A 72,089-nucleotide genomic window follows, 5' to 3' on the forward strand; every position below is an offset into this window, starting at 1 on the left:
TTTATAATATAGTAATATTTAAAGGGGTTATCCAAGAACTTTAATGCCCAACCATATGCCCTGGCCCCTCAGAGAGGTTGTACTTACTTCGCTCCGCAGCACCCGCATGACTTCTGATGCTGGCACGGCTGCTACATCTCCCCGTTGCGCAGATGAAAACATACGGCAACCGGGGAGAGGGCCAATAACAGGCCGCAACGGGGACGAGCCTCCCTAGCACAGCTGATGACGCTAGGGAGGCTCGTTCCCATCGCAGCCTGCTATTGGCTTCCTACCCCCCGACACCGGATGTTTTAATCCGCGCGACTGGGAGATGCAGTGGCAGACGTGCCGGCATCAGAAACGACGCAGGTTACAGGAAGCGAGGTAAGTACAACCTCTGTGAGGGGCCTGGGCATATGTGGGGGCATTATAGATCTTGGATAACCCCTTTAAGTATTTTCAGTAATTTTATCTTCCTAATTCCTGGAGAACCCCTATAAAGGGATACAGTAGAATATTTGAGAAAATCGCCCCGGGGATGGAACATGTAATGATTATTATCAGACCTGCATAGAAATATTCCCATTATCATTCTTAATTGAAGGACTTCAGCATGTAAACTGTGATCGGGATAGAAACCACATTATGGGGAACAGCAGAGCTTTATAATGACAATATATTTTCACATTCTCAAGCTGGAAAAAAGGCTACTGTGAAAGGCTACTTTCACACTTGCGTTGTTAATTCCGGTATTCAGATCCAGTAGAGTATCTCAATACTGGAATTAAACGGTTCCATTTTGATTTTGCACATCAAGATGCATACATTCAGTTAGGATGAGTTTGTGTGAAATCAAAATGGAAAAAAAAGGAACCGTCACTAAATATATTAAAAGCCAATGTGTGACGCACGGTTTTGTGTGATCTGAATGGATCTCTTTACATTTAGAATGCATGAGGACTAAAAGGAAATGTTTTTTTCCGGTATTAAGATCAACCAGAAAACAGCAATGCAAGTGTGAAAGTAGCCTAAGTACACTGCTCAGTCTGCTATCCAGTTTTCTCACTCTATACTTACATACACTTTTATGGCACAACTAGGAAGGGGAATTCATTCCTCGTCCTGTTCTTTTTGCAGACATTGACTTCGCTACCCGGAAGATCGCTGCTCATCTGACCCAGACCAAAGAACTTATTCAGAATGGAAATGAGTTTAAGACAAAGACCCTCAGCACATTCAGGAATTATGAGGTTGACTTCACTGTTGGGGTAGAATTTGATGAGAAGACTAAAGGCCTGGATAATCGGGTGGTGCAGGTTGGTTGGTGCTGACTCTCCATGGTCAGAGATGATTCTTCTCACTGTTTCTATAGTAAAATCATACTTGCCAACTCTCTTTTAAAATGTCCTTGAGGCTCCTGGAAAAAGGAGAGATATGCCACCATGCTCTAGGAAGAGTTAGTAAAACAACATGAAGAGTTAATTTCTCTCTGAAAGCTGCCCTCCATATTACTGTAGGTGGGGCCTGGATTCTGGGGTGGGATGCCTCTCAAAAGTGGACAGGTCACTGCTAAAAAGGGAGGGGAGTGACTATAAAAAGGGAGTGTGTCCTGAAAAAGACCTGTGTCAACAGAAGAAAAATGTATGGGCAGCACATTGCATTCTTAAGCCTCTTGAAGGCCAGCCTTTAGAAGTTGGCAAGTATTAGTAAAACTGATTTTCTTTTTTCTTGATTTTACAGACCTTGGTGTCCTGGGACGGGGATAAACTTGTCTGCATCCAGAAGGGAGAGAAGAAGAACCGTGGCTGGAAAAGTTGGATTGAGGGAGATAAACTTTACTTTGTAAGAGTGGCAGGACTGGCCTTTATACCTGATGTGTATAGGGGAAAATACACCTGCCCATCATCCTCCGCAGGGAGGGCAGAGGCAGTGTTCATGGCAAGCAGATCATCAGACTCGTCTCTTGCAGCATGCTTTTAAAAATGCTGAATTATGTAAAACTGTTAGGCCCCTTTCACACGGGCGAGTACTCCGCGCGAATGCGATGCGTGAGTTGAACGCATTGCACCCGCACTGAATACCAACCCATTCATTTCTATGGGGCTGTTCACATGAGCGGTGATTTTCACGCATTACTTTTGTTGCGTGAAAATCGCAGCATGCTCTATTTTGTGCGTTTTTCACGTAACGCAGGCCCCATAGAAATTAATGCATCTCGTCTGTCTCCTTTGCTGAACAGGACCTGTGGTGAGCATTCATTTCAGGAACAGGACCTGTGGTGACGTCACTCCGGTCATTACATGATCCATCACATGATCCATCGCCATAGTAAAAGATCATGTGATGGAACATGTGATGACCGGAGTGATGTCACCACAGGTCCTGTTCAGCAATGTTCCATCACATGATCTTTTACTATGGTGATGGATCATGTGATGACCCGAGTGACGTCACCACAGGTCCTGTTCCTGAAATGAATGCTCACCACAGGTCCTGTTCAGCAAAGGAGACAGACGAGATGCCGGGCTACGCGATCAAGTGGACTAAGGTGAGTTAAATTATTTATTTATTTATTTTAACCTCTCCAGCGCTATTTTACTATGCATTCTGTATTCAGAATGCTATTATTTTCCCTTATAACCATGTTATAAGGGAAAATAATACAATCTACAGAACACCGATCCCAGACCCGAACTTCTGTGAAGAAGTTCGGGTTTGGGTACCAAACATGCGCGATTTTTCTCATGCGAGTGCAAAACGCATTACAATGTTTTGCACTCGCGCGGAAAAATCCATCTGAAAGAGGCCTTAGATGTTAACACAGGAGTAACAGACCACTGAAATCAGCGGGTCTGTCACTATACTAGGCTGCCATCAGAGAGGCCATGTCCTGGGACTGCAGCTCATTCCCATACAAGTGAATGGAACAGAGCTGCCATACCAGGCACAGCCACACATGTACAGTCTTTGTGGGTACTGGAGATCAAATCCTCATGGCCAAATACCAAAGACCTATTAAGGACAGGCCATTGATAGTCCCCGAAATCCTCCTGGATAAAATATGAAACCCCCTTAAAGGGATGTTAACTATGTTCTACTTTAAAATGCTGTGGGTTTAAGAAAAAAAACATTATTTAAAAATTAGCCGGGAACACGGAGAAGAGTTGTGAAGCAGCTCCCCGCCAGCCTCTTCCTGCCTGCAGCTTGATTGACGGGTATCTCACTATTTATGTAGAGCCAAAGACATTTCAATCAAGCTGAGATGAGCGGGAGAAGCCCTCGTCTTTTGCTATAACTTTTGGGCCCTGTTGTATTATGTTCTGACTATTTTAACTTCTGATGGGCCAGTCCTACCCTGTGTATGTCCACACAAGCAAGAGGGTCAAATAAAGGGGGGGTGGGGGGAATAATAGCACTTAACAAGTTGGAACAGTTGCTTATATCAATTGCCAGGATGCTATATGGCCAATTCAAATATAAAGACTACATGATCACTATACACACAAATTTGCTCTGGTGTTATTTTCTATCTCTAAAAAAACGCTATAGAAATCATCCATGTGTTTTTCCCACACCGCATGCAGTTTTTATGGCATTTTCTTAGCAGCATTTTTTTTTCTATATAGCTGTATGGACATATTTATTCATGGTGTTTGTCCCCTATAGAGAAGGAAAGGTCAAAGTGCCAGAAAAAAATTGCAAAAGCAGACTTTAAAAAAGCCAAAAATGACAATATAAAAAATGCCTGTGTCCTGTGCTTCATATTTCCCATAGACTTTCAGCTAACATCTGGAGCTGAGGTTTTTACTAAAACTTCCCCCCCCCCCCCCTCAAAACCGCCACTAAAACCTGTGTGTGACCCCACACTCACTATACTGCATCTTTATATTTCAGGAACTAACCTGTGAAGATCAAGTCTGCCATCAGGTCTTCAAGAAGAAGAACTAAGAACGTTCAGTTTTCTCTGCATACCGCATGTTTTTTTTCATAGTGTAGAAACATCTGTAATGCGTGTCTATGTAAACTTCATTAATAAATAAAACATTTCTATGAAAGTCTTACATTTTTTGCATGTGCATAAAAATCATGTTCACCATGACCTATACACTTCACTATTTTAAATAATTGACTCAATTCTAAACAAACTGAGTCTGTTACGAATTTCCCAAAAACTTCAGATTCTAGAGAATCCAAAACGTTTGAGATTTGTTTTGAATGAATTCATCAAAATGGTGTGTGCCATTTTATTGAGCAGAAGACAGCATAGCAGAGCAGGGAAGAGAGAGGATCACATGAGGCCGGGCGGTGCCCTGGCCAGCGTGTCAAGACAATAGCTAGTTAGTTACATTTAATTAATTGAAGACAGAGACGTATTCTTTTTCTAGGGACATTACACGGTCAGTGTGTCATTGAACTCGGTCAGGATGCCACCCATTTTACACTGCTGCAGCAACATTTAAAGTATTATTCAGAGGCTTGTTTTTTAACCTTATATTGCTCCCACTGGTGTATATTCTTCAACTGGATCAAAACAGCCTTGTGTTAGCAAGGGTGTACCTCCTTAATATGGTGGTGTATATTGTAATTTTCTAAATGACAGTAATTAAAAATGTCATACATGGCCAGCGATCTGGTTCCTAGTCATGTGTCGGTCATCGTGCAAGTGATCCTGGTGGCCCTGTTCCATCCCACAATGAACGTGTCAATTATCACTGATGGCACATTCATTGCCTGACCCCTGCGCTCCTGCACCACAGTGCAAGCGCCAGAATCAATATTTGCACTTGTGTAACACCCCAGAGTTGTGTTACTACACGCCTCTACCCCGCTACTATCTCCGAAGAGCCTTTACCTTGTCACCTGATATGATTTTGCTCACGTCTTCACAACTGTGCATTTAAAACTATGTTCAATGTAGAGGTGGGACGAATCCAATTTTTTTAGAATCCGAATCCGAAAAAGGTTCTCGAATCTTTGGAATCTCGAATCCTAAGAATCCTGTACATCAGAATTGTGTGAACGGTGTAAGAAACAAAGTGATCCAAACACTTATGGGGGGATCTATGGATGACACTGCTATGGGGGGGATCTGTGGATGGCACTGTTATGGGGGGGGGGGTCTGTGGATGGCACTTTTATGGGGGGGATCTGTGGATGACACTGCTATGGGGGGATCTGTGGATGGCACTGTTATGGGGGGGATCTGTGGATGGCACTGTTATGGGGGGGGGATCTGTGGATGGCACTGTTATGGGGGGATCTGTGGATGGCACTGTTATGGGGGGGATCTGTGAATGGCACTGTTATGGGGGATGTGTGGATGGCACTGTTATGGGGGGGATCTGTGGATGGCACTGTTATGGGGGATCTGTGGATGGCACTGTTATGGGGGGGATCTGCAGATGGCACTGTTATGGGGGAGGTGTGGATGGCACTGTTATGGGGGGGATCTGTGGATGGCACTGTTATGGGGGATCTGTGGATGGCACTGTTATGGGGGATCTGTGGATGGCACTGTTATGGGGGATCTGTGGATGGCACTGTTATGGGGGAGGTGTGGATGGCACTGTTATGGGGGAGGTGTGGATGGCACTGTTATGGGGGAGGTGTGGATGGCACTGTTATGGGGGATATGTGGATGGAACTGTTATGGGGGATCTGTGGATGGCGCTGTTATGGGGGATCTCTGAATGGCACTGTTATGGGGGATGTGTGGATGGCACTGTTATGGGGGGATCTGTGGATGGCGCTGTTATGGGGGATCTCTGGATGGCACTGTTATGGGGGATGTGTGGATGGCACTGTTATGGGGGGATCTGTGGATGGCGCTGTTATGGGGGATCTCTGGATGGCACTGGTAAAGAAAAGTTTGAACTTCACCTAAAGGTCTGGACATCAATTTCTGCTGCAAAATTCCTCTATTACGCCTACTATCACTACACTCAATTTATTGCAAGTGAGCCAGGAGTCCGGCCGTACCCAGGTAGGAGACACCGTTGATACAATTATCATCACCATACAGAGACATTATAGGCCATCACACCACTCTGACATTCCTAACCTGGGACGTGCGTTATAACACCTTGGGAGGGCCCTGTGATAGTATCCTGTGCACGCTGCAATAGGCGTCACGAACAAACTATAAACTATTATCCACCCATATCCTGACCCGCTGCATAAGTGGCGTCAGTGTATCCGTTCCTGGTCACTGCACTTGCGAAGTCGGTGTAGAGCTTTACTAGCAGTTGTGTAACTGGAGTTCTATGGGCCCCAGGGCAAACTTTGGATAGGAGCCCTCCTCCCACCAGGCCCGGTCGCGGTTTAAACCTCTGCCACACTCCTGGTCTCTGGTTTTAATAATAATATGCCCCCACTACCCCCAGTAATATCCCTATAGCGCCCCCAGTAATGTCCCTATACTGCCCCCAGTAATGTCCCCCACTGCCCCCAGTAATATCCTTCCACTGCCCTCAATAATGTTCATTCCCGCAGTCTTCACTCCGGGTCCCATCACAGCAGCATTACGCGGTCGCTCTGGCAACTATCAGGCCCCAGCATTGCCCTACTAGTAGCATTCACATATGACTCGAGTGGGTGGAGCCTGACCAATGTTAGTCAGGCTCCGCCCACCCGCTTAGTTTGTGAATACTACTAGCGGGGCAGTGCTGGGTCCTGATAGATACCGGACCGACCACATGTGATGCTGCTGTGATGAGCACTCTGATGGAAGTACAGTGATGGGCCCCATTACATGTGAGTGCAGGGGCCCCCCTCCCCCCACCAGGCCCAATTGCTATACTCCTGCTTACCAGCCCACCCCCCTTCTCAAGCCGGCAGCGCTGCCTGCTGACGTCAGGATGTTGCAAGGGAAGAGCTCAGCCCCTTCTTCAGCTACTTCGCTGCAGTGCCGGCACGAGAACTCTCTGTGCTAGCGCTGTCAAACTACAGGTTACTACCCTGCCCCCTTCTCAAGCTTCCTTACTTCACGAGCACCACTTGAGATACCAGCAGATTAGTAAAGTGTACTTTGACAGCGCTAGTGCAGAGAGAAATAAGTACTGCCCAGCCCTCTGAGTGTCTCTGAGGGGGCATTCTAATGTGAAGGTGGGGCACTACGGGGACTCTCTAAGGCTACTTTCACACTAGCGTTTTGGCTTTCCGTTTGTGAGATCCGTTCAGGGCTCTCACAAGCGGTCCAAAATGGATCCGTTTTGAGGTAATGTATTCTGAATAGAAAAAGATACGCTCAGAATGCATCAGTTTGCCTCTGTTCAGTCACCATTCCGCCTGCCTGCAGCGTTTTGCTGTCCGCCTGACGAAGCAGGGCCAAACGGATTCGTCCTGGCACACAATGTAAGTCACCGACCAAGGACAACATCTGCATGTATTTTGTATGTTCTCCCAGTGTTTGCGTGGGTTTCCTCCCACACTCCAAAGACATACTGAGAGGGACCTTGGATTGTGGGCCCCATTGGGGACAGTTGGTTGCTAATGTCTGTAAAGCGCTGCGGAATATAGTACCGATATACAAGTGCATAAAATAAATAAATAATGAGGACAGGATCCGTTTTCTCTGACACAATCTGGCACAATAGAAAACTGATCCGTCCTCTATTGACTTTCGATGGTGTTCAAAACGGATCCGTCATGGCTATGGAAGACATAATACAACCGGACACATTCATGACGGATGCATGCCGTTGTATTGTTGTAACAGAAGCGTTTTTGTAGATCCATGACGGATCCGCAAAAACCGCTAGTGTAAAAGTAGCCTAATATGAAGGAGGCACTATGGGGGCTATCAAATGTGTATATATAGTATCAATACATTTTTATTGGAGATTGTAGACATTACAAATGCCAAACAAGAAAGTAACAAAAACAGAACAAAAACTAAAACAATGAAAAATGAATGTCCTTTAGCACAGGTGAGATCTCAAAAGTCAGTAATGTTGTTGTACCTGCAAACAATACATCAGACATGCATTCAAAAAATATAAGCAGGTAGATGTGTAGCAAATCTGCTAGACAGCCAAGGCATCCAGTGATTATGAGTAGCTATCCTGAACTCACTGGCGTAGCTATAAGGGTCGCAGTTTTATATTTCCCTTTATAAGATGCAGTGCGGAAGAAGTGCTGTGAGCACTGTACAGTACTTACCTCCTGCTTGCTCTTCTCAGGTCCGGTGCTGCCGTGTCCTGGCTGCCTGCAGTGTCAGGACGTACAGAGAGCTCACTGCACTGACACTGCAGACAGGTGACAGTGCAGTGCGGACCCTGAGAAGAGAGCCAGGACATGGTGAGTGGCGGCAGGAGAGGAAAGTTCATGTATTTATTTTACTGTCTGAAATGGGGGATCTGAGAGGTCGAATGGGGGCCTGGGGGTCTGATTGGGGATCTGGAGGTCTGACTGGGGGTCTGAAGAGGTCTAATGGGGGTCTTATTGGTAGTCTGGAGGTCTATTGGGGGTCTTGATGTCTAATGGGGTCTAATTGGGGGTCTGGAGGTCTGATTGTGGGTCTGGAGGTCTGATGGAGGTCTCATTGGGGGTCTGGAGGTTTAATAGGAGTCTGATTGTGGGTCTGGAGGTCTTATGGGGGTCTCATTGGGGGTCTGGAGGTTTAATAGGGGTCTGATTGGAGGTTTAATGGGGTAAAATATGGGGGTTTGGAGGTCTAGTGGGGGTCTGGAGGTCTGTTGGTGGTCTGGAGCTCTGGTCTGAGGTCTAATGGGGGTTTGGAGGTCGGGTCTGAGGTCTGATATGGGGTCTCGAGGCCTGGTCTGTGGTCTGATATAGGTGTCTGGAGGTCTGGTCTGAGGTCTGATTGGGGATCTGGAGGTCTGACTGGGGGTCTGAAGAGGTCTAATGGGGGTCTTATTGGTAGTCTGGAGGTCTATTGGGGTCTGATTGGGGGTCTGAAGGTCTGATGGGGGTCTCATTGGGGGTCTGGAGGTTTAATAGGAGTCTGATTGTGGGTCTGGAGGTCTTATGGAGTCTCATTGGGGGTCTGGAGGTTTAATAGGGGTCTGATTAGGTTCTGAAAGTCTAATGGGGGTCTGATTAGAGGTGTAATGTGGGTAAAATATGGGGGTTTGTAGGTCTAGTGGGGGTCTTGAGGTCTGTTGGTGGTCTGGAGCTCTGGTCTGAGGTCTAATAGGGGTCTGGAGGTCTGGTCTGAGGTCTGATATGGGGTCTGGAGTGCTAATGGGGGTCTTATATGGGGGTCTGGAGGTCTGATGGGGGTCTTATCTGAGGTCTAATATTGGGGCAGGTCTGACATGGAGGTCTAATGGGGGTCTGATCTGAGGTCTAAAACTGGGGTCTGATATAGGGTCTGACATAGAGGTCTAACGGGGGTCTGGTCTCAGATGCGGGGGTCTTATCTGGTGTTTTATATGCGAGTCTGATTTGAAAGGTAAGAGGGTATTTTTTTGTACTGGCACACAATATAAACAGGTATTTTTGTGTGGTACCAGTATTTTCAGGCGGACTGTTTCTGCAGGATAGTTTTGGGGGGGCACAGTATTGGGGGTGGCAGGATAGAGTGTTGAGAAGGTGGAGAGGAGGATGGAAAGGTAGGAAACGGTCTGGTCTGACAGGTGAAGATGAGAAAAGAAAAATATCTACCGTATTCTTCCCACTATAAGACACACCAACCCATAAGACGCACCTAGGTTTTAGAGGTAGACAATAAGAAAAACATTTTTTTCATTATACCTCAGGTCAGACCCCCAATGTTAATCAGACCTCAGCTAACAGCCTCAATAAGATCGCCAATGTTAATAAGACCCCAATAAGACCTCAGATCAGACCCCCAATCAGACCTCAGCTCAGACTCCAATATGAATGACCCCCAATCAGACCTCAGATAAGATCCCCATGCCTCATATCAGCCCCCAGTAGCCTCATATCAATCCCCAGTAGCCTCATAGTAGCCCGCATTAGCCTCATAGCAGCCCGCATTAGCCTCATAGCAGCCCGCATTAGCCTCATAGCAGCCCACAGTAGCCTTATAGCAGCCCCCATTAGCCTCATAGCAGCCCTCAGTAGCCTTACAGCAGCTCCCAGTAGCCTCTCATCAACCCCCAGTATCTTCTCCATCAGCCCCCAGTGCCTCTCACCAGTCCCCAGAAGTGTACATCAGCCTCATAAATATAAAATAAAAAACCCACTTACCTCACCTGCTCCTGGACGCCGCCGCTCCTCTCCTCCAGCGCGATCTGCATCCTCCTGCTGTCGGCTGTGCTGTAAAGGCTGCGCACAGCGTGACGTCACAGAGCGCCTCACGCTGTGCGCAGCCCTGCACAGCTGACAGCCAGGGCCGTCTTTACCAAGGGGCAAAAGGGGCAGCTGCCCCGGGCCCAGTTACTCCTGGGGGGCCCAAGGCAGCTGCCTCTTGAGCCCTGCTAGCTACTGCCCCGGGTGTCAAGCTGTCAGCTACACAGGGGGTGCTGCTATGCCATGCCTGCCGGCACTGAGTCCAGGCATCATGATGGTACGGTAGATGCTAGAGTGGAGTTGTTAGAACGAGGTCTGTGATCGTACTGTGTTAAAGTTGTGATCTAGGACCTTAATGACATCATCACCATGTGACCAGTAACCTAGCGATTACTGGTCACATGGCTATGAGGTCATCACAGGTCCTGGCAGGAGTGTTGCAGAAGTTAACTGTGGAGCTTTTTTGTGTGAAGATTACATCAGAAAAAGGTGACACTCAGAGGCTGTTATGTTAATATACTGTAAACTACTGTATAGTGGGGTGCTGTATACTGTGTGGGGGGCTGTATAGTGTGGGGGGCCTGTATAGTGTGTGGGGGGGCCTGTATACTGTGGGGGCTGTATACTGTGGGGGGGCCTGTATAGTGTGGGGGGGCTGTATAGTGTGGGGGGCCTGTATAGTGTGGGGGGGCCTGTATAGTGGGGGGCCTATATAGTGGGGGGGCTATACTGCTGTACTGTATACTGTGGGGGTCTGTATACTGTGGGTGCGGTATAGTGTGGAGTGCTATACTGCTGTACTGTATAGTGTGGGGGGGCTGTATCGTGTATAGTTTGGGGTGCTGTATACAGTGAGGTGTTGTATACTGTGAGGTGTTGTATACTGTGGGGTGCTGTATACTGTGGGCTGCTATACTGCTCTACTATATACTGTGGGGTACTTTATAGTGTGGGGTGCTATACTGCATACTGTGGGTTGCTGTATACTATAGGGTGCTATACTGCATACTGTGGGGGGCTGGGGTGCACTGTAACACTAGGGTGAGCTGAGCCCTGGTCTCCTTCCTGCAGAGCGGTGCCCACTTCCAGCCTGAGCCCAGCTGCCCAGAGCACTGATCCTGAGCCGCTGGAGTCTTCAGAACTGGAAGTATTTATATCACTGTACTCTACCAGATGTGTGGATTTTTTGTGTGTGTGCTGTGGTGGAGGGCATGATTGCCTGCTAAGGTGTGGGAAGGCGGGATCCAGGCGGCCCAAGTAAATTTTTGCCCAGGGTCCAATCAATATTAAAGACGGCCCTGCCGACAGCCGAGGACCAGGAAGTGGTGAGTACAGAGCCTTCACCGCTTCCCGGTCCTCCTGTACTAATGAGCGCTTCCATAATGGAAGCGGCTCATTAGTATTCGCCCCATAAGACGCAGGGGCATTTTCCCTCCACTTTTGGAATAAAAAAAATGCGTCTCATGGGGCAAAAAATACGGTACATCAGAGGACACGTCACTGGGTGTAAGAGGTATGTGGCGCTGTATTACCCTGTATGTTCTGTAGCTCTGTATATAATGTTTTCCAAGTATGTCGTTAAAGGGGTTGTCTGCTTTTTTTTTCCGTACGAACGCTCCCTTCTCTGCTCTATTTACCTGCTCACTACTGCAATTGCTCATTTAGCTTCAGTCAATATTATAATAAGCAACTGCAGTGATTTTTTTTTATTTGTATGTATTATAGTCCAAGTCCAGAGCTGTATTCACAATTCTGCTGGTATTAGAGTTGAAATACCCAGTATTCCTTACTTGCTGAATGCCTGCAGAGAACTTGCTCTAGGGATTTACCTTCTAAGACGAGTCCTGTTTACACCAGGCATTGTACAGTAATCTAATGTAGTGCTTTACAGCAGCTCAGTCAACATCTTAGGTATGTGTCTATTAGAAACCCTTGTCCACACATTCCAACAGTAGGTACTGAGTCGGCAAGGAATGGTGGAAGGTTGTGAATTCAGATTTGGACTAATACATGCAATACAAACCTACATTGACCGAGTAGTGGGCCAATTATTGGGAACAAATGGTCCTACGAACACTTCTTCACAATAATTGGCCCACATAAAGGTGCTGCCGATCATCCAACAAACAAATCTTTCATGTGGCACCTGAAATCATCAATTGTCAGCAGCACGTTGACCTGTGTTTAGCCTCATGCAGACGTCCGTGGCACACGGTCCGTGAGATACCGGACTGGCATTGCAGGAGAGCACGGCGTCATTGGTTGCTATGACGTTGTACGCTCCTGCAATGCCAGTCCGGTATCTCACGGACCATGTTCCACGGACGTCTGCATGAGGCTTAGACAGGATGTGCTGCCGACAATATGCAAAGTCAATCGGGGATGAGGAATCGTATCAATGATTGTTCTCTCCCCCTTTGCTTTGCATGGGCCATGTGAAAAATCCTTTAAATGAGCACCAATCTACTTATATATCATTGATTATTGCTTCTTTATTGCCAGGGGACAACTTTTAGCTGGAATTTGCTTATCTGTATTATCTACTATAAAATGTTAGTTTAGGGCTTGGTAAATGAGCCTCACTTCTCATCATTTTAAACCCTGTGCAGAAACTTGGGAAAATTGTTGGCTAACTAAATATTTGTAAGGACATTTTTTCCACCAAGATATTGTCCTGCAGCAGTTTTTACATACATTAACCCCATTATATGTATAATCTGTATACTCAGCAATGAATATTCCTGCAAATACAGACACTCAAGTATTTCATCTGAGGCCATCTTAGTAAAGACACCTATTGGTTACCTCGGTTCATGCCCAAAAAGTTATCACTTGAAGAATACCCATCACCAGTACATCTGTGTAACGTCTGAATATGGATGAATCAGTGGGTACAAAAGTGAACTAAACACCCCCCAAGTGCTGATCACAAGGTATGGAATTAGCATGTAACCTATGCCCCTTCCCGTGTTAAGCCATCATAGCCATTCAGTAGTGATGACACTGAACATACATGTTTGCTTCTGTAGTAGAGGAGATCCCCCTCCTAAGGATTGGACATCCAACAACTTTTCCCAATCCTTGCTGAGCTTCAAAAGTTTCATCAGATAAAGCTGGCCATACACATTACAGAAACTGGATTTAGCCAAAATTGCTAAAAATCTAATGTGTATAGGGTCTATACACATTAGATTTTTAGCAATTTTGGCTAAATCCAGTTTCTGTAATGTGTATGGCCAGCTTTATCTGATGAAACTTTAGAGCCAGCTTTTATACCATCTTGTTCATAAAATACTCCCAGGGAACAACCAGTATATTGGTGCTGCATGACTCACTAACATTTGTGCAAAAACTTTTACTACATTGGACAAAGGGCACCTACAACTATGACTGTGTCCTATAGTAACAAGGTACAATGTGCAACCCAGAGTATAGTCTGCATCCAGAGCCTGCCATTATGTCATTCCACATGCTATGGAGTGCCCACCAAAGCTGACCTCATATTAGGTGCTTATCAGCCTAGCATTGGGGTGGACGATGCTATTATCCACCTTCTACACTGAGCTCTTTCTCACCTGGAGAAACCAGCGAACACTGAGAATAGTGTTCTTTGATTTCTCCAGTGCTTTCAACACCATACAGCAAGGGCTACTAAGAGACAAGCAGGATCTTGTGGGAGTGGACCACCATCTCTCCAAATGGATTCAAGACCACCTGACAAACCGACCTCAGTATGTGAGAGCCCGGGACTGTGTGTCAGACACAGTGATATGTAGTACAGGGGCAGGGGCAGATTGAAGTGGCCATGAAAAAAAAAAAAGAAAAGTGGACCCATGTTGTAGGTGAGTTCAAACTGACAGAAGACGGGCCAAAACAAGTAGGCGGGGACAACCTTAGTAGGCAGGGCACCGCCCCAGGAGAACCAAATACCACAAGGGCAGCACAAAATACTTCCACTCTCTCCACAGTATTGAACTGTATCACCACCTAGAGGACAGTAATACAGTTGAGTTCAGGAGGGCACCTATGGCCATTGAGCATCAGATGATTGTGTACCCAGCCTGCAGCCATCAAGAGGGCTTGAGTGGCCCCCTGGGCATCGGCCCACAAGGAAATTTCCCTGTAGGGTCTATGGCCAATCCGCCCCTGTAAAGGGGCACCTCAGGGTACAGTTCTTGCTCCTTTCTTCTTCACACTGTACACTGCAGACTTCAGGTACAGCTCATCTGGCTGCTACTTACAGAAGTTCTCTTATGACTCAGAAACAGTAGGCCTTATCACAGACAAGGATGACTGTCGCGGTCCTTCCTGTGAAAGAGGTGAGAAGATCGGATAGACTTGCTGCACAAGAGGCTATCTGACAGGTCTCTCTGTTTTCCTCTATGTATGTTGTTGTTTGGCAGGATCTCACCTCTCCTCAGGTGCCGCTCTTTATCAGTGATGAGGCTCTATTTTGATCCGCCTCACACTGCTGACCATGAGGTTGATAGTTTCTGTTTGGAGTTGCTAGTTTGTCTTGGATCTTCTGCTTCTCCATACATCTCTAAGCTAAGTACTTGTTGCCTTCGCTGTTTCTTATTATCTGGTGTGTGTTGTTTCTAAGCCTCAGGGAAACGCAGGTTCCTTCATTCTGGAAGGAACCAGCTGTCTCATCCCCTGTTACCTATTCTAGGGCTCGTCAGTTTTAGCAGGTCTTTAGGTATCCGGCGTATGAGTATTTCCACCATCAGGATCTGCTCATACTGGCAGGAGTTAGGGAAAGGCCTAGGGATTAGTAGAAGGTCACCAACCCTCTTCCTTAGCTTTTGAGTCCTAGATTGTTGTCTATTCATTGTGGTGTGTATTTGGTGTCTTCCCTTCCCCTTAACCTGTGACATTATCAACCGCCCAAACCGTTATCATTTGTTTTATCAGTATAGCTATAGATACTGGTTCTGCACTGGTCGATCGTATGCAGAGGCTGTCTTTGGAATTGGCTGACCTCCGCACAGCTGTTGCACAGTTTCAGAGACCAAAGGTGGTGGGTTCCGGCAGCGGGAACCAGGCCTGTCCTGAACCAAAGGTTGATCTCCCGGATAGGTTTTCCGGGGGAAGTGACAACTTTGTTCGGTTCAGGGAATTATATTTCAAACTGCGTCCTAGCTCTTCTGGGGATGAGAGTCAGAGAAGTGGGGATATTTATTTTGGTGCTGAAAGATGATGCTCAGTCTTGGGCTTTCTCTTTCCTGACCGGTTCACAATCCCTCTGGTCGGTAGATAAATTTTTCAGAGCTCTGGGACTTATCTACGATGACCCAGATCGGGTTTCCCTGGCCGTGGTTCCGTTGCTTGCGGCAGGGAGAGCGTTCTGCTGAGTCCTATTGCTCTGAATTTAGGAGGTGGACAACTGACTTTTTTTAAGGACTGTCTGTCTGAGAACCTGAAGGACGCCTTGGCATTTTACACAAATCCAGAGTCATTAGAGGCGGCCATGTCTCTGGCGGTGCGTATTGATAGACGCCTGAGGGAGAGATCTAAAGTCCTCTCCTCGATGTATTACTCAGGAGCTATTCTAGACACTATGGGGTAAGAGACACTCAGCTTGTGTCTGGTGATGAGCCAATGCAATTGTGTCAGGTCACACCTGGACCAGGTGATTTACAAACTTTAGGGTTAATAAAAGACTTTGCTATTTCTGTGGTCAAGGAGGACATTTTGTTAAGTAGGTCCTTATGTTAAACATCAAGGTGAAAAGGGAAATAAAAAGTCCTAATGTGTCTAGTCCTCTTCTCACTCTTGGTAGTGTGGATGGGGAAGTTGAGAATGTACTTTTGTCTTTTACGGTAGTACCCCATTTCTCCTGCCTGCCAAGGTGGCGCTAGATTCCAAAACTGTGGAAATGTAAATATGTAGCAGTGGGGCAGTAGTTAACTTAGTGGATGGCCAGTTTGTCCTATGCATGGTTTGACAACAAGCGCATTAGACAAAAATATTTCTGTGTTTGCAATTAATTCCGCCCCTCTCTCTCAAAAGTGTCTGTCCTCAAATGGTGCTGGACATTCGCCTAAAGGTGGGAGATTCTCATATTGAATCCATTTCATGTTTTGTGGTGGAGGGTTTTCCTCCTCCTCTGGTGTTAGGTTTACCATGGTTAACCAAACATAACGCTACATCGATTGGCAAACGAGACAAATTTTTGGTTGGAGCGATTTCTGTCTTGACAACTGTCTTAGCACGTTGCTTTCTGTTGTAACTACTAAAATGTTACTTCCTTTCCTTTCGGATTTTTCTGATGTATTCTCTAAGAGTGATCAGGAGTTGCCTCCTCATCGGGAGTATGATTTCCCCGTCAATCTTATTCCCGGAGCTAGATTACCAAAGTCTCAGTTGTATAATCTTTCTGAATCTGAAAGAGTAGCCATGCGAGAGTATATCACAGAGTTTGGCTAAAGGTCATATTAGACCATCCAAATCACCAATGGCGGCGGGGTTCTTCTTTGTTAAAATATGGAACTCTTAGGCCATGTTTGGACTTCCGTGAGCTTAATTGCATCACTATCCGTGATCCCTATCCCCTTCCTTTGATCCCAGATGTATTCAGATTGTCGGCGCCAAGGTGTTCTCGAAGTTGGATTTGAGGGGGGCATATAATATAAGAGTCAAGGAAGGGGACGAATGGAAAATGCCCTTTATTACTCCTGAGGGTCATTTTGAGAATCAGGTCATGCCTTTTGGTTTGTCCAATGCTCCTGCGGTTTTTCAACACTTCATCAATGTCATCTTTCATCATCTGGTAAGCAGGTTTGTGGTGGTTTATCTGGATGATATTTAAATTTATTCCCCTGATATGGAGACTCATAAGGATCACGTGAGACAGGTCTTACAGATCCTAAAAGAGAATAAATTGTATGCCAAAATGGAGAAGTGTGTATTTGCGGTCCCTGAAGTGCAATTCCCGGGGTACCTACTCTCATCTTCGGGTTTTCGTATGGATCCGGTAAAAGTCCGTGCTGTGTTGGACTGGAAACAACCTGAAGATCTGAGGGCACTCATGCGATTTTTGGGGTTCACCAACTACTACTGTAAATTTATCTTGAATTACTCAACTGTTGTTAAACCATTAACAGATATGACTAAGAAAGGCGCGGTTTTCTCAGTCTGGTCTGAAGAAACATTACATGCTTTTTCAGCAATAAAGGAATGTTTTGCTTCTGCTCCTAGTCTGGTGCAACCGGATGTGTCACAACCATTTATTGTGGAATTTGACGCATCAGAGGTAGGAGTTGGAGCAGTCTTGTCGCAGGGTTCTTCTCCTAGCAAATGGCACCCTTGTGCTTTTTTCTCAAAAAAACTCTTCTGCGGAAAGAAATTATGATGTAGTTGGCCATTAAATTGGCTTTTGAAGAGTAGCGTTTTTGTTTGGAAGGAGCGATTCATCCCATTACGGTAATAACTGATCACAAAAATCTGGCCTACCTGCAGTCGGCTAAACGTCTGAACTCAAGGCAGGCCAGATGGTCGTTGTCTTTTACTACATTTAATTTCATTGTCACTTATCGTCCTGGGATTATAAATGTCAAGGCGGATGCCTTGTCGTGTAGCTTTCCTGGGGGGGGAGGGGGGGCGGGCGATGATTCAGAGGATCCTGCTCCGATATTGGCTGATTGGGTGGTTGTATCCGCCCCCTTATCCTGAACTTGAGGCAGAGGTGTTGGAGGCCCAGAGAGAGACACCCAATTCCCGTCCTCCAGGGAAGTTGTTTGTCGTTTCGGAACTACGGCACAAGGTGTTTAAGGAACATCACGATACTGTTCTTACGGGACACCCTGGGAGCAGATCCACAGTGGATCTTATTTCTCAAAAATTCTAGTGGCCAGGGTTACATAAATGTGTTGAGGGCTATGTGGCAGCTTGTGAGACTTGTGCGCATGGTAAAGTGGCTCATACTCGGCCTTCAGGATCTCTACTTCCCTTGTCTATCCCATCCCGACCCTGGACTCATTTGTCCATGGACTTTATCACAGATTTGCCTAATTCTTCTGTTAAAACTGTGATTCTGGTGGTTGTTGACCGCTCCAGCAAGATGGCGCACTTTATACCATTATCAGGTTTACCTAATGCCAAAACTCTCACTCAAGTGTTTGTCGATAACATTGTGAAACCACACAGCATTCCCTCTGATCTGGTGTCTGATAGACTTAATTTGTTTCCAGATTCTGTAAGGCATTCTGAACTCATCTGGGGGTCCTTCTCTTCAGCCTTTCATCCTCAGTCGAACGGGCAGACTGAGCGCACTAACCAGAATCTGGAGACCTATTTGAGATGTTTTGTCTCTGAGAATCAAGAGGAGTGGTCTTCATTTTTGTCGTTGGCCGAGTTTGCCATAAATAACCGTAGACAGGAGTCCCCTGATAAGTAGCTGTTTTTTTGTGCATGTGGGTTCCATCCGTAGTTTAGCACATTTTCTGGTACTGAGACGTCTGGTATACCTGAAGAGGAAAGATTCTCCTCTTCATTGTCATCTATTTGGCAGAAGATTCAAAACAATTTAAATAAAATTTGGCAAAAAGTATAAACGTATGGCTGACAAGAGACGTGAGTGGTCCGGACCTGAGAGTGGGTGATTCTTTGTGGCTGTCCACAATAAGGTACCCTCTTGGAAGTTGGGGCCAAGGTTTATTGGGCCATACAATATCTCTGCCATTATTAATCCAGTTGCTTTTCTTCTTTACCTTCCGCAGGCTTTAAAGATTCATAATGTGTTTCACAAGTCATTGCTAAAAAGATATGTTGAACCTGCTGAACCGTCCTCCCTGCCACCACCTCCTGTCATGGTAATATGTGACGTTAATCTTGAGTTTTAGATTGCCAGCATAGTGAACTCACGTATTCTTTGTGGATCTCTTCAGTACCTGGTGCACTGGAAGCGTTACGGTCCAGAGGAAAGAATGTGGGTTCATGCGACCGACGTGGGTTCCTGCGACCGACTGTGAAAGGCCCTCACTTTGTGAGGGCCTTTCATAGGGCACATCCTGATAAAGTTGGTACTGGGTGTCCGGAGGCCACCCGTAGAAGGGGGGTACTGTCACGGTCCCTCCTGTGAGAGAGGTGAGAAGATGGGATAGACTTGCTGCACATGAGGCTATCTGACAGGTCTCTCTGTTTTCCTCAATGTATGTTGTTTGACAGGATCTCACCTCTCCTCAGGTGCCGCTCTTTATCAGTGATGAGGCTCTATTTAGATCTGCCTCACACTGCTGACCATGCGGTTGATCGTTTCTGCTTGAAGTTGCTAGTGCTGGTTTGTCTTGGATCTCCTGCTTCTCCATACATCTCTAAGCTAAGTACTTGTTGCCTTCGCTGTTTCTTATTATCTGGTGTGTGTTGTTTCTAGGCCTCACGGAGATACAGGTCCCTTCATTCTGGAAGGAACCAGCTGTCTCATCCCCTGTTACCTATCCTAGGGCTCGTCAGTTTTAGCAGGGCTTTAGGTATCCGGCGTATGAGTATTTTCACCCTCAGGATCTGCTTATACTAGCAGGAGTTAGGGAAAGGCCTAGGGATTACTAGGAGGTCATCATCCCTCTTCCTTAGCTTTTGAGGCCTAGATTGTTGTCTATTCATTGTGGTGTGTATTTGGTCTCTTCCCTTCCCCTTAACCTGTGACAATGACATGGAGTACAAAACAATTTAAATAACATTTGGCAAAAAGTATAAACGTATGGCTGACAAGAGACGTGAGTGGTCCGGACCTGAGTGTGGGTGATTCTTTGTGGCTTTCCACAATAAGGTACCCTCTTGGAAGTTGGGGCCAAGGTTTATTGGGCCATACAATATCTCTGCCATTATTAATCCAGTTGCTTTTCTTCTTTACCTTCCGCAGGCTTTAAAGATTCATAATGTGTTTCACAAGTCATTGCTAAAAAGATATGTTGAACCTGCTGAACCGTCCTCCCTGCCACCACCTCCTGTCATGGTAATATGTGACATTTTAGTTAGGGTGTTTCCTAGTGTAGAGGGGTTTCAACCTAGCACTGCAGCAAATTTTCAAGGCCTTGACTTAAAGGATAAGTGTAATTTCGGTTTAAAGAGTCTTTTTAGCAAAGATCTAACTGAGCGTTACTAAGGAGAGTCTTCAGTTCTACTGAGCGCTGAAGACACTTCTGTGTAACAACTCGGATGGAAAAGGCACATGTCCATAGACAGGGATTGGGGTAATGACAGGAGGTCGGCTGTAATCCTCAGTATGTTACAAACAGGCGTTTTCAGCGCTCAGCGCACTAAAGACACACTCTCCTTAGCAACACTCAATTTACACTCAGTTTTCAAAAAGAAAGAAACACACTTACCATAATAAAGTATATTACAGAAATTTTTAATATTCCTGTCCCTACAGTAATATAAAAAATAAAATGAAACAACAGTTACAATGTTGGACTAGAACTAGAAAAAGATGGCTGCTTTCTGTCCACAGGTTGGGTGTGGTATTACAGATCAGCTCCAATCTCTTCAATGGATCTGAGTTGCAAAACCAGAGGTAACCCATGGACAGGTGTGAGGCTGTTTTTAGAAGAAAGCAGCCATGTTTTCCTAATTCTTAACAAACACACAACCCCCTCCTGAAAACATAGAATACCCAGAGGGAATAAAATAATGTACATGCAAGTAGAAGTGTATAGATATTAAGAGGCCCAAGTTATGTATCAACAGTAATTTTCATGATGTATTGGGTACCTGCACCTGGGATTTGTGAAATTATGGATAAAGCATATAAGATATAGTGCCAGACAATCTTACAGCATAGATATGGTAACTGAACCTGATTAGATATGGCAGCAGAGGCAAGCCTAACAGACTCAAGCTTACTGATTAGAACCAAGCTTACTGCACGTCTGCTTTCACCCTGCACCACTTTCTAGTGCTCTGTCCAGGGCCGGACTGGGAATAAAAAGCAGCCCTGGAAAAAGCTGCATACCAGCCCCACTGCATTGCGTCATTATTTACTTGTTTATAATAGGGGAAAGCATTCATTTTAAAACACGTGTGTAAACACGAATATGAACTTTGCCCCACGATAGCTCTTTTGTAGAAACCCCATTGTTCATATTATCACAGTGTTTTCCCAACCAGGATGCCTCCAACTGTTGCAAAACTACAACTCTCAGCATGCTCAGACAGTGTTTTACCACGCCCTTTGACCCGCCCCTTTTTTGTTGGCCACCTATTTAATGATTGTTGCATGGAACATTTTACTTGACCAGCTATTTTAGATATTCTACGGCAGTCCTGTTACAATCCCCCCTCCCCCCAATGAGCCTTTCGACCAAATAATAAAAATATTTATAAAATCTCACCCATATGCTGCAAAAAAAATACAAAATCTGATTAATTGATAATAAAGATCAACTACAAACAAACATATTTCACATGAAAACTTACAGTTACTTGGCTTGACCCTTGGGGATCTCGGACGCCACTTCCACACTTTGACTGGGGGGCTCGGTAGAGCTGATGTTGTGCTTTATCCTAATGAGAAAGATTTCATAATAAGGATTTAGAGAAGGGGCAGAGGGATAGCAGAGCAGGGAGAGGATGTTGCTGCTACTAGGGGGTCATACCATGGGGGAGTAATAAAGCCCACCATAATGCCCCCCAGTAGAAATAATTCTACTTATAATGTGCAAAACATACCCCTTTGTAATGGCCCCAGTTGAGCTAATGTTCCCATAATGTGCCAATATAAAATACCCCTTCTCAGTGCCCCCATAGATGACCCCATAGATGACCCCATAGTGCTCCCCCTTTCCCCATAGTACCCACCATAATGTGTCCCAGTATAAAATGCCCCTATATAGAGCCCCCCATATAAAATACCCCTTCTTTTTAGCCTCAGTAGATGCCCCTATAGTGCCACCCAATTATCTGCCAGTAATAAGTGCCCCAATAGATGCCCCCAATCATGTGCCAGTAAGATGTGCCCCCATAGATGCCCCCAATCATGTGCCAGTAAGATGCCCCCCAATCATGTGCCAGTAATAAGAGCCCCCCAACATCATGTGCCAGCAGCCAGAGCGCCCCCATATCATGTGCCAGTAGCCAGAGTGCCCCCCTATGTGCCAGTAGCCCCCCTTATTATGTGCCAGTAAGCCCCGTTATTATGTGTCAGTAGTTCCCCTTATGTGCCAGTAGTCATCTTTATGTACCAGTAGCCCCCCTTATCATGTGCCAGTAGCCCCCCTTATCATGTGCCAGTAGCCTCCCTTATCATGTGCCATTAGCCCCCCTTATCATGTGCCACTAGCCCCCCTTATCATGTGCCACTAGCCCCCCTTATGTGCCAGTAGCCCCCCATTATGTGCCAGTAGTCATCTTTATGTGCCAGTAGCCCCCCTTATGTGCCAGTTGTCCCCCTTATGTGCCAGTAGCCCCCCTTATGTGCCACTAGCCCCCCTTATCATGTGCCAGTAGCCCCCCTTATCATGTGCCATTAGCCCCCCTTATCATGTGCCATTAGCCCCCCTTATCATGGGCCACTAGCCCCCCTTATCATGTGCCACTAGCCCCCCTTATCATGTGCCACTAGCCCCCTTATCATGTGCCATTAGCCCCCCCTTATCATGTGCCATTAGCCCCCCCCATGATGATCCAGTATTGTACCTATATAAAAAAAAATATAAAGAAATAAAAAACACTTATACTTACCTCCAGCCAGCGATGCGATGCAGGCCTCTTCCGGCCTGTGTCCCTCGCTATACGGCTCAGGCGGCGCAATGACGTCATCACGCCGCCCGCACCGGCCTCTGATAGGCTGCCGGCCTAGTGCTGGCAGCCTATCAGAGAAACAGGAGGGGACACACCTCTCCCTCCCCTGCCGCAGCATAGACATCTGTATCGCCATCCTGAGGACGGCGATACAGATGACTGGAGATGAGAACTTCCACAATGGAAGCGCTCATTTCCTGCTGCTGTGCCCTGCCGCCAGCCGCCCCCACTTGCCACCAGGGCCGCGGTCTTGCGGCACTCAGGCCTGCCGGCCTACCGGGAAATTTCCCGGTATCCCGGCAGGCCAGTCCAGCCCTGGCTCTGTCTCCTCCTCTGCCCCAACTCCTCTCTCAATAGCTACAACTAGTGTTGAGCGAACTTCTGTTTCAAGTTCGGCATACAAGGTTCGGGTTATCTAAGAATTCCGTTATGGATTCCGCTACCACGGACCATAGCGTATGGTCTGTGGTAGCGGAACCCATAATGGAATTCTTAGATTACCCGAACCTTGTACCCGGAATTTGAAAACAGAAGTTCACTCATCTCTAGCTACAACCTCTCTATAGATACTGTCACGAGGGTATCGAGAACCACGCCTGACTCCGTTATACCCGGGGTCAGGAAGTCGCAGCGGTTGGCTGCACGCTCTATTTAAGATAGGGCTGTTTTCCTTATGGTAGCTTTCTGGGTTTGCTTTGCAAACCCTTTTGGCTCACTCAGGGATCCGTAGCTCCTTCTCCTCAGCTGTTCCTTGTCCAGCACTCCCAAACCTCCTTATATTCCTCTCTCACACTTCTCTGGTTGCCAGAGATAGAGCTTCCTGCCTGGACATCTATCCTGACCCACTGGAGCTGTGTTGCTGCATTCTCTGACTGTTGATTCAGAACGCTACCCTCCGGATCCCTGTTGGACCTTTGTGGACAGTTGTTGTCGTCCACCTGGGTGTTTGTGTTTGTCTGTGTTTGTCTGTCCTCTCCCTGGTGTTTCCCTCTTAGTGCAGTGGTGAGGACTAGCGATCCCACCGGCCCGTTCACTATCTAGGGCTCATTTCAGGGAAAGCCAGGGTTTAGGCACGTGATCGCCGCACGGGTGAGGAACCCGTCTAGGGACGTCAGGGCAGTCAGGTGCCAGCCGCAAGGTGAGTTAGGGGTCACCACCTTTCCCTCTCCCTTAGGCAGGGCTTTCCCTGTTTTCCTCCCTGTGCGTGACACCGGTCATTACATTATCTCTGGCCCTTATTTTGTGTAGGTAAAAAAAAAAATATATATATATATATTTAGATTATTTATTTTTTTACCTACTTAGAATCCAGTATGGATCAAATTGCTGCTCTGTCCAAACAATTTCATGGCCTGTCTTTGGAGGTGGTAGGATTGAAGGCGTCGGTCCTCCAGCAACAGCAGCAATTACAACTGACCGCAAGCCCAGCGGTTGCTACTGGTAACCAGGTTGTTGCGGAACCCAAGGTCCCTCTCCCTGACAGATTTTCTGGGGGAAGGGACAAGTTTTTGGCATTCCGTGAGGCCTGTAAGTTATATTTTAAACTGCGCCCTCACTCCTCTGGTAATGAAGATCAGCGGGTGGGGGTTGTTATTTCCCTGCTGCAGGGGGACCCGCAGTCCTGGGCGTTCTCTTTACCTACTGATTCCCAGGCTCTTCGGTCAGTGGATGAGTTTTTCGAGGCCTTGGGTCTCATATATGACGACCCTGACCGAGTAGCACTGGCTGAATCAAGATTACGGAGACTCTTACAAGGAGAACGGCCGGTAGAGGAGTATTGCTCTGAATTCCGTAGGTGGGCTACAGATACCCAATGGAACGACCCGGCTCTCAGGAGTCAGTTCTGCTCTGGGTTATCCAAAAGGGTTAAGGATGCGCTTGCATTATATGAGACCCCCTTTTCCCTTGATGCGGTTATGTCCCTTTCTATCCGTATAGAGAGACGCCTTAGGGACAGGTTGAAAGAACCGGAGAAATTGGTAACTCCTCTCAAGCAGCAGTTAGTCTGTACGGACTTAGACGAGCCTATGCAGCTAGGAGGAACTACTCGTCAGGTCCGTCCTCCTGAGGCTCGCCGTAGGCGTGGGGTTTGTTTTTTTTGTGGGGAGAGGGGTCATTTCATTAATGTCTGTCCTTCTTTCCTCAGAAACAAAAGACCGTCGGAAAAACTACTAACCCCAGGCTGTGTGGAGGATGTCAGCCGGGGGGTATACGTCTCCTCCATACGTACATCGCAATTTGTGTTGCCAGCGGTTATTGTTTTTGGTGATAAGACGGAGACTATTTCTTTCTTTTTAGACAGTGGAGCAGGGGTAAATGTGATAGATGCCCATTTTGCCCGCACTTTGGGTTTGTCTCTCTGTACGTTACAGAGACCCATTCCCATATTTGCTATTGATTCTGCTCCCCTGTCTCAGAGAAACCTCACCCACATTGTTCATAATATACACCTTCGGGTAGGGGACCACCATAACGAGATGCTTTCAGGTTATGTTCTGGAGGGGCTTCCCACTCCGGTGGTGCTGGGTCTTCCCTGGTTGGTAGCGCACAATCCAGTAGTGGATTGGCAGGCCAGGGAGATATTGGAGTGGAGTGAGCAGTGCAGAGAAAATTGCTTAAATAGCAATTGCTTAGTCGCCTCCATAACTACCCTACCTACATTTATTTCGGATTTTGAGGATGTTTTTTCTGAAAAGGGTTGTCAGAAGTTACCATCTCATTGTCCTTATGATTGCCCGGTTAACCTTATTCCCGGCACAAAATTACCCAAGACCAGGTTATATAATCTTTCGGGTCCAGAGAGACAAGCCATGAAAGATTATATCTCCGAGAGCTTGGCTAAGGGACACATCAGGCCCTCTTCTTCACCCGTGGCTGCAGGGTTTTTCTTCGTTAAAAAGAAAGATGGGGGCCTGCGTCCTTGCTTAGATTTTCGCGAATTAAATCGGATAACCATCCGAGACCCATACCCTCTTCCTCTCATTCCTGACCTGTTTAATCAGATTGCGGGTGCTAGGTGGTTCTCCAAACTTGATCTTAAGGGGGCCTACAATCTGATTCGTATTAAGGAGGGGGGTGAGTGGAAGACAGCGTTTAACACCCCTGAGGGGCATTATGAAAATCTAGTTATGCCTTTCGGTCTGACCAATGCTCCTGCCGTCTTTCAACATTTCGTTAATGACATTTTTAGTTATCTAATCGGCAGGTTTGTGGTAATATACCTAGATGATATTTTAATTTATTCGTCTGATCTGAGAACACATGAGGAGCATGTCAGACAAGTACTGCAGGTCCTACGGACGAATGAATTATATGCTAAGATTGAAAAATGTGTCTTCGCCGTTCAGGAAATACAATTCCTGGGTTATTTTTTATCTGCTTCAGGTTTCCGTATGGATCCTAGGAAGGTCCAGGCAATTTTAGATTGGGATCTTCCTGAGAACCTCAAAGCACTACAACGGTTCTTGGGCTTCGCGAATTTCTATAGGAAATTCATTAAAAATTATTCACTTATTGTAAAACCGCTTACTGACATGACTAGGAAGGGGACTGATTTTTCTAAATGGTCTGACGCCGCTAAAGTTGCTTTTTCCTCTCTAAAAGAGAGGTTTACCTCAGCACCTGTACTAGTCCAACCTGATGTCTCTCAGCCTTTTATTGTTGAAGTCGATGCGTCAGAGGTGGGAGTGGGGGCGGTGCTGTCTCAGGGTCCGTCTCCTGGCAAATGGCGTCCTTGTGCTTTCTTTTCGAAAAAACTATCTGCAGCAGAAAAGAACTACGATATTGGCAATAGGGAACTATTAGCTATTAAACTTGCGTTTGAGGAGTGGCGCCACTTCTTAGAGGGGGCAGTCCACCCCGTCACTGTGATTACGGACCACAAAAATCTCCTGTACCTCGAATCAGCTAAGCGTCTCACCCCTAGACAGGCTAGGTGGTCGCTATTTTTTACCAGGTTTAACTTTGTTATTACCTATCGTCCTGGGGCAAAGAACACCAAGGCTGATACACTATCTCGTTGTTTCCCTGGAGGGGGTAATGTGAGTGATCCGGTGCCCATTCTACAAAGAGGAGTGGTTGTCTCTGCGGTACACTCTGTTTTGGAGGGGAAGGTGTTAGAGGCCCAGGGGGACGCCCCGGTCTCTTGCCCCTCAGAGAAATTGTTTGTACCGTTGAACCTACGTTTCAAATTATTAAAGGAACATCATAATTCGGCACTTGCTGGGCACCCGGGTAGTAAAGCAACCTTGGAGCTATTGTCTCGTCGTTTTTGGTGGCCAAGGTTGCGTCAGGATGTATTGGATTTTGTGTCTTCTTGTTCTACCTGTGCGCGCGCAAAAGTTTCCCATACACGTCCTGCAGGGTCTCTATTACCACTCGTCATTCCCAATAGACCGTGGACACATCTGTCAATGGATTTTATCACTGACTTACCTTTGTCTGCGGGTAAAACAGTGATTTTGGTAGTAGTGGACAGGTTTAGCAAAATGGTACACTTCATTGCGTTACCCGCACTACCTAATGCTAAGACTCTTGCTCAGGTATTCGTCAGTGAAATCGTGAAGCTTCACGGGGTCCCCTCCGATGTTGTTTCGGATCGGGGTACCCAGTTTATTTCTAAATTTTGGAAAGCTTTTTGTTCCCGTTTGGGGGTACACTTGTCCTTTTCCTCAGCTTTCCATCCTCAGTCGAATGGACAGACTGAGCGAACCAACCAAAACCTTGAGACATATCTAAGATGTTTTGTGTCTGAAAACCAAGAGTTGTGGTCATCATATTTACCGTTAGCTGAGTTTGCCATAAATAATCGTCGTCAGGAATCCACTGGCAAGTCACCATTTCCTGGTGCATATGGTTTTCATCCCCAATTCTGCACTTTCAAAGAGGGGGGGTCTTCATGGGTTCCCGAAGAGGAACGTTTTTCGTCATCTCTTTCATCGGTATGGCAGAAGGTGCAAGCTAACTTGAAAAATATGGGAGGTAAATACAAATGCATGGCTGATAAGAGACGGTCGCCAGGTCCGGACCTAGGAGTGAATGACTATGTGTGGTTGTCTACTAGGAATATTAAATTGAAGGTTCCCTCTTGGAAACTGGGTCCTAGGTTTATTGGCCCTTACAAAATTGTAGCCATCATCAACCCCGTGGCTTTTCGCCTGGAGTTACCTCAGACTTTTAAAATTCATAATGTTTTTCATAAGTCGTTACTCAAAAAATATGTTCCACCTCTAGAACCATCACCGCTGCCACCCCCTCCTGTTGTCGTGGATGGTAATCTAGAATTTCAGATATCCAAAATTGTTAATTCTCGTCGGGTCCGCCGCTCTCTTCAATATCTGGTGCATTGGAGAGGTTACGGTCCCGAGGAAAGAATGTGGGTTCCTGCGTCTGAGGTAAAGGCCGACAGGTTAGTTCGGGTTTTTCATGCCTCTCATCCTGAGAGACCTGGTCCTGAGTGTCCGGAGGCCCCTCGTAGAGAGGGGGGTACTGTCACGAGGGTATCGAGAACCACGCCTGACTCCGTTATACCCGGGGTCAGGAAGTCGCAGCGGTTGGCTGCACGCTCTATTTAAGATAGGGCTGTTTTCCTTATGGTAGCTTTCTGGGTTTGCTTTGCAAACCCTTTTGGCTCACTCAGGGATCCGTAGCTCCTTCTCCTCAGCTGTTCCTTGTCCAGCACTCCCAAACCTCCTTATATTCCTCTCTCACACTTCTCTGGTTGCCAGAGATAGAGCTTCCTGCCTGGACATCTATCCTGACCCACTGGAGCTGTGTTGCTGCGTTCTCTGACTGTTGATTCAGAACGCTACCCTCCGGATCCCTGTTGGACCTTTGTGGACAGTTGTTGTCGTCCACCTGGGTGTTTGTCTGTGTTTGTCTGTCCTCTCCCTGGTGTTTCCCTCTTAGTGCAGTGGTGAGGACTAGCGATCCCACCGGCCCGTTCACTATCTAGGGCTCATTTCAGGGAAAGCCAGGGTTTAGGCACGTGATCGCCGCACGGGTGAGGAACCCGTCTAGGGACGTCAGGGCAGTCAGGTGCCAGCCGCAAGGTGAGTTAGGGGTCACCACCTTTCCCTCTCCCTTAGGCAGGGCTTTCCCTGTTTTCCTCCCTGTGCGTGACACCGGTCATTACAGATACACATCAACAGCTTTTCAGTGACATGTTCCAACACCAACTCCCTAGTGCCTACTGTCTGCTGTGTGCTGTACAGCTACATAGGTATCTGAGGACCTCCATGTTGTCTCAGGCACAGACTAAATTATTCTCTTTTTACTGCCATTTCTTATAATCTGTGGTGCTGCTGTGGCATCTTCTGGCAGAATATAATATTGCAGGTGTACATTCAACAGGCAGTAATATGGAAGTATAACATAAATAACGTATTACAGAATGTAGCACAGAGGTACAATCAGCAACATAGATACGTGCACAGGAAGAAAGGGTAAATAAAATGCACAATGTCAACTGCACACAGGTAGATAGATAGATAGATAGATAGATAGATAGATAGATAGAAAAATAGATACAACTCCAAGAAGTTGGGACGCTGTGTAAAATGTAAATGAAAACAGAATACAATGATTTGCAAATCTTATAGACCCATATTTTATTCACCATAGATCATAGAACACATATCAGATGTTGAAAGTGAGACATTTTACCATTTCATGAAGACAATTAACTCATTTAGCACTTGATGGCCGCAACACATCTCAAAAAAGTTGTCACAGGGCCATGTCTACCATTGTGTAGCATCCCCTCGTCTTTTACAGTCTGTAAATGTCTGGGAAGTGAGGAGTGCTGTTGCTGGAGTTTTGGGAGAGGAATGTTATCCTATTCTTGTCTAATGTAGAGTTCTAGCTGCTCAAGAGTCCTGGGTCTTCTTTGCCAGATTTTTTGTATCATGATGCACCAAATGTTTTCTATCGGTGAAAGCTCTGGACTGCAGACAGGCCAGTCTGAAGTTTTCAGTATAACATTCTCTTTACAAAAACAGGTGATACAGGTGTATAATAAAAGTGCACTATGGTAGAGCACACACAACGTGTAGTACTCAAAGAGCGATAAGCCACGAAACGGCACAGACAACAACAGTCAAGAGGACATGAAAAATAACAATTAATAAAATAACTCAAAGATAGGAAAAGACACATGAAAGACAATATGGGGCGGGGGGAGGAGAGGAGGGAAGGTAAGGAGAGGGTAGGGGGGTAAGAATAGACGGTCACATCTTAGTAGTCTGGAACATCTCCGGAAGACACACCTCCTTAGGATCAGGGCCGTCTTTAATATTGATTGGACCCTGGGCAAAAATTTACTTGGGCCCCCTGGATCCCGCCTTCCCACACCTTAGCAGGCAATCACGCCCTCCACTAGAACACACACACAAAAAATCCACACACCTGGTAGAGTACAGTGATATAAATACTTCCAGTTCTGAAGACTCCAGTGGCTCAGGATCAGTGCTCTGGGCAGCTGGGCTCAGGCTGGAAGTGGGCACCGCTCTGCAGGAAGGAGACCAGGGCTCGGCTCACCCTAGTGTTACAGTGCACCCCAGCACCCCACAGTATGCAGTATAGCACCCTATAGTATACAGCAACCCACAGTATGCAGTATAGCACCCTATAGCATACAGCACCACACAGTATGCAGTATAGCACCCCACACTATACAGTACCCCACAGTATATAGTAGAGCAGTATAGCAGCCCACAGTATACAGCACCCCACAGTATACAACACCTCACAGTATACAGTAGAGCAGTATAGCACCTCACCGTATACAGCACCCCAAACTATACACGATACAGCCCCCCACACTATACATTACAGCAGTATAGCACTCCACACTTATACACCACCCACAGTATACAGGCCCCCCACAGTATGCAGTCCCACACAGTATACAGTCCCACACAGTATACAGCCCTCCCACAGTATACAGGCCCCCCACAGTATACAGGCCCCCCCCCACTATATACAGTCCCACACAGTATACAGTCCCCCCACAGGATACAGTCCCCCCACACAGTATACAGACTCCCACACAGTATACAGGCCCCCACACTATACAGGCCCCCACTATACAGTAGTTTACAGTATATTAACATAACAGCCCCTGTCACTTTTTTCTGATGTAATCTTTACACAAAAAAGCTCCACAGTTAACTTCTGCAACACTCCTGGTAGGACCTGTGATGACCTCATAGCCATGCGACCAGTAATATTGCTAGGTTACTGGTCACATGGTGATGATTTCATCTAAGGTCCTAGATCACATTCACAGCTCTAACAGTACAATGCATGGACCGGCAGGCATGGCATGGCAGCACCCCCTGTGAAGCTGACAGCCTGACACCCGGGGCAGTGGCTAACAGGGCTCAAGAGGCAGCTGCCTTGGGCCCCCAGGAGCAACTGGGCCCGGGGCAGCTGCCCCTTTTGCCCCTTGGTAAAGACGGCCCTGCTTAGGATGGGTCAAAACCAATCAGTTAATCCGTGGTCTACCAGGTGACCATACAAATTGCGTGAAGCTTTGACGTATTTGGGACCAGAATACGGCTGGGATACGGAGGGGGGTGGTCTGCAGTAGTAATTTTCGTAACAGGGTCATCTTCAATATACTAATTCTACCGAACCAGGAGAAATCCCGTCTGCGCCAGGCCACCAATTCCCTCTGGAATTGCTGGAGAAGAGGGGTGAAATTTAATTTATAGAGTTGTGGCAGATCAGCAGTGGTTTTTATACCTAGGGTTGTTATCCCATTCAGTGGCCAGGCAAAAGGGAAAGAGGTTTTGAGAGAAGAAACTAAGGCGGTGGGTAGGGAGATGTTGAGGGCCTCAGATTTTGAAATTGGTCCAGTCACTAAAATGGGAGATTTCACAGAGCAAGGATGGCAGGGAAATGTGGGGGTTGGTTATATAGAGCAGGAGGACATCCACAAAGGCTGCGCATTAGTATTCATGATCCCCAATTTTTACTCCGGATATGTCCGGGTTGGCGCGTATAGAGGACATTAGATACTCCATAACCAGAACGTAGATCAGAGGCAGCCCTGTCTCGTCCCATTGCGGATGAGAAAGGGAGGGTAGAGAGTACCATTGACAAGAACAACTACAGTGTAATCATAATTTACTAGTGCAGCTCAATAAAATATATTATCATCAAAAAGGTAATTTATTTCAGTAATTCAATTCAAAAAGTTAAACTCATACTTTCTATAGATTCGTTACAAACAGAGTGATCTATATCAAGTGTTTATTTCCTTTAATGTTAATGATTATGGCTTATAGCTAGGGTTGAGCAAACCCGAACTTTAGTTTTTTTTGTACATTTTCGTAAAAGTTTGAGTTTGGTGTTCAGCGATTTAATGGCGCTTGTTGAAAGGCTGCTGGGCAGCCAATCAACAAGCGTTTAACTCGTGTGCCCTTAGAAGCCATCACAGCCATGCCTACTAATGGCATGGTTGTGATTGGCCAAGTGCAGCATGTGACCCAGCCTCTATATAAGCTGGAGTCACGTAGCGCCGCACTGTTCTTACTAGTTGTAGGGATAGGATGCTGCTGCTGTGAGGGAGAGATTAGGAAAGACACTGATATCTGCACTTGGTGTGAAGTCTGCGATCTACAGCGTTTTTTGTTTGGGGGTGTGCAGTGAGCAGGACCGTGGTATGGTTACACGGACGCCAAATTATGCAGTGGGTCAGGATATGGGTATAATAGTCTATAATTTAGTTTGTGATGCCAATTTCAGCATGCGCAGGGTACTGTCACAGGGCCCTTTAAGGTGTGGTAACTCACGTACCAGGTTAGGAATGCCAGAGTGGTGTAATGTCTCTGTATGGTAGTGTGGTGCTAGTAGAAGTAATATAGGAATTTGCTGCAGTAATTGAGATCCAGACCTTGGGTAAAGTTCAACCTTTTCTTTACTGGTAGTAGCTTTCATCCAAGCAAGATACAGGTCCTTAGGTCCCAGCAGGTATTGGCAATGGTTGGCAGGAATTTATCTTCTGCTCTCTCATGTACCTGGAGCTTGCAGGAAAGGACGTCTGCTTTGTAGCTCTATACTATGGCAGGAATTTGGCTTCTGCACTTTCTATCTTCTGCTGTATGAGGACTGACTAGCTGAGGAGGAATATGGCTTCTCCTAGGGTCTCTGGATTTTACTCACAGTTGTCTTCACAGGGTATACTTTCTTCCTGCAACTGGAGTGGTCTGCTTGCTTCTTCCAGCTGAGGCTGAAGGGCTCAGGCTGGGGATGATGATAAATTTCTCAGCCGAGACAAGATCCTGGCTTGATTCCCTATATCTGGGAGCTCCTGCACGCACAGCCTTCCCCTGGCTGGCACACTCACTTTAACTTCCTTCTCCACCCATGAGGCAGGGTGTGGGAGCAACCCACTCTGCTCACAGAGGGGGGAGCTAAACTGGAACGAACTATTCCAGCCTAGAAACAGTGGGCGTCAGCGGCCATTTTGTGCAACAGCAGTGCACCAGCACTGCATATGTGCCAGGGAAAATCATTTAATCCTGTTTTTGTAGTTCAGTGGCTGACATATACCCATTTTTAAAGTGAACCTGCACTGCATATGTGCCAGGGGAAGGGAAAATAATAACGTCTGTGAGTTCAGGGACCCAGGGGGTGACATATCCCAATTTCTTTCTGTAAAGTACCGCTGTGCTGCATTTCTGAGAGTGAAATATAATCAGTTAAATCCATCTTTTCCATTGTGTGGTGACATATTTACATTTTTGGTTGGAAAGTACCTCTGAGGCCTGCACATGTGACAGGCAGGCACATAAATTCAGCAAATCCATCTCTTCCATTGTAGGGGTGACATATCTACAATTTTTTAAGTAAAAAAACCCTGTACTTAACATGAGAGTGAAATATAATCTCAGTTAAATCCATCTGTTTCATTTAGGGTTAAAAAAAAAAAGCAATAAAGTACCTTTTTGCCCTGTGCTGCATTTCTGGTAGTTAAAGCAATACAGTTAAATCCATCTGTTTCATTGTGTGTGAGAAAAAAACTTTTTGGGGGAAATAAAGTACCTTTGCTGCCTGCACTGCATAGCAGACCGGGCAATAAGTTAAAAAAAACTCGTCTGTTCCATTGTTGGGTGACATTAACCCATTTTGGCCATCAAAAAAACCCTGCTCTGCATTGTTCACAAGGAACTTAATTTAGTAAAAACGTCTGTTACTTCGTTGGGTGACTGCAAAAAAATGAGGAGAGCATCAAACAAGGGACGTGGCCCTGGTCGTGGTGCTGCTAGTGTTGGTGGAGCTCCTGTTGCAGGGAGAGGACGTGGTCGATCTGTGCCAGCTACACGCACAAGTGACATAAAAGATAACTCACCCCCTTGCAAATCAGTCTGAGCCTCAAGTCATGCAGCAGTCTCTTCTGCTTTTTGTTGACTCTGCTGGCAGGGTTTCCGTGGGCCATCCACATAGCCCTGCCCCAGAAGTGAAAGAGATTGAGTGCACAACCACTTATGTTTCAGGATGAGGACATGGGAAGACCACCGGAGCACTTCACAGGTGCCAACTGCTGTCGCTTTCTGCAGTCTACAGACCGACAAGGAGGGCGGGGATAAAGAGTGGGTGGAAGATGATGTGGAGGATGATGAGGTACTAGACCCCACATGGAATCAAGGTCATGCGAGTGATTTGTGCAGTTTGGAGGAAGAGGCGGTGGTCACACAGAGTCACCAGCACAGCAGAAGAGGGAGCAAGGTGCAAAAGCATTTGTTACATTCTTGGGTCACATTTTACAATTGTTGCTGTGAATAAACCCCTGCTCTGCATAGGTCACAGGGACCTAAATTTCTAAAAATCGTCTGTTACATTCTCGGGTGACATTTTATCATTTTTGCCATATACAAACCCCTGCTCTGCATAGGTCACAGGGACCTAAATTTCTAAAAATCGTCTGTTACATTCTCGGGTGACATTTTATCATTTTTGCCATATACAAACCCCTGCTCTGCATAGGTGACAGGGACCTAAATTTCTAAAATTCGCCTTTTACATTGATCATTAACCCATTTTTGCCGGTGAAGACCCCCAGCTCTGCATTGCTGACAGGGAACTAAATTTAGTAAAAACGTCTGTTACTGATCGGAAGATACGTGACTACAAGCGCACGCTGGTACACGCGCTGCTGATGGCATTCCCACCTGACAGCGGGGGCACACTGGAAGAACAAGGCGAAGGGAGAGGAGGAGGAAAAGGTCACCAACGCAGCTGGGGCACCACCAGCACCTCAGAAGGCAGGGTTAGCATGGCCGAAATGTGGAAAAACTTTGTCAGCACGCCACAACAACCAGCACCACCAGCTAATATGGAACGTCTTAGCAGGAGGCAGCATTTCACCAACATGGTGGAGCAGTATGTGTGCACACGCCTACACGTACTGAATGACGGGTCTGCCCCCTTAAACTTCTGGGTCTCCAAATTGGACACATGGCCTGAGCTTGCCCTTTACGCCTTGGAGGTGCTGGCCTGCCCTGCAGCCAGTGTATTGTCTGAACGTTTGTTTAGCACGGCAGGGGGCGTCATCACAGACAAACGCAGCCACCTGTCCACAGCCAATGTGGACAAGCTCACGTTCATTAAAATGAACCAGGCAGGGATCCCACAGGACTTGTCCGTACCTTGTGCAGAATAGACATGTATACCGGCCTCACCCAGCCATTGTTGTACTCCAGCGCACTTTTATCTTTGTTTTATTTTTTTATATTTCCCAATGTTTTGGGGTCTACCCAAATTTAAACAAAAAAAATATAATAAAAAAAAAAAATTAAAAAAATTTGGCTACCTCCTTCTCCTCCACCGCCGCTTCCACCTACACCGCAACATCAACCGCCTCCTCAACCTCCTACTCCATATGGACCTCGTCCACCTAGATCAAGATTATTATTTTTTATTTTTCAGTATTTTATGTTATTGTATTTCCTAATCCAGATTTGGTTGCAGAGCACTTGCCATGCTCTTAACCACATTTTGCTGCCTTTGCAGCCTTCTAGTCCTTTTTTAAAGCAATTTTAGTGCTCCAAAGTTCGAGTCCCCATTGACTTCAATGGGGTTCGGATTTGGGGTCCCGACCTCTAACTTTTTTGCGAAGTTCCGCCGAACCCGTCGAGCCCGAACTTCCAGGTCTCAACTCTACTTATAGCTAATTGAAAACCAAAAGTTAGTATCTCAGAAAATAAGAATATTACAAGACCAATTAAAAAATGATTTGTAATACAGAAATGTTGGCCTACTGAAAAGTATGTTCAGTATATGCACTCAATACTTGGTCGGGGCTCCTTTTGCATAATTTACTGCATCAATGTAGGGTGACATGGAGGCAATCAATCCAGATTGCTTTGATACCAGTCTTCAGATTGTCTACAGTGCCTTGCAAAAGTATTCACCCCCTTGACTTTTTTCATATTTTGTTACATAACAGCCTTAAAGGGGTTGTCCGGGATTTGTGACATTGCTCTAATAGTACAAGTGTGGCATACACATTACATACAAGCAGGTAGTACCTTTGGCACAGATTTCTGCAGCCCCATTTTCATCTTTGAAATTCATGGCCGGAAGTTACTGTTTTCTTCTCCTCATTGACGTACCAGGTCCCTTGCAGGCAAGCAAAGCTTCCTCTTCCGCTGCTCAGGGAGCCCGGTGATGTCACTGGCAGTGAATGAATCGGGGTGAATATTGATGAGGGGCGGAGTTACAGCGACTAGCCGACATCCCGCTATGCCCCACCCCTTGACACCCCGCTAAGCCCCGCCCCTCCAGTCCAGTGAGCTTCAGAATGAAAGGAGGTGAATATTGATGAGGGGCGGAGTTACAGCGGAGCAGAGAGACCGCTGTAACCACCTGATGCTGCCCTGCCCCAGGACCCACAGGGCAGTGCAGCCGGAAGTCAGGTAAAGATAAACAGATATATAAACAATGAGTGGGGGACCGTTGGAGCCACATAGAAGTGGCTAAAATAGCTGAAAATGTATGGAGGCACCTCTATTTAGATGTACATTGTGAGTAAACATGTTCTTTTTTTTTTTTTTAAACATTTGGTCCCAGAAAACCCCTTTAAATTCAATGTTTTGGTAATCTGAATTTTATGTAATGGATCAGAACACAATAGTCTAAGTTGGTGTAGTGAAATGAGAAAAATATATAAATAAAACTATTGTTTAGAATTAGAAAACAGAAGATTTGCATGTGTATATGTATTCACCCCCTTTGTTAGGAAGCCCATAAAAAGCTATGGTGCAACCAATTACCTTCAGAAGCCATATACAGTCATGTGAAAAAATTAGGACACCCTTTGAAAGCATGTGGTTTTTTGTAACATTTTTAATAAAAGGTTATTTAATCTCCGTTTCAACAATACAGAGAGATTAAAGTAATCCGACTAAACAAAGAAAACAGAAGAAAAGTCTTTTCAAGATCTTCTGTAAATGTCATTCTACAAAAATGCCTATTCTAACTGAGGAAAAAGATAGGACACCCTTGCCCCTAATAGCGAGTGTTACCTCCTTTGGCTGAAATAACTGCAGTGAGACGGTTCTTGTAGCCATCTACCAGTCTTCGACATCGGTCTGAGGAAATTTTACCCCACTCCTCAATGCAGAACTTTTTCAGCTGTGAGATGTTTGAGGGGTTTCTTGCACGTACAGCCCTTTTCAAGTCACCCCACAGCATCTCAATGGGATTCAAATCTGGACTTTGACTTGGCCATTCCAGGACTCTCCATTTCTTCTTTTTCAGCCAATCTTTGGTTGATTTACTAGTATGTTTTGGGTCATTGTCATGTTGCATGGTCCAGTTCCGCTTCAGCTTTAATTTTCTAACTGATGGTCTCACATGTTCTTCAAGCACCTTCTGATACACAGTAGAATTCATCGTGGATTCTATGATGGTGAGCTGACCAGGTCCTGCTGCAGCAAAGCAGCCCCAAACCATGACACTTCCACCTCCATGCTTCACAGTTGGTATGAGGTTCTTTTCTTGGAATGCTGTGTTTGGTTTACGCCAAACATGTCCTCTGCTGTTGTGTCCAAATAATTCAATTTTGGACTCATCTGTCCAAAGAACATTATTCCAGAAGTCCTGGTCTTTGTCAACTTTATCTCTGGCAAATGTCAGTCTGGCCTCGATGTTTCTCTTGGAAAGCAAAGGTTTCCTCCTTGCACACCTCCCATGCAAGTTAAACTTGTACAGTCTCTTTCTGATTGTAGAGGCATGTACTTCTACATCAACAGTAGCCAGAGCCTGCTGTAGTTCTCGAGATGACACTTTAGGGTTTTTGGAGACATCTTTTAGCATCTTGCGGTCTGCTCTTGGGGTGAACTTGCTGGGGCGACCAGTCCTGGGCATGTTGGCAGTTGTTTTGAAAGCCCTCCACTTGTAGACTATCTTCCGGACAGTGGAATGGCTGATTTCAAAATCTTTTGAGATCTTTTTAAATCCCTTCCCAGACTCATAGGCTGCTACAATCTTTTTTCTGAAGTCCTCTGACAGCTCTTTTGCTCTCACCATGGTGCTCACTCTCACTTCAACAGTCAGGAGCACACCAAACTAAATGTCTGAGGTTTAAATAGGGCAAGCCTCATTCAACATGCAGAGTAACGATCTACTAATTATGTGCACCTGGTGTGATATACCTGTGTGAGATCTGAGCCAATTTAAGAGGGAATACATGTGAGGGTGTCCTATCTTTTTCCTCAGTTAGAATAGGCATTTTTGTAGAATGACATTTACAGAAGATCTTGAAAAGACTTTTCTTCTGTTTTCTTTGTTTAGTCGGATTACTTTAATCTCTCTGTATTGTTGAAACGGAGATGAAATAACCTTTTATTAAAAATGTTACAAAAAACCACATGCTTTCAAAGGGTGTCCTAATTTTTTCACATGACTGTAATTAGTGAAATGATGTCCACCTGTGTGCAATCTAAGTGTCACATGATCTGTCATTACATATACACATATTTTTTGAAAGGCCCCAGAGGCTGCAACACCTAAGCAAGAGGCATCACTAACCAAACACTGCCATAAAGACCAAGGAAATCTCCAAATGGCTTCTCCATTTTTTTTTTACGTAGATCCATCTACGTAAAAATGGAGAAGCCAAGCTTGAATAGAGGTGGGGGGGTTAGACATCTATTGTCTGCCATGTATAATGCTGTCTTGACACCTTTTTCTGGGAAGTCTTTATCACCTACTGACTCCAATTAGGATAATGGGATTAACACCTTTGACCCAATGCTGGGCATAATTACCAGATGTGGATTCAGTTACATATTTATTCCCAGAATATTTTGTACAATCACAATCAAGCTCGTTGGAAGAACGAGTGAAACGTTTTCAAGAAATCTACAGTACGTCCAGTTGCCTTGATTTATTCTTTACAGATATCTTATGTGTTGGCATTGATCATGACATCCAGCACAAAGATTACCTCTGTCAATCTGAAATATTTAGTTATTTAGCTTACTTAAATGGCGCTGACATATTCCGTAGCACTTTATAGACATTAGCATCAACCTGTCCCCAATGGGGCTCACAATTTAGGTTCCCTATCAGTATGTATTTGGAGTGTGGGAGGAAACCGGAGTACCCGGAGGAAACCTGCGTAAACACAGGGAGAACATACAAACTCCATGGAGATGTTGTCCTTGGTCGGATTCAAATCCAGGACCCCAGCGCTGCAAGGCACCAGTGTTAACCACTGAGCCACCGTGCTGCATCAGTGGAACACCCCCTCAGCCAACATTGAGCGCTGGGGGCTGCCCACCCGACAAATCACTGTTATCAGGCACCAACACTAACGATACTGAATAGTGGCTGAATGGGAGAGCGTGCAAGAAAAAAAGAAAAATCCTGACAGAGTCACAGAAGAGGCAGCTGCAAAGGTATGCAGTCTGTTGGAGTTCTACGAGGACATGGCAGGTCCTCTGAAGCAGGGATGCCCAACCTATAGCCCTCCAGCTGTTGCAAAACTACAACTCCCAGCATGCCCAGACAGCCTACAGCTAACATTAGGGCATGGTGAGAGTTATAGTTTTACAACAGCTGGAGGGCCGCAGGTTTGGCATCCCTTTTTTTATTTTTTATTTTTTATTTTTTATTAAAGTTTTAAAATTACATAATGATTCACAACAACAGTAACTTGCTTTTCTTTTCCCAGTACATTGTGACTTTTAATCAACATTAATTTTTGCATTGTGTAGCATTCCCCCCACCCAACCCCCCTGGGTTGCTGCTTGCAACAGCACAGACAGAAAAGAATAAAAAATAATAATAATAAAACAGCCCCTCTCCATCTCTCTCCCCCATCCCCCCAACGACAGCTATCCCAGCCATTTATGCCATATTCGGGCAAATCTGTTTTTTTTCTCGTGAGAGATTAAATGGAATTCTTCTGTGACAAGTGCCAATCGAGTAGATCTCGCCCAATTGTCAACCGTAGGCACAGCACTATCTCCCCAGAGTCAGATGATATTTTTCCTAGCCTGGAATAGTAAATTGGCTGCTATTTCTAGCTGTTTAGGGTTACCTATTTTCTCCATGACTCCAAGAATACATATTTCGAAATCCCGGGGGACTTGATACTCCTCTATTTGTAAAATCACCTTCTTCCAATAAACCTGAATATCGGCACACGTCCAGAGAATGTGGATATCATCCACTCCCTTCTCTCCACACTTTAGACATCCAAATTCTTTGAGTCTGTAGCATTTCATCAGGAACTTGGGGGAATAGTATAGGCGGTATAATATATTGAATTGTATAATTCTATGAGAGAAACCATTTGTTACCTTATTTTTAGCCCGAATAGCCATTTCCCATAGTTCCTAACTTTGTGATGGTAAAACCGTGCTCCATTTATACATTAAGCATTTAACTGCTTTTTTATTTGTTTTCTGGTGTAGCAAACTCTCATATTTTAGATGTCAGTTTTTTCCCTACTGTTAATCTGGAGATTCTTACTAGTGGGGGGAGGGAGAGCGGTAATCTGTGTCCCCTTTCCTATCCTTGTTCGCAAAGCATGTTTCAATTGTAAATAGTAAAACACCAGATTTTTGTTTCCCAGTCCATATTGGTTTTTTAACTCTTGATATGGAATTATATCCCCGCTTTTCCATACCTGGCCCAGTTTAAAAATCCCGTACTTGCGCCAGATTTCCTGTTCAATGGCTGTTAATTCAGTCAGATGACAGTTATCCCATAATAAAGTATCCGTATGGAATTCATTTTGAGCCCATAGCGCTCTAGCTTCCTTCCATACTTTGGACAGCAATTCTATAATCAGTATCTTGTTGGGTCGCTGCAGCGTTAAGGTTTTTGCCTCAACTATTTGAAACAAATTGCAGCGGTCCAACTTTTTATCGATTGCTGCAATTAGGGTCTTATATCTTTGTGAATTGCTCCATACTATCATGTTTTTTATATGGCCAGAGATGAAATAAAGTTCCAAGTCCGGAACCGATAATCCTCCATTCCTCTTATGTATCTTCAGTTTTTCTGCTCTGATTCTGGGTTTTTTACCTCGCCAAATCAAATCCGCTAATAAGCTGCCTATTAGTTTGAAAGGTTTTTTTTTATTATTGTCGCTGCATTCAATAAAATATAGTTGAGAGGGAGAGAGAAATATGAAGTTTTTTCCAGAGATCTACTTTCTTCCTATTTTTTTTATTAGGGGTACAATATTTAATTGGGCATAATCTTTGGGTTTTGGGGTTATCTGTATTCCCAAATACTTGACAGGTTCTTGTGGACTTTTAATTTCTAAGGGGCCTGGTACAAAATCATTCTGAGGATCAATCGGGATACAGGCCAATTTAGACCAGTTTATATTAAGCCCAGCATATTTACTGTACTGATCAAAGGTCTGGAGTATCTGGTTACTGATGAATGCTTACCCACAAACAGCAGGATATCTTCTGCATATAATGCAATTTTTTCTTCATGGACACCATACCTGAACCCCACTATTTCTTTATCTTGTCTTATCATGTTAGCCAAGGGTTCCAGGGCAAGGGCGAAGAGCATAGGGGAGAGAGGGCAACCCTGCCTGACCCCCCTATTCATCTGTATATTATCTGAATATTCCCTGTTCACCATTACCCTTGCAGTGACGTTCGTATATAATAACTGGACCCATGATACAAAATTATCTCCAAATCCCATTTTTTTTAGTGTCGATATCAAAAAGGGCCATTCTATAGTGTCAAATGCTTTTGAAGCGTCAATTGCGACAATCATACGTTCCTCACTATTTGTGGGTTCAAGCTGGGTGTTCACGAAGTATCTCATAATATTATCAGTTGTAGTTTTACCTGGGATGAATCCCGACTGATCCTCATGTACAAGTGTCGTAATAACCTGCTTAAGTCTGTCTGCCAGAATCTTAGCCAAAATGTTATTGTCAGTGTTGATTAATGAGATGGGACGGTATGAGTCCAACAAACATGGGTCTTTATCTGGCTTTAAGATCAGTGTGACCAAGGCTTCCCTTACGGAATCTGGCAACTTCCCAGACTCCCTCGAGGCAGTCCAGACGGCAATCAGTTTAGGTATTAATATTTCTTTATTTTGCGCGTATATTTCAAACGGAATGCCGTCTATTCCTGGAGCTTTCTTTTTTGTTGTCTTTGTTAAAAAAAAATCCACTTCCCCAGTACTTATATAGCTGTCTAAGCTTTCCCTCTGCTCTAGTGTTAATGGGTTTATAGTATTTTTTTCCCGAAATTTTAGTATCTCATATTTTTTTGGTTTTACTGCTGTAAATGTCCTCAAAATACTCCTTGATCAAGCTTAACTTAGTAGCCTGGTCAACAATATTTTGGCCCCGTTTGTTCACTATGCAATGAATGTTGTTCTTTTTCCTCTGGGCTGCTACTAACGCTGCTAACTTTTTGCCGGGTATATGTGCATATATATAGTTATCCCTAACATAGTTTTGTTTATGTTGTTCTGCTAACAAAAACAGGTCATCCTTAATTTTTCTTTGTTAATCTGTCCATGTTTGATAGTTTTGTTCATTGGGATATTCAATATACGGTACTTTTCCTCATGTTTTACAAGCTCCTGTTCTAATATATCAATTTCCTTCCTTGTTCTCTTTTTATATATTGCTGTATATTTTATGAAAATCCCTCTGATAAAGGCTTTTGCCGCATCCCACACCACTTTAACACCCGCAGAGCCTTCATTAATAATGAAATATTTCTTTATCTCTTGTGAAACTTTATCATGTAACCCCATAATATTTATCCAGCCAATATATATTCTCTTTTTTTTATATTAGTGATAATTGGACTGTGATCTGAAATCCCCCGGTGACCGTATTTAATCCCTTGGATATCAAGTGAACCTTTATCATTAGTGAATACTAAATCAATACGTGACAAACTCTTGTGAGTTTTTGAAAAACAGGAGTATTTTTTTAACTTTGGGTGCCTTTCTCTCCATATATCAATCCATCCAAATTCTTCCGTGATATTTTTTAGTTTAGATCCAGTGCAATAGTTCTGAGTATTTCCTATTCTACATCTATCTATTTTCCCATCCATTACATGGTTAAAATCTCCTGTGATTAAAAGTGATTTATCCTCACATCTAAGCACCAAATCGTGAATTTTTAATAGATTCTCTATCTTAAAGGGTGGGGGAATATAGACATTTACTATTATCCATGCTTTTCCATCTATTATGCAATCCATCAGGACATAGCAGCCCTCTCTATCTATCACTGTTATTGATATTTTTATGTCTATATCTCTATGTATTAAAATGCTCACTCCTCTTGCACATGATGAGTAGACTGAATGGAAAGCGAGCTGTACCCCCGGTCTGGTCACCCCACCCGCTGTCTCACCTGTCAAGTGTGTTTCTTGTAAACAAACTATCGCTGGAAGAGATCTTTGTATTGCGTCAAATACTGCTACTCTTTTTATCCCCTTACTCAGACCCCTAATATTCCATGAGATTATTCTCATAGGTCCTGTTTGTATTGGCTATAGGTATTTGCTACAGCACTGCCAAGGGGGGAAGAGGACGAGAGAAAGAGAGAGAGAAAAAAATTACAACAAGCAAGCAACCCACCCATTCCCATCTGAATGACCCAGAATGGCATAAACCCCTGGTTCTCTATCTGAGCATTTCCCCCTTCCGACCCGATCCCGGCCCTCCTGAAGCTCAACTCTTTATTTTCCCTTTAAACCATTCCCCAGCTGCCTCTGGAGTATAAAAAAAAAACACGTTTTATCCTCAACGTCGCCGGAAATATCATTGAATACTTGACACCGTGCTGACGCAGAGTCTTTTTTAGTTCAATGTACTGACTTCCAGCCTTTACTGTTTCCCTTGCGTAGTCTGGAAATAACTGTCACGGACGGTGTACAGGAAACAAGACAAAGCAACATGCATATATGACTCACTGGATCCAAAGCTAAGGAAACAAAAGGGAGACCCCTGCACAAGACCTAGCACTTTCCCTGGCTGCTCAGCCTATGCAAAATCCCAAAGGTGGATGGTTGCATATCCACGTACCTCGACTATATAACCCCTGAACACCCTACAATAGTGAGGGGACACGACCACCGGCTCCCTACACCAGACACGGAGGGAGTCAGGGTCACCTGGGATCCAGCAAACAGAAAATAACAGATAAATGTACAGCACTTAACTTTGTAGCAGACTGGGAAACAGGATCAGCATGCACACACACTCCAGGAAGAAGTATAAGCCGCCCAGTAAAGCATTATGGGGAGGAATTTAAAGGGAAGCAATCAGTCCAACTACATGACAGCTGAGAGAGGCTAACGAGATGAGGAACTGACTACCACAACAAAGAAAACTCAAGGAGGAGGTTCTGAAAGGCCTCTGTCAGAGCTTCTCAGCTGTCTGGTTGTGACAGTACCCCTCCCTCTACGAGTGGACTCCGGACACTCAGAACCCATCTTCTCAGGATGGGACCTATGGAAAGCCCTGATGAGACGAGAGGCCTTAATGTCCGTCACTGGGACCCACATCCTCTCCTCAGGACCATAACCCTCCCAATGAACAAGGTACTGAAGAGAACCGCGGACAAGACGAGAATCCACAATCCTAGAGACCTGAAATTCAAGATTCCCATCAACCATAATCGGAGGAGGAGGCAAAGGCGAGGGTACAATGGGTTGAACATAAGGTTTCAATAAGGACTTATGAAAAACATTATGGATCTTCCAAGTCTGAGGAAGATCAAGACGGTCGGCAACAGGATTGATGACAGACAGGATTTTGTAAGGCCCAATAAACCTAGGACCCAACTTCCAGGAGGGAACCTTCAATTTGATATTCTTGGTAGACAACCACACCAGATCACCAACATTCAGGTCCGGACCAAGCACACGTCTCTTATCTGCCACACGCTTATATCTCTCACTCATGCTCTTTAGATTATCCTGAATCTATTGCCAAATAGATGACAAAGACGAGGAGAATCTGTCCTCATCAGGTAAACCAGAAGACCCCTCTCCCGAGAAAGTCCCAAACTGCGGATGAAACCCATATGCACCAAAAAATGGTGACTTATCAGAGGACTCCTGACGACGGTTATTTAAAGCAAACTCAGCAAGGGACAAAAAAGAACACCAATCCTCTTGATTCTCCGCCACAAAACAGCGCAGATATGTCTCCAGATTCTGATTGACGCGCTCTGTCTGGCCATTCGACTGCGGGTGGAAAGCAGAAGAGAATGACAACCGAACCCCCAAGCGAGAACAGAAAGCCTTCCAGAATCTGGAAACAAACTGCGTGCCCCTATCAGAGACTATGTCTGAAGGAATACCGTGCAATTTGACAATGTGATCAATAAATGCCTGCGCCAGCATCTTAGCATTGGGCAAACCAGGAAAAGGGATGAAATGCACCATTTTGCTAAAACGGTCCACCACCACCAGAATCACAGTCTTCCCCGAGGAACGAGGCAGGTCCGTTATGAAGTCCATGGACAGATGTGTCCAAGGACGGGAAGGAATAGGTAAGGGAAGGAGAGGACCTGATGGCCGTGAATGAGGGACTTTGGCACGAGCGCAAGTCTCGCAGGCTGCCACAAAACCCTCAACCGACTTACGAAGCGCAGGCCACCAGAATCTCAGAGCGATGAGATCCAGTGTGGCTCTTGCCCCCGGGTGCCCAGCAAGGACCGTATCGTGGTGTTCCTTAAAAATCTTGTGTCTTAAAGCGAGAGGCACAAACAACCTCCCAGGAGGACAAAGATCAGGAGCCTCTGACTGGACTGCCTGCACCTCTGCCTCCAATTCAGAAAAAAGAGCAGAGACCACCACACCTTCAGCCAAAATAGGACCCGGGTCTTCAAAATTCCCGCCTCCCGGAAAACAACGTGACAGGGCATCTGCCTTCACATTCTTAACTCCAGGGCGGAACGTGACAACAAAATTAAATCTTGAAAAGAACAAAGACCATCTGGCCTGTCTCGGGTTCAGACGCTTGGCTGACTCCAAGTAGGCCAGATTTTTATGGTCAGTAAACATGGTAATAGGGTGTCTGGCTCCCTCCAGCCAATGGCGCCATTCCTCAAAAGCCAACTTGATGGCCAACAATTCCCTATCTCCCACATCGTAATTTCTCTCTGCGGAGGAGAGTTTTTTCAAGAAAAAGGCACACGGTCGCCATTTGGCAGGAGAGGAACCCTGAGACAAGACCGCACCCACACCCACCTCAGAAGCATCAACCTCAACTATGAAGGGTAAAGAAATATCAGGTTGCACCAAGATGGGAGCGGAAGCAAAACTCTCCTTGATATTAGAAAAAGCCTTACGCGCCTCTACCGACCAAGAAGAAAAATCTACCCCCTTTCTGGTCATATCAGTGAGTGGTTTAACAATAGAGGAATAATTCAAAATAAACTTCCTGTAATAATTGGCAAAGCCCAAAAAACGCATCAGCGCCTTCTGATTCTCAGGAAGCTCCCACTCAAGCACAGCGCGGACCTTCTCGGGGTCCATGCGAAAACCAGAAGCGGAGAGAAGAAACCCCAGAAATTGAATTTCTGGAACCGCAAACACACATTTTTCCAGTTTCGCATATAATTTATTCTCCCGCAGAATGAGCAAGACCTGACGTAAATGTTCCTTATGAGTTTTGAAATCAGGAGAAAAAATCAAAATGTCATCCAAATACACTAATACAAATTTTCCCATCAAATGATAAAAAATGCTGTTCACGAAATGCTGAAAAACGGCTGGGGCATTCATCAAACCAAAAGGCATAACCAAATTTTCAAAATGGCCCTCAGGGGTATTGAAGGCCGTCTTCCATTCGTCTCCTTCTCTGACCCTGACCAGGTTGTATGCCCCTTTTAGATCTAATTTGGAAAAGACTTTAGCCCCAACAACCTGGTTAAACAGGTCCGGGATTGGAGGAAGCGGATAAGGGTCACGAATAGTGATACTGTTCAGCTCCCTAAAATCCAGACAAGGTCTTAAAGAACCATATTTTTTCTTAACAAAGAAAAAAACAGCGGCAACAGGTGACTTCGAGGGTCGTATGTGTCTTTTTCTCAGACTCTCAGAGATATAAGCACGCATAGCGATCCTTTCAGGTTGGGAAAGATTGTATAAACGAGATTTAGGCAGCTTGGCGCCTGGGATGAGATTAATAGGGCAATCGTACTCCCTGTGCGGGGGCAAATCCTGAACTCCACTCTCAGAGAAGACATCCGAAAATTCAGAGAGAAAAGATGGTACAGTCTTAGTAGCAACCTCAGAAACAGATGTCGTGAGGCAATTCTCTCTGCAAAAGTCACTCCAACCATTTATTTGCCTCGCTTGCCAATCAATGGTGGGATTATGTTTAGTGAGCCAGGGTAGCCCCAACACTAGAGGAGTAGGCAAACCGCTAAGGACGAAACATGACACATCCTCCACATGAGCATCACTCACAATTAAACGGATATTGTGAACTATGCCCTTTAATGATTTCTGAGAAAGTGGAGCGGAATCAATAGCAAAAACAGGAATATCCTTTCCCAAAGTGCACACCTGGAAACCATGAGTTATTGCAAATTGACTATCAATGAGATTGACCGCTGCTCCACTATCCATAAAAATCTCACAAAAAATGCTCTTGCTCTCTAGCGCCACCCTAGCAGGCAGGACAAAACTGGAACTACAAGCAAACGGAAAACCTTCAATTTCCGCCTCAACCCTGCCAATAGTAACAGACGGAACATTTTTAAAAGATTTTTTCCTCTTTGTTTCTTTATTACTCCCAGAGAACTGCCTGAATCTCCTAGAGGGACAAACATTTGCCAAATGATTTATACCTCCACAACAAAAACAAACCCTCCCATGCGGGCTGAATCTTCTATTGTCAGAAGCAATCAACCCCAGCTGCAAGGGCTCCTGCTCAGAAGGGGCTGACAGCGACTGAGACCCCTGCGCACAGAATGGGACTGCTGCACTGTCCTGGGACTGAGTATGACAGGAAGGAGAGATCTCTTCTCTCTCTCTAAGACGCCTGTCAATACGAACGGCCTGAGACATAGCAGAGTCCAAGGAAATAGGCCTTTCATGAAAGGCAAATGCATCTTTCAATCCCTCTGAAAGACCATGGCAAAATTGACTTCGGAGCGCAGCATCATTCCAACCAGTATCAGCTGCCCATCTCCGAAATTCTGAGCAGTATATCTCTGCGGATTGTTTACCCTGGCATAATAGACGTAGTCTAGACTCAGCCAGAGCAATACGATCCGGATCATCATATATCTGACCCAGGGCTAAAAAGAATTCATCCACTGAACGGAGGGGCCGTGCCCCCTCCTGCAGCGAAAAGGCCCAGGACTGAGCGTTACCCCTGAGCAGCGATATAATGATCCCCACCCTCCGTTCCTCATCACCAGAGGAATGGGGAAGAAGGCGAAAATGGAGTTTGCAAGCCTCTCTAAAACGCACAAAATTCTCACTACCCTCGGAAAACGTATCCGGGAGCGAGATCTTAGGCTCAGAACAAACTCCATGAACGCCAGCTGAACCGGTCACTTGAAGCTGAGAAAAAGTCCTGCGGAGATCAGCTACCTCCAATGAAAGACCCTGAAGGCGTTCAGCCAAAAGTGAAACCGGATCCATGCTTGAGACGGTTTTGGCGGCTTATAATGTCACGGACGGTGTACAGGAAACAAGACAAAGCAACATGCATATATGACTCACTGGATCCAAAGCTAAGGAACCAAAAGGGAGACCCCTGCACAAGACCTAGCACTTTCCCTGGCTGCTCAGCCTATGCAAAGATCCCAAAGGTGGATGGTTGCATATCCACGTACCTCGACTATATAACCCCTGAACACCCTACAATAGTGAGGGGACACGACCACCGGCTCCCTACACCAGACACGGAGGGAGTCAGGGTCACCTGGGATCCAGCAAACAGAAAATAACAGATAAATGTACAGCACTTAACTTTGTAGCAGACTGGGAAACAGGATCAGCATGCACACACACTCCAGGAAGAAGTATAAGCCGCCCAGTAAAGCATTATGGGGAGGAATTTAAAGGGAAGCAATCAGTCCAACTACATGACAGCTGAGAGAGGCTAACGAGATGAGGAACTGAATACCACAACAAAGAAAACTCAAGGAGGAGGTTCTGAAAGGCCTCTGTCAGAGCTTTTCAGCTGTCTGGTTGTGACAATAACATTACAGCTTCACCTTCATACTCAAGATTACCCCTTTTTCTTGAATGTATATCCTCTTTGTCCCTGGCCGATAGTAGGCTGAAGATTATTGGCCTAGGTCTTATCTCCGGGGGAGGGGGCCATCCCATTCTACGGGCTCTTTCCACAAAATGTTTGTAATTCGAGATATCATTGCCCAGTTGTCCCATCAACCAGGCCTGTATAAAGGCACAAGTATCCTGACCCTCTACCCCCTCTGGGATCCCCAGACACCTCAGGTTGGTTCTTCTAGATCTATTTTCTAGCTACAGCAATTTGTTTTTTTAGTTCCCTATTGTCCTGTCCTTTAACCATTATTTCTAGTAGGTCCTCAGCATCTGATTTTCCATTCTTCTTCTCTACTTCTGTCACTTTTTCTTTATATTTTTGTAGGTCGCTCTTAGAAGCCCAACCGACTTTCTTATATTTCCCATCTGGAGAGAGAGGTCTTGTATTGCCAAACTACAATTTTTTATTTCTTTAAATATATCTTGCAAGCTAGGCGCCTGCGCCTCTTGAATAAGAGTATTTTCATCTGCATGTTTTTGGTTTTTACAGCCGCTCTCTCCAGCATGGGGATGTTTTTCTTGTATTTTCGGGCTTACAATATCTCCTGAGCCAAAAGGGATGTCCTCCAAATCTAGTGAAGTGTCTTCTTTTTTTTTCTTAGGGGGGCGAGTCTGTCTGCTCATATTCGGAAGAGGCTGTTGCTTCGGTCTATCTATTCTTTTAAACATAGGAGAGATTGAGGTGTTTAACTCTAATTGCCCCTTCCCCTGCTTCGCTACCCCCTGCCATGACATTGCAAATCCAGTACCAGGCAAAACTGCCAAGAAAACAAACAAAAAGGAGGAAGCAGTGGGACAGGAAGAATCACATTAAACAGGAGAAAAAAAAAACGGGGGTTAGCCCGTGCTTTGGTGTATCCTGTGATTCCCTATTCTGTGCCTCAATACTATCCCCACCCCAATTCAACGCCCCTGAGCCAAAGGATAGGGACACAGGGATGCACAGGATGTCTGCCCCAGAGTCCGAGTCCCACTCCTGAGGTTTTGTATTGTGTCTCTCAGAACAAAAGGATAAGTTAGTTCTATTTTGGAGTCTGAGTTCCCCTCCTGCAGTTTTAGTATTACGTCTCGCAGAGAGAAAGGGTAAGTTAGTGCTGTGATGAAGTCCAAGTTCCACTTCTGCAGGTTTAGTATTACGTCTCACAGAGAGAGAGGGTAAGTTAGTTTTGTGTTAAAGTCGGAGTTCCCCTCCTACAGGTTTAGTATTGCATCTCACAGAGACAGAGAGTAGATTAGTTCTGTTAGTACGTATGCCGTAGAGATAAATCAATCAATCAGCTTGCGCGGGGAGCAGTATGGACCCTCAGAACAGTTTATTTCACTGAGCAGGATAGCCAAAACAGTCTAGGCCCAGCATCCCCCAAGATCTTCCGGTCAGTACAGTCAAGTGGTTATAAGCTCTTATTCTCTGTATGCCCAGTTTAAAAAGTGCAAGGGTCACAAACATCAAACGCCAGTCATTTACCCCTGCATTACCCGTGGATCAACCCTAGCAGTAGGGAGGAAAAAGGAAAGAAAGAAGTCCGATCCAACTTCTGCAGATCCACTCTGATCATCCCCCCTCACATACTGGGGACTAGCTTACAGCTATTTTCTAATTGCAACCAGTCCATCTGCACAGGGATCCTTCACCTGTTGCCGTTATATGGAGCCGTCTGTTTCCAGGTTATTGGCACAATGTCAGGGTGTTCAAGGTCTTCCCCCCCTCGATACTCCCCCACCTCTGTAGATGTTACCATTTCACCTCCACTACAGTCGCCTCCGGCTCTGAAGTCAGCCCCCGGCGCCGGGGAACATCCGCAGCACCTCTCGAACCGACGCCAAGACTTGCGGTGTGGGAGGGGGAGACCAACACATCCGACATCCAGCAGGTAAACCTCCAGGCTTGCATGAGTCTCGCCTCTCGCGATCTCCCCGAGGACAAGCGAGTTGTCGGGTAAGTGGTGGCACAAGCGGAGAATGGTGCGCTACGCGTCAAGCATCCAGCCGAGATCCATGGGAGGGAGGGAGGGAGGTGCGCTCTTTACCTACGTGTGCCCGCACGCATGCTCCACCTATCAGTGGCATTCCTTCTCTAAAGTATAGTAAACAAACAATACAGCAGCACAATGTGAATAATACTGAATACATGGATTATAAATGTTATAACAAAAAATACTGTATCTAGAACCAAACTCTGTGTGTATATATATATATATATATATAAATAATTTGTAATTGGATTGAAAATTGGCTTCAAGATTGTATCCAAAGTGTTTTGGTCGATGATTCCTACTCTGAATGGTCCCGGTTTATAGGTGGTGTGCCCCAAGGTTCAGTGCTGGGTCCGCTATTTTACTTTTTCATTAATTTCATAGAGGATAGGATTAATAGTGCTGAAACCAAACATTTTAATATGGTCCAGTCTATGGAAGATGTAAATAAGTTACAAGCTGACTCGGACAAACTTACTGTTTAGGCCTCCACTTGGATAATGAGGTTCAATATAGATAAATGTAAAGTTATGCACCTGGGGGCTAATAATCTATATGCAGCATTTGTCCTAGTATCTTTTAGAGTACATGGAGCGTGCCACCCTTGGCGCGCACCATGTTCTCCTAAGCTGGCACAGTGGAGAAGGAGTCTCTCCTTCCCCACTGTGACGCGGCTGCCACTGCCACCAATGACAATGCGGTACCTGAGGGGTTAATTGACGCGGTTCGGAGGGATCCCTGTCATTGAGGCCACGTACATTTGTATTAAGGGGTTAATTATATTCATTGGTGGCGCAGTGGCCAACAGCCCCCCTCAGTATTATATTCATTGGTGGCAGTGGCCACAGGGTCCCCTCCCCTCCTCCTATTCATTGGTGGCAGTGGCAGCATCCGATCAGAGCACCAGCAGGAAATCATAAGGCTCCGATCGATTACCATGGCAGCTAGGATGCTACTGAAGCCATCCCTGGCTGCCATGGTAAGCTCCCTGCTGCTATGTGTACTAAGCACAGGGCAGCAGAAACAGTGTAAAGTCCTATTCATCCTAATAGATCTCTATTAGGGTGAATAGTACAAGGGTTCTAGCCTTGTACTATTTTTTGTCACCTTGCCCCCTGCAAACATAGGATAGGACTGTTCTATTATAGGCCGAACCTTGCATAAAATGCAGAATGCAAGTTTTTTTGGGGTGTTTTATTTTTCTTTCCGTGCTATCGAATGGTATCGAGTATCGCAATACTTTTTTATGGTATCGAAAACGAATCAAAACTTTATCATGACAACCCTAGTTAGGATAGACAGGTAGAAGGCAGGGCCTAATACATCATACATCACCTTTCCCATGGGAGCATGCATACACATATAGTTGTCAATCACTAAGTATGACCGCCTAGTGGACTATTAAGCAGAGAAAGAAAGCAGGCTCTGCTCCTCCTGCTCTAAACCATGCTGCCTGTAGGCTACACTGCATGTAAATCAGGACAGGTTGCTGTCAGACTGCCTTGCCTCTAGTTAAGGCCTAGGTTCATATATGTGTTGGAGCCTCCATTACAAATTCTGTCAGATTTACCAGGAAGAATGCTATTTTGCCTATCAAACAGGGCAGCACAAAGGAACCCTTTCAGTTCGACTGGGCTCCACCGGGCACTGGTGATAGCTCCTAAAATGTGACATGTAATTAAACATTTAGCATAGCCACTGAGATACTCAATCAAATGTACCTGTATAGCACCACCTGCTGTTTGTTTTTTTCTTATTTCTTTGTCCTGCTCACTGAGATGGCCGCACATGCTTAGTTTCATCCTACAACTGCCTCCTGAGCTGTGATAGGGAGAGCTGAGACATGCCCCCTGAGCTGTGATAGGGAGAGCTGAGACACGACCACTTATCTGCAGCAGAAAACACACTCCCCTTGAGCTTTCAGCTTGATATAAATCTAGCAGAGCAATGAATGGGGAGATCTCTGGATCTGTCACGGATGGTGTTGCAGAAAGCTGGAACTTATAAATAAACATCCGACTGGCTTGATCCCAAACTAAGGAGCATATGGGTGAGCCCTATAAAACCCCTAGAGCTCTCTCTGACTGCTATGCCCATGCAAAGGTCTTTATGGTAGACGATTGCATGCCCACGTACCTAATACTATGTGACACCTGAAAACCCTATAATAGTGAGGGGACACGACCACCGGCTCCCTGCACTTAATACGGATGGAGTCAGGGTCACCTAGAATCAAGCCAGCAAGGAAACACAAATAAAGGAAACAGACTTATCTTAGGAATCAGCAGAAGCAGCCTCCAGCAGTGAATACAATCCAGGAAGAAGTATAAACCGCAAAGTGAGGCAGTATGGGAGGGAATATAAAGGGAGACAATTAGTGTAAATAGGTGACAGCTGGGAGAAGGAAAGGAGATGACAAAGTGAAACCAAAACAAAGAACGTCATGCAAGAGGTAGAGAAGAACGTCTAACAGCCATTCTCACAGAACTGGCAGTGACAGGATCCATGTTAGGTACAGGGCTGGTTCTAGCTTTGTTAGAAAGAGGTTTTCAAGTACTAATTGATCTCAGATTTTCATCTTTTACATTAGTCATGGGATAAACCCTTTAAAGGGGTATTCCAGGTACCATAGATATATATTATGTTTTAGACTAATTCATTATCAATAATTACTTAATATAATGTAAATTTCACATATTTACGGTTCAGTAGTTAAGAAAGTTTTCTACTTCTGCCACCCACTGTGTTTCCTCATAAATTACCATGGCATCGACCTGTAGTTCTGAGCCTTTGTTAGGTTGAGCTGCTCAGTGTGTTGCTATTAATTTTCTAGTTAAATGTGTTGTGAAACAAAGGGAGTGTTAGGCCTCATGCACACAAACGTATTTTGTTTCCGTATGGTTCCTTTTTTTTGTGGATAGGATGCAGACCCATTAAAAAAAATGCGGAAAGGACACCGTATGCTGTCCCCATCTGTATGTACGTTCTGTAATCCTGCAAAAAAGATAGAACATGTCCAATTGTCCGTTTGGCGGACAAGGATAGGCATTGTTACAATGGATCCACACAAAAAAATAAAAATCGGGTGCCAAACGGACGTCATCCGTATTTTTTGCGGATCCGTGTTTTGCGGACCGCAAAACACATATGGTCGTGTGCATGTAGCCTTAGTGTGCTGGTGAATACTGAGTAGTGGGGGCGTGACCGGACTGTATATCAGGCAGCCAATCAATAAACATCAACACACAATCTCACAGCAGGAAAGCTAGGGATTGTGGGGATTGTAGTCTTTGAAGTTTTGTGAGGGAAGATCAGGCGCCATGACACTCTGTGTGCTGCAGGCTCACACAGGAGCTAGACAAGTGGATTGCAAGGTAAATTGAAGCTCTGGTTCTATGTATAGGTACGGGTTCTGGTTGGGTCACGGCTTGCAGCCTTAATGTAGTTTTTGAAAAATTAAGTTACTTTCCCAGAATACCCCTTTGAATAAAAAAAAAAAAAGGAAGAAAGACTGTAACAGAGCCTATGGGACCTTCACACACGGCAGATTTTGCTGCAGAACATTTCTGCAACTGAAAATCAGTTCAGTTCATCTGAATGGAGTTACATTGGCAGCAAGTACATGGATTTCTGCAAGCCTTATTCAGGTGAAAGGCATAAAAATATTCTGCAACAAATCTGCCATGTGTGAAGGTCCCATAGGCTATGTTCCAGTCTTTCTTCCTTTTTCAGGGACAGGACTCATCTAAGGTACATTTGCATATGTATCAAATCGTTTTTTTTATACAATAAAAGCACACAGAGCTATGGGGACTGGGTATTGCGGATGTGCTAACGGCCATCTAGCAACCCATGACCTCAGCTCTAAAGAAAAAGGGGGTAAGTCAGCACATCCCAAAGCGCAGGGGCACGTTGCTATGGCTGAGAACAAAACTGTTAAACAAAACATACAATGCAACAGCTCACTGCAAACCAAATAAAGTACAAAATTGCATCATAATTGCAAATGCTATACTAATAAGTTAGAGATGCTTGGCAAATCGTTTTGTACAAAATTATTTGAGCCCGTCTGCCGCACGTCAAGGCGATCTCTAGTTAGACGGGTTCCTAACACAAAATTTTACCTGTTATGTGCCATGACGGCTATCATATGGAAGCTGCACTTTCTGAATTATATGATAGCCGTCATGGCACGTAACAGGTAAAATTTTGTGTTAGGAACCTGTCTAACTAGAGATCGCCTTGACGTGCGGCAGACGGGCTCAAATAATTTTGTACAAAACGATTTGCCAAGCATCTCTAACTTATTAGTATAGCATTTGCAATTATGATGCAATTTTGTACTTTATTTGGTTTGCAGTGAGCTGTTGCATTGTATGTTTTGTTTAACAGTCATGTCCTCAGCTCTATACACAAAATCCCGGTGACAGGTTCCCTTTAAGGTGGAGGGTACAAAATTGACATATAAAAAATATTGGGGCCGATTGAGAAGGTTAATGTCTCACTGGGTCTGTCCAGCCATGCAATAAAATCTAAAATCACACTCGACCTATGGACTTATTACTGGAGATAAAGGCCCTTGTCAGCTAATCTGTGACTTTGAAACCCTTTTATCAGGATCCCAGGGATCCTTCTGTTCTGCCGCATATAAACTGCGGTCAGAATCTGGTTTTCTTGCAGTCTGCCCTCCTGTCCACACCTTTCTGCCCTCTCTGTGCAGCACCCCATCTCTGCCACATCATCATGCCTGCTGACTACAATGGCACCTGGGTCATGGAGGTCAATGACAACTTTGATGGGTACATGAAGGCTTTAGGTATGAGCTTTATAATGATTGGAATTTTTTTATGTCAGAGGGTTTTCTTTACTGTTTCTTAACTTTTTTTATGCATTAACATTGGTATCTGGAGTCTTTAGTACCGAATGTTATCATGCTAGTTACCAATGCTAATATGGGTTAAGTTATAAGTAGAGATTGGCGCAGCTTGAAATCAATTGACCCGTCTTTAAGGGAGCCAAGGCCATACAACACGGTTCTTACATGGTACAGAGACCTTTGGGGCACCTCAAGCACCAGGTGCAACTGTGACCTCTGATAGACCAATAGCAACTGGTAATGTTAGGGCGCCTTCACATGTGGTGCGATGCATTTGCAAAAAAATCTGTATCATAAATAGTTCCCTGTGTATTCCTAAGAGGTTAACTTTGTCTTTTGTGAAGCCCAAATTTTCCTTAGATTTCAATGGGAAAGCATAATCTGAATCTGCCTTGAAACTAAAAATACACAGAATTTTCAGTTGCAGAAATGTTTGCAAAAAAAAATAAAAAGCTGTCAAGTGTGAATACACCCTAATGGCTCTTGTGAACATGGTGGATAGTATTACTACCTTCCAGATATAGCACCACTGTATAACCACAGTCAACGCCCCATCTTCACACAGTCTACGTTTTTTCTACTTGCATTTCAATGGTAGGCTACCTTTGATCTAGTGCAAATGTGCAGGAAATGTATGTCTGAATAAAGCCTGAACGAGTGATAGCTGCATTAGGAGATCCATATGGCACCATACGACTGTCGTGTGGCAGTTCATATATGTGAAGGAGGTGAAGTAGAGACGGACCCTACTACAGGTACCGGTACATGGTGGGATGCACTGAGGACTGTGGGTAGTAAAAGTTATAACTAATAACACTAGGGGATTGATGGAGAATAGGATAGGGAACGTGCAATTAAATGATCACTCGACAGTTAGGCCTCTTGCACACGACTGTGTGCCCCCCGTGGCCGTATTTCGGCCCCGATACGGCAGGTCCGCAATACGCGGGACACCGGCTGTGTGCATTCCACATCACGGAGATCTGGAGATGCGATGCGGAAGCACGGATCGGAACCCAACAAAAGCACTACGGAGTGCTTTCGTGGGGTTCCATTTCGTGCATCCGTTCCGCAAAAAAGATAGAACTTGTCCTATCTTTTTGCGGGACGGGTGGATCACAGACCCCATTCAAGTGAATCGGGCCGCAATCCGCATGCGGCTGCCCCACTGTCGGTGCCCGTGCACTGCGGACCCCAATTTGCGCACGTGTGCAAGAGGCCTTATTATATTGAATGAACTTCAGTGAACAAGGGTTGTGGGGCATACTTTGAAACCCCTGCCCTGGGCACCAAGAGACCCCTTGGCTTAAACAGGACTGTGAAATAGATATTCTGTATACAGTGGTCCCTCAAGTCACAATATAAATTGGCTCCAGGACGACCATTGCATGTTTAAACCATTGTAACTTGAGTAATCGGTTTCAAAGCCCCAAAGTGTCACCCAAGATAAGAGAAAATAAAGATTTATGAAAAATAAGCAGATAACAACTCCTTACATATAACAGTCAGGAATATCTGCTAACTAGCAACTAATAGTTATTTTACCAGAGAAGTGGCCTTGATTGGTTGGATCTGAGTCTGAGGCATTGTATATTGGGTCTAGTTTCAACTTACGATGGGTCAGAAAAGACCATTGCATGTTGAAAATATTGTATCTTGAGTCCATTGTATCTTGATGGATCATCATACATTGGTTTAGCTGTATTCGACTTTGGCATTCTGATACAGAATGCATTGAAGGACGTTCACCATACTGCGTCGTCCTCTGCTGGAATTTATGTAAAATGTACACATATTTAAAAGGAACTTATTGCACAGAAGTATTTCTAGTCATTTCCACTGAATGACTTCAGCATGTAGACTGTCATCAGGATCTCATTATGGGGAACAGCAGGGCTTTATAATGACAATATAATTTCCCATTCTCACACACTTTTATGGCATTCCCTGTCTTGTTCTTCCTGCAGACATTGACTTCGCTACCCGGAAGATCGCTGCTCATCTGACTCAGACCAAAGAACTTATTCAGAATGGAAATGAGTTTAAGACAAAGACCCTCAGCACATTTAGGAATTATAACCTCGACTACACTGTTGGGGTAGAATTTGAGGAGAAGACTAAAGGCCTGGATAATCGGGTGGTGCAGGTTGGTTGGTGCTGACTTTCCATGGTCAGAGATGATTCTTCTTAATATTTCTATGGTAAAATCATAGTTTCCAACTCTTCCAAAATGTCCCTGAGGCTCCTGGAAAAAGGAGAGATCTCCTGGACTCCAGGAACAGTTCGTAAATCAGCATGAAGAGTTTCTTTCGGAAAGCTGCCCTCCATGCTACTGTATGTGGGGTCTGGATTCTGCATTAGACGTAGTATCGGTACCCAAAGAGTGCCTTGAAGGGGTGGCATGACTCTCAAAAGTTGATAGGTCACTGCTAAAAAGAGGCAAGTTGCTATAAAAAGGGAGTGTGGCCTTAACAAGGCCTGTGGCAACAAAAGAAAAATGTACGCTGCATCCTCCAACCTCCTGGAGGCTATCCTCCAGAAGTTGACAAGTATTAGTAAAATTGATTTCAGTTTTGACGATGTCTGATGTCTTTCTTGATGTTACAGACCTTGGTGTCCTGGGATGGGGATAAACTTGTCTGCGTCCAGAAGGGAGAGAAGAAGAACCGTGGCTGGACACATTGGATCGAGGGAGATAAACTTTACTTGGTAAGAGTGGCAGTACTGGCTTTTATACCTGATACCATCAACTTATGAAAACTATGTCCTACTGTGAAACACTGGCTTTTCAGCTCCCCGAAAAAACCTCTTGCAGCCCGCAGCTTGATTGACGGGTATCTCCCTATTTATGTATAGCGATAGACCTTTCAATCAAGCTGAGACGAGCGGGAGAAGCCCTTGTCTTTTGCTAGATCTTTTGGGCCCTCTGGTATTATGTTCTGATTATTTAAAAAGAGGCCGGACCCACTGATGGATCTTTTGATGGGCCAGTCCTACCCTGTGTATGTCCACATACAGCAAGCAGCTCAGAGACTGGAGGGGAAGGAGCAGAATAATAGTACGTTACAAATTATAGTAGTTGCTCGTATTAATTGCCAAGATGTCTCTACATATAAGAATTTGCTCTAGTGTTTTCTTTTTAACACTTAAAAAAACTGCCATAAAAACCATCCACTTTTTTTCCACACCACATATGTTTTTATGACTTTTTTTAGCAGCAGTTTTTTAGCTGTGTGAACCATACTTTTTTCTAGTGTTTGCTCCTTATAGAACAATTTCCTTATAGGAAATGTGAAAATGCCAGAAAAAAAAAACCCAAAGCTTCAGTAAGCTACAGAGAATAAAAAAAAAACACCTAATAAACAAAAAGCGGAAATAAAAAAAAGCTTTAGTGTCCTGCATTTCATGTTTCCCATAGACTCAACATCTGGACTTTTTAATGGGAAAAAAAATCCACCAAAAACCCACACTCACTATACTGCATCTTTATATTTCAGGACCTAACATGTGAAGATCAAGTCTGCCATCAGGTCTTCAAGAAGAAGAACTAAGAAATGTTCCAGTTTATTTGCATACTGCCCTGTTTTTCCTTTAGTTTTGAAAAGCTGTAATACGTGTCTATGTAAATTTTATTAATAAAAACACATTTCTATAAAAGTCTTCCATTTTTTGCACATGCATAAAAATCATGTTCAACATGACATAAACACCTCACTATTTTACCCAAACAGTTCAGTAACCAAGTTAATAAATTGCATTACAGCTATAGATGATTCTAAACTGAGTTTGTAAAAATTTCCCCAAGACTTTAAATTCCAGTGAGTCAAAAACTTTTGCTATTTGTTTTTGGATGAATTGCTCAAAATGGCATCTACCTTTTTATAGATTAAAAGTCAGCACAGCAAAGCAAGGAACATAGTGAACGAAGAATACAGGACCAGGGAGGTGCCCTTGACGACAGGTTTGCCCATAATGCTTTGCAGACAGTCTCAGCAATCAGGAGGGACGATATTAAGAAGTGCCATAGGCACAGGATGTCTGAAGAAAAATATATCTTAATATGAATGCTACACTGCTACAGCAATATTTAAAGAGGACCTGTCACCTCCCCTGCCATTCCTGATTTAATAGCTTCATGCAACCCCCATGTAATAACAATTCTGGAGCCTCTATTCTTATGCCTCTATGTTGTGCTATTCCTTTATTATTTCTACTAGAAGTTAAGAATGAACTGCTAGCAGTCTGCAGTAAGGGTACAGGGGGAGGTAACCAGTTGGGGGGTGTACCTGCACAGACTCACTCTATCCAATCACTGCTGCCATTTTCAGACTATACAGGTACACCCCCCCCCCCCCCCCCAAACTGGTTACCTCCCCCTGTACCCTTACTGCAGACTGCTAACAACTAATTTGTAACTTCTAGTAGAAATAATAAAGGAATGGTATAACATGGAGTCATAAGAATAGATGCTCCAGAATTATTATTACATGGGGAATGCATGAAGCTATTAAGAAAGGCATGTCAGGAGAGGTGACAGGTCCTCTTAAAACCTATACTACTCAATGTTTTAAATAATGTGTATCATCCCAATTGATGTCACATAATAAATAATTACAGACAGAAATCTTATTCAGTACTCTAACAACTTGTCCATCATGCTCCATACTATGCTGCTGTTGCCGCTACTACTACCCCTACACTACACTACTACATTACAACTACCATTTGTTAACCACTTCCAGACCGGGCTATTTACCCCCTTCCTGACCAGGCCTAATTTTGCAAATCTGACATGGGTCACTTTATGTGGTAATAACTTTGGAATGCTTTTACTTATCCAAGCCATTCAGAGATTGTTTTCTCGTGACATATTATACATCATGTTAATGGTAAATTTGAGTCAATAAGTTTTACCTTTATTTATGAAAAAATCCAAAAGTTAATGAATTTTTTAAAATTAACTGTTTTCTAAATTTGAATTTCTCTGCTTTTAAGACAGATAGTGATGCCTCATAAAATACATATTAATTAACATTCACCATATGTCTACTTTATGTTGGCATCATTATGGTAATGTCATTTTCTTTTTTTAGGACGTTAGAAGGTTTAGAATTTTAGAAGCAATTTTTGAAATTGTTAAGAACATTTCCAAAATCAACTTTTTTAAGGACCTGTTCAGTTCTGAAGTCACTTTGTGTGGCTTACATCATAGAAACCACCTATAAATTACCATATTTTAGAAACTACACCCCTCAAACTATTCAAAACTGGTTTTAGAAATGTTAACCCTTTAAGTATCCCACAGGAATTAAAGCAAAATAGATGTGAAATTTCTAAAATAAACCTTGATATTTATTACCCTGATTCTGCAGTTTCCAGAAACACCCCATATGTGGTCATATACTGCTGTATGGGCACACGGCAGAGCACTGAAGGCAAGGAGTGCCATATGGTTTTTAGAGGGCAGATTTTGCTGGAATGGTGGGAGCCATGTTGCATTTGAAGAGGCCCTGAGGTATCCCCACAGTGAAAACCCCCAAAAAGTGACCACATTTTGAAAACTACACCACCCAAGGACTTTTTAAGGGGTGTAGTGAGCACTTGACCTAACAGGAGTTTCATAGAATGTATAATACTTGGCTGTGAAAATTAAAAATTATATATTTTTTTTCTACAAGAAAATAATGCTTTAGGCCCAAACTTTCTTTTTCAGAAAAGATAACAGGAGAATACCACCCCACAATTTTTGCTACCCATTTTCTCCTGAATACAGTAACACCACATTTGTGGTTGTAAACTGCTGTTTGGGGATACGCCAGAGCTCAGAAGGGAAGGAGCAGCATCTGGATTTTGTAACATGGAATTTTCTGTCATGGTTTTTAAAAGTGATACCTTTATTTTTTCGTTGAATGAGCTGCGTGAAGGTTTATTTTGTGCGGGACAAGCTGTAGTTTTTATTGACACCATTTTGGGGTACATTTGACTTTCTGGTTGCTTTTTCTCAAATTTTTGGGTAAGTGAAGTAACATAAAAAGCTGTTTGGTGTAATATTTCAAATTTTTTTTTTTTTCACACCATTCACTTGATGGGCTAGATCATGTGATATTTTTATAGATCCGGTCAATACAGACGCTATCTTCTTGTGTGAGCGCTTTTTTTTTTGCAGGATGAGGTGATTTTTATTGCGACCATTTTGGAGTACATACGACTTTTTTATTGATTAATGTTATGTTTTTTGGGAGGTAAGGTGACTAAAGAAAGCTGTTTAGGCGTAATTTTTATTTGTTTTTGTTTTTTACGCTGCACACTTGATGGGGGTAGATTATGTGATATTTTTGAGTAGCCAGTTACGGACGCGGCAATACCAAATATGTCTTTTATTAGATTTTTTTCTATTTTTAACATTTTTTAAATCACTTAATTGGGTAAAAAAATGTTTACATGTGAAACTTTTTTTTTTTATAAAACACTTTTTTTTTTTTTACACTGTGTTCCCCATAAGGTCATACAAGACCACAGGGGGACATTTAACTTAACTTTTTTTTTTTTTCACTATTGATTTCTCCTATAACTGGGGCTGACATAGTAGCCCCAGTTACCGGGGGAATTCAGCCCCCAGAGAGGCTGTACAGCAGTATACAGCGCTGTACAGCCTAAGTGCAGGGCTGATCAAAGTCTGTGGAAGACCCAACAGCTCCTGCACAGGCTGCACTCCCCCAGCCCTGGCGGTCACATGACCACCGGGCCGGGACAGGAAGCAGCACACTGCTTCCTGATCTGTATACACAGCACCCATTCAGCACTGTGTATACAGCGATCTAGAAGGCAGAGACACAGAGGAACAGTCCCTGTCTTCTCTTTGGGGTGCCCTGCTGTCACTTACAGCAGACCTCCGGCACAGCAGCTGCATGATTAGCGTACAGCTGCCATCTGTGAAAAGATGTTTCAAAACGTCCAATCAGAGATAAACCCGACCGCCCTGGACGTTTCTAATTACAGCATATATTATAGTCCAGAGCTGTATTCACAATTCTGCTGGCATCAGAGTTGAAATATCCCAATATTCCTTACTTGCTGAATGCATGGAGAGAACTTGCTCTAGGGATTTACCTTCTAAGACGAGTCCTGTTTACACCAGGCATTGTACAGTAATCTAATGTAGTGCTTTACAGCAGCTCAGTCAACATCTTAGGTATGTGTCTATTAGAAACCTGTGTCCACACATTCCAACAGTAGGTACTGAGTCAGCAAGGAATGCTGTAAGATGTCTGCTCTGAAGACTGTAAAATTGTGATTTCAGGTTTGAACTAATACATGCAATACAAACCTACATTGACCGAGCAGTGGGCCAATTATTGGGAACAAATGGTCCTACGAACACTTTTTCCCAATAACTGACCCACATAAAGGTGCTGCCGATCATCCAACAAACAAGAAAATCTTTCATGTGGCACCTGAAATCATCAATTGTCAGCAGCACATTGACCTGTGTAAACGGGATGTGCTGCCGACAATATGCACTATGCCTGGGAACATTGTTGGCCAACTGTGAAAAGAGAGAAATTATAAAGAATTTTTTTTTACACCCAGATATTGTCCTGCAGCAGTTTTTATATATATGAACCCTATTATATGTATAATCTGTATACTCAGCAATAAATATGCCTGCAAATACAGACACTCAAGTATTTCATCTGAGATTCTTGTAGGACACCTAAAAACACCTAGAAGGATCAGTTCATGCCAAAAAAGGTATCACTTGAAGAATACCCATCACCAGGACAGATCTCTTTTAGGGTACTTTCACACTTGCGGCAGAGGATTCCGGCAGGTAGTTCCGTCAAAACGTAGCAAACTGATGGCATTTGTCAGAGGGATCCAGATGCGGATCCGTCTGACAAATGCATTGAAATGCTGGATCCGTCTCTCCGGCGTCATCCGGTATAAAAAAAATTAGCATTTTTTTCGGTCTGCGCATGCGCAGTTCAGAAAGCCGGATCCATTTTGCTGGAACACTTAATGCTGGATCCGGCGCTAATACACTTCAATGTATATGAATGCCGGATCCAGCATTCCTGCAAGTGTTCAGTCTTTTTGGACGAAGATAAAACTGCAGCATGCTGCGGTATTTTCTCCATCCTGAAATGGCAAAAAGACTGAACTGAAGACATCCTGATGCATCCTGAACGGATTGCTCTCCATTCAGAATGCATTAGGAAAAAAACTGATCAATTCTTTTCTGGTATTGAGTCCCTAGGATGGAACTCAGCGCCGGAACAGAATAACGCTAATGTGAAAGTACCCTTAGTTACTACATCTGTGTATGTAACGTCTGAATATGGCTGAATCAGTGGGTACAAAAGTGAAGTAAACACCACCCCCCCAAGTGCTGAATACAAGGCAAGGAATTAGCATGTAACATGTGCCCCTTCCATTGGTAAGTCTTCATTGCCACTCAGTAGTGATGACACTGAACATACATGTTTACTTCTGTAGTAGAGGAGATCCCCCTCCTAAGGATTGGACATATTGACATCCAACAACTTTTGTTAATCCTTGCTGCACTTGAATTGTCCCCAATACCTTATACACATTAGATTTTGAATGATTTTGGCAAAACCCAGTTTCTCTAATGTATACGGCCAGCCAGCTTTATATGCTGAAACTTTAGAGCCAGCTCTTATACCATATTGTTCATAAAATACTCCCAGGGGACAACCAGTATCTTGTGCTGCATGACTCACCTTTATTACACTGGACAAAGTGCACCTACACCTAAGACTGTGTCCTATAGTGACAAGGTACAATGTGCATCCAGAGCCTGCCATTATGTCTTTCCGCATGCTATGGAGTGTCCACCAGAGCTGGCCTCATATTAGGTGGAGTAACTTCAGCAGGTTAAAAAAAAAAGTCCAAACTGTTTATTTTCTGGTAAGTATCATAGCCAAAACAGCATCCACTGATGGGGCGAACCTATGGCACCAACATAACATAAACAACAAAAATAAACTCCTGCCCGTCTGGGCACTACCTAGACAAGTCGTCTCTGTCTCACCGATATAGTGCAGCTCACACAGGGGGATGTAGATGTATTGGTGACCTGGCACCTGCAAATTGTCAAACCATGGAAAAAGCATATAAGAGATGGTGCCAGGCAAGATTACAGCATAGATATGGTAATAGACCCTGATTAGATGCAGAACCAGAGGCAAATGTACTGCATAGAAAAACTAACACACCCAAGCTTACTGCACAGATACAGTAAGGCCCCTTTCACACGGGCGACCCATTCATTTCTATGGGGCTGTGCACATGAGCAGTGATTTTCACGCATCACTTGTGCTTTGCATGAAAATAGCAGCATGCTCTATTTTGTGCGTTTTTCACGCAACGTAGGCCCCATAGAAGTGAATGGGGCTGCGTGAAAATCGCAAAAATCGCAAACATCACTGCGCTCTTCACATGGCCCGTCACATGATCCATCACCATGGTAAAATATCATGTGATGGACCATGTGATGAGCGTAGTGACATCACCACAGGTCCTTTACCCAGGTCCTTAAGAAAGAAGACATAAGAGAAGCCGTGCTGCGTGAACAAGTGGATTAAGGTGAGTTAAATTATTTTATTTTTATTTTTTAACCCCTCCAGCCCTATTGTACTATGCATTCTGTATTCAGAATGCTATTATTTTCCCTTATAACCATGTTATAAGGGAAAATAATACATACAATCTACAGAACACCGATCCCAAGCCCGAACTTCTGTGAAGAAGTTCGGGTTTGGGTACCAAACATGCCGATTTTTCTCACGCGCGTGCAAAACGCATTACAATCTTTTGCACTCGCGCGGAAAAATTGCGCATTTTCCCGCAACGCCCCCTCATCTTATCCAGGCAAAAAACATGACTCCCGTGTGAAAGAGGCCTAAGGCTCTGTTTATATCTGCATCATGGAGTACATCAGGTTCCTTCATGTTGTGCTATGTTCTGATGGCAGGACAAGTTTTGCATGCAGCATTATTCTTTTCATCAAATCTGACAGAATTTGCAGTGGAGGATCTGACACAGATGTGAAGAAAGCTGAAGAAACCCAAGTGCTGCACATAGATACGGTAACAGGTTCAAAGTCAATGCCTAGATACAGTACTAGAACCAAGTTTACTATCCATGTAATGCATCGAGTGGTGGACAAATGGAGTGTTAGCTGTTTACCCCAGCAGAGGAATGTCACTGTACAGATAGACATACAGGGTGGAAAAACTGAAACTGTGAGGCATTAGATTAATGGTTACAGCTCAGGTACAGATGCTTGGCAGTTGCAAGTGTCAGTATACGTGTGATGGCTTCTCCACTAGGAGGCTCCAAGTGTGGCACAAACGTTGCAGTGCAGAGGATGGTTCACTCAGCGGCAGCAGTTCAGTCTCTAGAGATAGTCTCTCTCTCCTGCCTGTCCCAGACCTGCAATCACTCTGTATTCACCTCTTGTGCTCCTCCTGCAGTACCACAGCCGGCTTCTAGGTCCTTTAAGATCTGGAGCTTGCACCCTGCTCAGCTCTCGGCTGCTCTCACCCTGCACCGCTCTCTAGTGCTCTGTCTCCTCCTCTCTCAACAGCTACAACCTCTCTAGAGATACACATCAACAGCTCTTTGTGTCAGTGGCATGACCAACTCCCTAGTGCCTACAGTCTGCAGTACAGCTACATAGGTATCTGAGGCCCACCCAGGGGCGTAGCTGAAGGTTCATAGGCCCTGGTATAAGAGTTTAGCTTGGGCCCCCTTCCCTCAGTGCTTTGTGGGGCAGGGAAGCACATAGCCTTCGTCCTGCCTGAGGCTAAAATTGAAATGGTAACCCCCATGCCAAATTCTTGACCTTACCCCTTCCCTCCAGCCAGAGGTGTAACTTGACCATCATGCACTTTCTATAATACTGGTGTCTTCTTATATGGCACAAGGGTCTTTGGGCCCCCTCAGGCTCCTGGGCCCGGTAGCGACTGCTACCTCTACACCCCCTATAGCTACGCCCATGGGCCCACCATGTTGTCTCTGGCAAGACTAAAATGATTTCCCTTTTACAGCCCCCTTTTAAAATGATGTATAGCCAGAATAGCATGGTACTATGTTAGCCAGAAAAATCTATGTGATGTTAAATTTTGTGTTAAAAAATATTTTGTGTTAAAAAATACAAAAGTTTTACACAAGAGTACGGTATATTCCAGCCCACTTTTATAATCTGTGGTGCTGCTGTGGCATCTTGTGGCAGCATATAATATTGCAGGTGTACATTCAATAGTAATACAGAAGAACAACATAAAGTAGGCGATACAGTATGCAAAACAGTGGTACAGACAGCAACATATATACCTGCACAAGAGGAAAGGGTTAATTAAAGACACAATATCAACTACACACAGATAGATAGATAGATAGATAGATAGATAGATAGATAAGAAAAAAAGGCAGCACCTAGCCAAAAAAGGCAGACAAGAGAGGTGCAGGCCCAATGGGACAAGACTATCGCCCAGATATTAACAAAAAAACTCTCAAATAGAAAAAAGATAGATAGATAGAAGCCCAATTCCCAAAAAGTTGGGATGCTGTGTACTATATAAATGAAACCAGAATGCAACCATTTGCAAATCGTATAGACCCATATTTTATTCACATTAGATCGCGATGGTGAGGAGCAGTGGCCTCCAGGAGCAGGAGAGGTAAGTGATTGTTTTTATTTTTTCATTTGAAGCAATATGGAGCTGATAAAGAGGCAATGGGGTCTTATAAAGAGGCAATGCAGCTGATAAAACGGCAAAGGGGGCTGATAAAGAGGCAATGGGGTCTTATAAAGAGGCAGTGGGGGCTGATAAAAAGAGGCAACAGGGGCTGATAAAAAGAGGCAACAGGGGCTGATATGAGACTAAGGCTAATCAAATGGGGTCTTATTTATATTGGGGCTCATATCTGAGGTCTGATTGGTGGTCATTCACTTTTGGGTGTGAGCTGAGGTCTGATCTGAGGTCTTATTGGGGCCTTATTAACATTGGGGGTCTGATTGAGGCTGTGATCTGAGGTCTTATTGGGGCCTTATTAACATTGGGGTCTGATTGAGGCTGTGATCTGATCTGTATCATGTAGAGTTCTAGCTGCTCAACAGTCCTGTTTTTTTCCCCCCCAGAATTTCCATTTTATGATCTGTGCAGTCATGCTGTTGTGATGGATGCAGTATGTGGTTTAGTATTGTCCTGCTGAATTATGCAAGGCCTCCCTGAAAGACTTTGTCTGGAAGGGAACGTATGTTGTTCTAAAACCTCTATATACTGTTCAGCATTGATAGTGCCTTAGGTACTCATGCCATAGGCACTAATGCAACCCCGTACCATCCAAGATGATTGATAACAAGCAGGGGGCGTGGCCTAGCAGCGCATGGAGCAGGGGGCGTGACCGCCAAGCTCCGCCACTAAGCCGCAACATTAGGGGCCTTGAGTCCTCAGCACAGACCCCCACATGGGCAAGAAGTTGCCCAAGAAGCCCCCACAAGGGGTCATACCTCCTCTGGACCCCCCGCACCGAGGCACGCTTTGGGACTTCGTCCTGCGCTAAGGACGGAGCGCGCCCGACCTGGCAGCCCCTGCAGAAGCGCTCCCTCAGCGCTGCAGGGAAGGACAGGACCGTAAGACACCAGGCACTCCGGCTGCACAGGAGCCCCCAACACCGGCTAACGTGACCAGAGACCTGCCAGCCGCAAGCCTCTCCACCGCCGCCCTGGACGTGGACCAAGCAGGAAGCCCTCGATCCCAAGATGGCGCCTGCATGTGCCGAACTACAGACACCGGCGGAGCCCCCCTCTAAGGTCAGTGCCCAGTGGTGTTCTCCTCTGACCCCCCTCAGCCATCCTGCCCCCGGCTCTCTCTCCCTGCAGAAAGGGGACCCCCAGATGTGCCCAATATTGTGGCAGTGTCCTCTGCCGTAATCTCCTCTCTGGAACTTGAGGATGACATAGGGGCTACCCTTTCCATGCAGCGGTACGGTGCCCCCACCCCTGCACACTCCCCATACTCTGACCTCAGCACCTATACTGGTCTCCCCTCCATGGACCGGGCTTCTATGCTGTCCCAGCTGCCTACTAAAGGCGACTTCCAGGCTCTGGTTACAGAGGTCACCGCAACATGCAGCTCTGAAATCTCTGTGGTTCGGCGCAACCTAAACTTTATCGCCACCCGAGTGGAGACCCTAGAGAAAGATAATGAGGTAACATGGTCCTGTGTCTCTCAACTCCATACCTCAGTGTCCTCACAAGTCGCAGGGCTCCGCAAGTTGTAGCATCATATAGAGGACAATCGTGGGAGGAGGAATAATATCAGAATCCGTGGTCTCCCAGAGCCCTCAGGGGAGGAGGACATACAGGGAATCCTGGACGTGCTCTTCAACAAAATTATAGGGGACCCCCCGTCTCATACCACTAAGCTGGACAGGGCCCACAGAGCCTTCCGACCCAAAGGATCCACCCCCCAACCCAGGGACTTTATTTGCTGCGTTCACGACTTCGGCCGGAAAGAGGCGATCATGATGAAAGCCTGAGACTCCCGGTTTGTGGACTTTCGGGGGGCCAAGGTACAGCTTTTCCAGGACTTGTCGTGGATCATCGAATCCCGTACCGCTGGGGGTTCCCCTTCTCCTTGAACACCCGGATAAATGACCGCACTGTGGCCTTAGGCTCCTACTCTGACCTTGGCCCATTCTGTGCCGTGTTGGACTTGCCAGTAACTGACCTCTCTGATTGGTAGATTTCCACGACATCCCTGCCCACCCCTCTTGCTTGGCAAACGACGGGGGGTCACAAGAGACGTTGACTGCCCTCGCCCAAAGTAAGGCCCGCTGATCCTGGGGGAGCATCCCCTTCACCCTGATTGGCTTTCCCTGAACCCGGAGGAACATCTCCCCATCGCTGAAGGGCTCATCGACGTGCCTGGACGTTCTCTTTTTTTTTTCTCCCTAGAAATGACTGAGCCCCACAGCAAATTTTTTAATGGAGCCCCTCTCCCTCAGTAATTTTTTCACAACCCCTACCTTTCATGCCGCCCCCATTCCTGTGGCTAGTAAAGATCTCTCTCTCAGACCAGGCCTGGCAGCTGTCCCATCCGTCTATACTGTCACTGTACATAATTTCATTGTGTTGAGGGGGCCCTGACAAAATCTTTTAGTCCTCCTCCTGGATGGGCACCTTCTGGGTCAGGGTCCCAAAGCAGCCGCTTCCCCTGCTTCCCCTATAGCTACGCCACTGCCTTCTGCGCAGGGCCGGCTCCAGGTTCATTTGGGCGCTTGGGCGATAAATCCTAGTGGGCCCCCTTGAGGCATTTTTTTACATTTACGTGTGCCCCTGTGGCTCCCACACAGTATAATGACCCCCAGTGGCCCCTATACAGTATAATGCCCACTAGTGGCCCTTTACACAGTATAATGACCCCCCAATCCCCCCACTGTATTATAACCCCCAGTGGCCCCCCCATTCCGAATAATGACCCCCAGTAGCCCCCACACTGGGAGAATACTATATGGAGGGGGCTCTGGGGGTCATTATACTGAATGGAGGGTCATTGGGGATTAATATACTAAATGCGGGACACTGGGGGTCATTATACTATGTAAAGGGCCCTCACAGTATAATGACCCCACAGTGGCCCCCCATTCAGAATAATGACCCCCAGTCGCCCCCCACACTGGGGGTTATACTGTATGGAGGGGGTTCTGGTGGTCATTATACTAAATGGAGGGTCAATGGAGATCATTATACTAAATGGGGGGCACTGGGGGTCATTATACTGTGTAAGGGGCCCTCACAGTGTAATGACCCCCCAGTGGCCCCCTCACATACCTATCATTGCTGGAGCGCAGGGGAGCCAGCGGTCCTGTCATTCACTAACTGCAGCTCCCTGCGCTCCTTCCCTCTTCAGGCCCGCTGCAGCAGTGAGACACACGTCATGACTAGAGTTGTCCCGAACATATGCGGTGTTCGGTCCGCCCCCTATTCGTCTTCATTGAGCAAACTTTGACCCTGTACCTCACAGTCAGCAGACACATTCCAGCCAATCAGCAGCAGACCCTCCCACCTCCTGGACAGCATCTATTTTAGATTCATTCGGAAGCTGCAGTCTTAGTGAGAGGAGGGACAGTGTAGCTGCTGCTGATTTAATAGGGAAATCGATAGCTAGGCCAGTGTATTCAGTGTCCGCTGCAGTCCTGAAGGACTCATCTGATCTCTGCTGTAAGGACAGCGTCCTGACAGCACCCCAAAATACCCTTTTTAGGGCTAGTACATCAGTCTGCTTTTTTTTTTTTTTTTTCTTCTCTGTACTATAATTGCAGTTGCCTGCCAGTGTGTGTGTCAGGCTCACACCATATACTGTGCCCACTTGACCAGTGCCACCACTTATATCTGGTGTCACAATAGCTTGCATTTAAAAAAAAAAAAAAAGTGTTCAGAGGCCACGTACCCTGAACTCGAGAAGTTCTGAGGACATA

At 45.1% G+C, this 72,089-nt stretch overlaps 2 protein-coding genes across 2 annotated transcripts in view; both read left to right on the plus strand.

Moving 5' to 3' along the window:
• LOC122935167 (retinol-binding protein 2-like) overlaps positions 1 to 4,043 on the plus strand; it is a 13,957-nt gene extending 9,914 nt beyond the window's left edge. Inside the window, exons 3-5 of the mRNA XM_044290932.1 lie at positions 1,120 to 1,298; positions 1,723 to 1,824; positions 3,877 to 4,043. Of these exons, the coding sequence (XP_044146867.1) occupies positions 1,120 to 1,298; positions 1,723 to 1,824; positions 3,877 to 3,930 (335 nt within the window). The 3' untranslated portion in view covers positions 3,931 to 4,043. The remainder of the gene's footprint in view (positions 1 to 1,119; positions 1,299 to 1,722; positions 1,825 to 3,876) is intronic.
• A 3,840-nt stretch (positions 4,044 to 7,883) lies between these two features.
• LOC122935248 (retinol-binding protein 2-like) lies at positions 7,884 to 60,184 on the plus strand. Its single transcript, XM_044291010.1, has 5 exons — positions 7,884 to 7,910; positions 8,163 to 8,280; positions 58,544 to 58,722; positions 59,184 to 59,285; positions 60,074 to 60,184. Exons 1-5 carry the CDS (start codon positions 7,884 to 7,886, stop codon positions 60,125 to 60,127), a joined length of 480 nt encoding a protein of 159 aa, XP_044146945.1. The 3' UTR covers positions 60,128 to 60,184.
• The last annotated feature ends 11,905 nt before the right edge of the window (positions 60,185 to 72,089 follow it).

This window comes from Bufo gargarizans, chromosome 4 (genome assembly GCF_014858855.1).
Source record: "Bufo gargarizans isolate SCDJY-AF-19 chromosome 4, ASM1485885v1, whole genome shotgun sequence".
NCBI classification, from domain to species: domain Eukaryota; kingdom Metazoa; phylum Chordata; class Amphibia; order Anura; family Bufonidae; genus Bufo; species Bufo gargarizans.

What these genes read in the sequence shown, in the direction of transcription:
- LOC122935248 (XM_044291010.1), top strand. Translation starts at nt 7,884, where the DNA reads ATGAAAAATGAATGTCCTTTAGCACAG. An exon ending in TGGATAATCGGGTGGTGCAG is followed by an intron (nt 58,723 to 59,183) that starts GTTGGTTGGTGC and finishes TTGATGTTACAG; the next exon opens with ACCTTGGTGTCCTGGGATGG. An exon ending in AGGGAGATAAACTTTACTTG is followed by an intron (nt 59,286 to 60,073) that starts GTAAGAGTGGCA and finishes TTTATATTTCAG; the next exon opens with GACCTAACATGTGAAGATCA.